Consider the following 51,687-nt stretch of genomic DNA (forward strand, 5'->3'; position numbering starts at 1 on the left):
GGTGTGGTGAAGACGTAATCGTTTTCGAACCAATCGAATTGTACAGCAAAGGACACCCAGCCATTAGCCTGACTGGTAAGGTATGTAAGCCTTAAGCAGCTCATTGCTAAACGGCTAAACGCTACGCATAGAAGAAATTTAATCGGATTTTCTTTTTTATCTAGTGCAAAAAGTTCCGCATTTATATGCAGAATAATCCCCAATAATTGTCTATAATGACAGATATCAATGTCGGATCAAATTTGAGCTAACCACCATTGAAGATCACAGTTGTCAATAGATAGGGAACCCAACACTAATATGACCCCAAAATTGATTGGGGAAGTCACTGGAGGATAGAATTCTTCCATCCAATGAAGACTTTTGGTAAAGATTATGACCCCTTTCGGGGTTGTCAAAAATTGCCGTGGTGGACGGTATTTCACGTCCCCCAGGCGGGGTATTGGTATTAGTTTTCAACTAGCAATAATCGCACCTCGGATGAACCTCATTGGTTACGATATCGCCACTGCGCAAAGCTAACTTGGCCAGAGCTTCCGCGTGATGGTCACTCCGTTGCAACTCACTTCACCAGTGATGGATATGCACAGACGACACAGCCACGATCAGGACCATCAAGCAGGATAATAAAAAGGGGTCGCATCCCCCAGCGTGCAGTAGTCATATGGTCCATTGAGCCAGGTAATCAAAACTAGTTTTCAAAAGAGCTAACAGACAAACCGAGGAATGTTGTTGGCTATCGTTACGGCTGAAGGGATCGGTTAAAAAACCAGGACAATGACCGGCAATAACAGGTTCTGCAATCCCCTCAATTGCATTTTTTAAACGAAACGGGTTTTTGAATTTTGCAAAGGATAAAACCAAATTGTATTTACAAGAAGGGGTCATCACAATATTCCAAACTAAGATTTGCACCAAATGCACTGCTGAGATGAGTCCGATTGCAAAATTAAAAGAACATTTGTATGGTTTCTGCTTTAACCAGCACTATATTTTGAAGAATCATTTGAACTGATTTGATTTCTAATCAAAAATCAATATATTTCAAATTTGTCAAACATTCAAATTTGAATCCGAAAATTTCCATTGAGAAAGAGAAATAGTCTAAGTTTCCATAATTATTCCCTTATTCAACAGCTTCCAAAATGTGCCTAAGCCCACAATTTTGAACATTTATCATCGAATGAGATCCAGAAAAAAAAAAAACAACAGAATATTTCATGAGAAAAAAGGCAATATTACTAACAACGCTTTTGGTTTACTCTCGATCAGACATGAAAATGGTGTCTTAGTTACTCAGGAAAGTGTTAAAAAGCTGAAATGTAAAATAAACCCTTATTTCACAATTCTGAGTTTCCGTGAAAATATGCCAAATAAAATGTGCGTACACTTATGTAAAATTTAACCGAAAAGATTTCGAAAAGTCACAGGAGGGAAACACAAGTTATATGAGATAATGTTAGCCCATCCTAGCTAAAAAATCTACATACATATTCAAACAAAGAAAAAAAAATCAGAAAATCTCATTTTTGACGTAGGACTACGTCTTTAATTTCTATACCTACTGGGGGTCACATTAAATAAAATCAAAATTCAGACATGTAACGAAAAATCCCAAACACGGACGCAACGATAGAGCGCAAATCGAACAAACGACACATTGCACATTCTCACAAGAACGAGCTCAAAGCTCTGTTGATCGCTCACCATTTCATCGATAAAAGGAAGGGAGGAGAAAAGCAGCGATAAGAAAAACGCTTACCAAATCGTTTTCTTCGCCACATCCGGAAGGTAGCAAAAGTTATATTATACCAATCCGCAAACCCGGTAAGGATCCAACATTGCCTTCATGCTACAGACCAATCAGCCTCCTTTCAGCGCTGAGAAAATTGTTCGAGAAACTCATTCTCAATCGTTTGCTCAAGTTTGTCGAGAAAAACAACATTCTCCTTCCGGAACAGTTCGGGTTCAGGAAGGGGCACTCCAGCTAGTATGGGGGATGAATAACATCCGAATTAACAAAGCTGTATCCAAGTCCAGAGTCATGGCCTTGCTAGACGTTGAAAAAGGCGTTTGACAATGTTTGGTATGTTGGACTTGTGTACAAGCTTTGTAACTTCAACTTCCCATTACATCTCGTTCAAATCACCCGTAGTGGTGGTGTAGTGGTAAGCGTGATTAACTATCACCCCAGCAGGCCTGAGTTCAATCCCAGTCGTGGCCGCCGGGATGTTCTGAGGCATAACATCTCTGATCACGCCTTCTTTCGGAAGGGAAATAAAACCGTTGGTCCCCGGCTCATGAGTTGATGGGTCGATAGGTAGGGTCCAGGTGTGGGAGCTGCCTCCCTGGCGTCGGTAGCATTGGTGCTCAGCTTGAGCTTGAGCTTGATTGACCTGACCGCCCACGGTTGCTACTCTGTTACTGCCAGATCAGCTGTAATTACACAGAGAACCAATAGACGATGCTTGGGACTAGCAATCATCCTCAATGTGTAAAAACTGGTGATCTTAAATTAGGCAATAACAGCGCCGGCCGCGCCCTAACACAGGTCAAGAAAGGAATGGGAAGGATTGTGTTGACATGACACTCGCTTTGATGAAAGCCGAGAACACCTCTGCAATTCCACGAGGAATCACTGGGATGTTGGATAAGAGGGTTGGGTTTGCAGCAGGGTTCGTTTTGGTAAACGATAAGCTGAATTGATGTCCTAACGATCATATAACGCGAAGGAGCTTGGGACTAAACCCACGGTCTTCTGCTCAGTAAGCAAAAACGTTTGCCACTAGGCAGACGAGCACCTTTTTAATCACCGAGTTGTGCTGTTATTACCATGTAGTCATATTAACAAATAAAACGATTGACGAGATCTTGAATGTGGATGGGCCTGAGATTAGACTCATGATGTTCTGCTCAGTAAGCAAAAACGCTCATAATACCGTTGCTCAAATTTGTGTATCCATTCAAACCCGGAACCAACGACAACAACGAGTTTCGCAAAATACACGATACACAAGCGATTTTACCATAAATCTCTTTGATATGTAAGAACCTGGGACAGCGTTTTTCTGCTCAGTAAGCAGGCCACTGTAACCGACGATCTTTCAAATCCGAAAACTAAAAACTACGAAAAAGTACTTAGACCTTCATTAAGTTCCACTTTCACGCGACGTTCAATGACAGGGTCCTATCCAGGATTACATCTGAAAAATCCAAATCTGGCCAACGCCCACCTAAACCTGTTCTAATCCACCTGAAATGACTAACGAATGGAAGACTTTGACTACCCAGCCATGCAATAGTCTCATTCCGTGCCTTATGGCAACTTGATGATTCTATTGCGCTCATCTTTTGGCACCACCCAGGGGAGACTTGGTCCTGTACCCAATGCTTAACTTATCTCCATTCCACTCAGCTACTCGCAATTTCTTGTGATATAGTGGGCGGAATATTATTATTCAATTCAATGCAGGCGTCTTTTCAAATTTGGCAGATCGACAGGTAATCGGTGAGTTACCACGATAGTTGCTATTCAACAACTCGACAACGTCCCATCGTCAACGCCTGCTATGAGAATTTCCCATTGCAGACGCCAACGAAATGACGTCATCGAGCTATCGATCAACTACCCTGGTTATCGCCTGGTACCTTATAGCACGATGCTAGCAAAGATAAATACTAAGATGAAACTGTCGGAAGAAAAACTTTCTACATTAGCGTCCTCTTTCACGGTCCCTTTCATCCAATGAATACCCCCCGTATTGAAGGTAATTGTGTGGTTTTGCTGCCCCCTCGGTAGAGATGAAATTTTGCGCTCATTTTTATCAAAACAAACACACCTAAATCAGAGATGTCCCATTTGTTAATTACTCGAGTAACAACTAATCGATTATTTTTTGTTCGCTGTGCTGCCATTGTTCCACCAATGAGAGTGCAGCACATGTTTAAAACGATCGGTGAGGATCCTCTGGAGATGTTAATCCTTAAATCGGCACGATATAACCGATTACAAATATTTTACTTTTCGGTTCGTTAATCGATTAATCAACTATTCGTAAGAAAATCGGCCATCACTAGATGAATGTGAAACGTCATTTCAAATATAAGGACCGTACATAAATAATGATACAATTTGAAAGGGACCGGTACTAATCACAAATTACGTCCCCACGGTAACTGAAATAAACACGAGTGTTCACCGGTTGATGCTAGGAGGCGAACCGGAAGAATCGATGAGCTACCTCTCCCCCCGTCGGTAGCATTGGTGCTCAGCACGGAAAACAAGATCGACGGAAAACAAATCAAAGAAAAAAATACCTCCAGCAAAGGTCGTTTAAAAGGTATCGTTGAATGCTTGTCTTTCAGACAGGTTTTCTATCCCAGCAGGAGTCCCGCAATGCAGTCTGCTAGGCCCCTTGCTTTACAGCATTTACACTTCCAACATTCTTCCCCTTTGGAGACGGTTGCGTGTTTTTCCAGTTCGCAGATGATACCGCAATAGCTGTCAAAGGATGGATGCCTCGCGAAATAATGAACTAACTTAAACGATGCCTTAACGCCTTTGCTGATTATATGCCACTACGTGGAAAATCAAAATCAATGCCTCCAAAACACAAACCATCATATTCCTCCACCGGCAATCGCCCAAACTAAAACCGGCTCCCTCTTGTACTGAAATCATGGATGGCACAATGGTTGAGTGGTCTTCCGAAATAACCTATCTCGGGATGTTGTTCGATGAAAAGCTCCTCTTCCGTTCGCATGTAGAGAAAACTGTAGTCAAGTGCCTTGGTTAGGTGTCTGTATCCGCTGATTTGCCGCAGATCCCGTCTCTCAAGGGTGAACAAACCGGTTGTCTACAAACAAATCACTGCACCTGCGATCCTCTACGTAGCTCCGGTGTGGGAATCATGTGCACTGACTCACAGGAACAAAATCCAGGTTGCTCAGAATAAAGTGCTGAGGATGGTACTTGATCGTCCTTTCGATACAAGAATTTCCGACCTCCATCTTGAGGCAAACTTTCCAAAATTAGATTTCAAAATTGCTGACATTAAGACTAGGTTTGTGCAAAAATGCAATACATCAGAATAAACTTTGATAAGCAATTTGTAAGGTGTTTATAGTAGTTGTAGGTTAGTTGTAGTTGTAAATAGTAGTTTTAAGTCTCCTTTTTCAAATTTATAACAAACCAATCCCACCAAGGTGGTCATTCCAAGGGGAAAGTCACTCCGCACACCAATCTTGGGTCATCTTTTTTGTCAGTATGCCGCAGGTGTGTCGATTGTGCCGGTCATAGAGCAAGCTGCGATTGTTTGTAAAATACCCATCCCGGCAACCCGGTATTTCGGAAAGCTTGAATGTTTTGTTTTGAAATCGCAAGGATAAATCGGATTGAGGATGATGCGGGAAGTGGCGGGTGCGCGAAATTTTGGAGTTTTGTGTTCATAGGATAATAGAAGTCCTGTGTTTTAGGGTTTTATAATGCCCTCAAAGGCAGACAAGAAACCTAGCCTTTCGTGATGTAAAAAGCAACGGTCTACACACAAAGAACAAATATTGTTGCTATAAAAATAATGTAATTTTAAATTAAAAGTTTTCCAAATTGTGTAGTTTTAACATTGAAAATATTCAAAACGAAAGTTATTTTTTTTGGTTTAAAAGTGTTTCTTTTACTTTTCGACTCGTAATTTTAAAAGTGATTTTTTGAAATAAAAGTTGTTGAACTGTCAAAAATACCTCTTCATTGCGATGTTTTTGGCAGCACTGGACTTCGGTTTGGCGCTAAATATGACGAGCGACACAAAACAAGGCGAAGCAGCTTCCAATTGAATGGAAATGGAGTTTACACTTCACTCACTTTGCTTCCACCCCAGCTTCCACCGGATTTACCAGGCAGAAAATAATTAAGGTGAGAATTTTTAGGAATGATCGCATATATAATTTTCATTAATTTTAATTTTGCAGAACCGGAACCAGAAAGCTAACCGGGATGCAGATTATCACTTTCAGCTTCCGACATTCTTGAAGATGTTTCGCAGGGCCAATGTTGGACTTCATCATAGTTCAGAGCACCAGATTTGGACAAACTTGACTCAACGGATTGAATTCATCTAGTATCCAGGTAATTATGCATTACATTATCCAGGACATTACCTCAAGAGTTGTTCAAACTTGTTTGTAGTTTTCAGTGGAACGGAACTCATTCTTACAAATGACCCTGTCTAATGCTCTGGTTCGATCTCCCAATATGGAAAATCAACCCATGACCGATACGGCATCATCGGCTGAATATTTTCGATTTACGGGTGTTCCGCCGATTCGAATGTTTCCACCACAGATGCCTGTTTTGTTCCCCTTGTGTGTGATGGAGGATTTATGATGTACGTGATCAACGTAGTGCAGCAACGACATCAGCATGTGTTGTTCAACCGAGTCTTCAACTCGGTGATAGGAATTCCGCAGTAATCACATATTTGCCTCAGTTTTTCAACAACAAATAGCGCATCAAATAAAATAGTTCCCCATTTGCCAAATCAGTGACTGATGTCCGGAAGGAAGCCACCCACCGCCACGACGTTTTTGAAAATCGGGTAGTCATAATGATTTATTGTTATTGTTATTGATGTCAAGTGATAAAAATATGTCTGGATCTATGTATTAACCAAATAAAAACACATATTATAATATATAATGTAAAGCGACGTGAATAAATTGAAAATAATGGTTTTTTAACTGAAAATATTTAATTTTACGATTGAAAATACCACATGTCATTTTAAAAGTTTGATTTGAATTAGAAAAAAAATATATTTTTCTTTCAACACTGTCTGGCTTTTCATTTGACAGTAATACAATTCGTTTTGAAAGTTTAAACTTTTAAAATGAATGGCCGAAACATTTTTGAATTGACACTTGATTGACTTTCGTTTTGAAAGCTAACTGCTTTCTACCAAAAAGAACCAATGCAAACTTTTAATTATAACAATGGTTTTTTTAATTTTAGCAACGATTTTTCTTTGTGTGTATCAGCGGCCGGAAAGAGTTGGAACCGGGGGAACATTGTTGGAGACCAACTATAGAGGATGATGAATAGACTTCTGTAGATTGTTCTGTGTGAGTTGCAGCATTATTTGAATTAAGGGTACTAATGGGGTCTGATTAACTGCCTCTTTCTCTTGAGCCCACTCTAGAACCTACATTTCGTAGTTAGATCTACAAGTGAACTGATGGTCTGAGTGGATCTGGTATTTTCAATTAGAGACCTGTTTGACGTTAAATCATCTTTCTGTCTAATCTGTTTCTCACTTACTCGCACTCGTTCGTTTTAAATGGTACAGTAGTGTGCGGCGATTAAACGTCAAAAAGCTCTAGAAAATGTTCCTAAATATACAATCAAACAGCACGTAATGGTGTGAACCTGGGACTTGTGAACCAATGACGTTTATATAAGGTCTAGGCCAAAGGGCTTATTGGTATTAGTGAAATGTGCAAATGTTTAGTGGTGTTCGCATTTTATTGCAATGTTTGTCTTTTTACACGAAACAGCTGTTGACAGTGACGTATTTCTATCTGTTCGCAGATGTTCAGCAATGTTTACAACATTTTTGATTCTAACATCAGCAAGCTGCCTGTTGGCCCAGACCTTATATAAATGTCATTGCTTGTGAACAACTTCAATGACAGTTATCCTACCGTGCTCCCATTTTATTTACAACAATCCAATGCCTACGAGATTGTGCCGAAGATGTGTCCAACTGTGTCGAATCTAATTTCGGCACAATGTGCTGAATGACTTACCCCTTGGGTCATTCTCTAAAACAGGCCTGATAGGACTAGGAAATGTAATTAATAATAATTGAAATTTCAAAAGAACTAAAGTTGAAAAGACGCATCTGTGTCACTTAATAACTCATACATGTAAAACACACAAATACAAGAAATAAAGACCATTTCAGTGCTAACATTTGAAAACGGCGCAAAAGCCATTTGTAAACAAATGGTTTGTGGGCCCTTTACTCGCTACCCGAAGAACGCCCACGCAAACCAACAGCATCGTCAGGAAGGGGAAAATTTCCCCTACCCGATGTTGCTGTTGTGTCGCGTGGGTGTACTTCAAGTAGTGAGTAAAGGGCCCACAAACCATTTCCAGAACAACATGTGAAAAGGGCATACAAGCTTTTTGTAAACAAACCTTCTTATGCCCTTTTCTCGCCACCCATATGACACCAACGCAAACCTTTAACATCATCGGGTAGGGGACACTTTCCCCTTCCCGATGATATTGCTGGTTTGCGTGGGCGACCCTCGGTTGGTGAGAAAAGGGCCTACAAAGGTTTGTTTACAAAAAGCTTGTATGCCCTTTTCACATGTTGTTCTGGATTTGTTTACAAATGGCTTTTGTGCCGTTTTCAAATGTTAGCACTGATTTTAAGTCTAAAGTTTTCTTTGTCAGTTGCTTTCGAGCAACGGACGGATAAGCGTCGGACACGTTACAACACATAACTTTTATTTGAATGTTTTGTAGAATTGCATCGAATATTCTTTATTTCCGATATCTAGATAGAGCTGGAATTAGGGCCTAACGGCTTTTGTAAACAATGACTTCTCTTGATGATTTCTAGAAATTCAAGGTTCGCCCACGCAAACCAACTTCCTCATCGAGTAGGGAAAGACTTCCCCTATCCGATGGTTAGGTTGGTCTGAGTGGACGTGCCTTGAATTCCTAGAAATCATCGATAGAAGTCATTGTTTACAAAAGCTGTTACGCCTTATTTTCCAGCTCTATCAAAATATTATGCTAGTCAAATGTCAAAATATCCAGTTGACTGTTCGAGTCACAAACTGTAATCAATCAGTTTGTGGGTTGTTAAAACGGCTTGTTTACCGATTCGACAAAAAATCTGTAATATGTATACACAGATATCTGTATCAAAAGTTTGAGAAAATCTGTATCATTATAGATAAATCTGTTACAGTGTTCACTCGTCTGTCGACAGAAGCAGACCACTCTCAATGTGTTTCACACGATCGTCTGTTTACTCGGCAGCAACCATTGTGTGGTCCTCTTCATTGTTCTTCTTCAGCAGTTCTTTCAGTCGATGCGTCGTCGACTTTGGAAAGCAACCGTTTCGTGATGAGTGTGTGAGTGCTGATCACGTTTGGCGTCCCCCATTGGCGAATGTGTCATACAATGAAACCACTGGAAGCGGCTCCCGTTCTGGTGCAGGAGGCATATTGGATAGCGGAAGATAAAATGTTTATTGTGTTGTACCTTTTGACTATAGTTTTAGGATGTATTGGTATAGTGAACAAGAATCCTCGGCTCTGTAACGTTAATTCGGTGGAGCCTTATCAAATAAATCAATAATAATATTAAAAAAAAGATAAATCTGTTATGCCTATGCTGCGCGGCGTATGAGGTGAGGCGACAGAGAAGTGACAATTGTCACCTCGGGTGAGGTGCACGCTATTTTAAAACTACCCAAACATGAATTGCTCCATTTGCAAAATAAAAGCATTTTAAGATTGCACTCGTATACCTCCCCGTGGAAAATTTTGAAACCATCATCACTTTCATAGTTCTTCTATTCTCCACGAGTGCCAACTTTGATTTGCCAATTAAGAAGTAAGAAATAGGTACTCACCGATAGTTATTTGCGGCCATACTGACGTAAATTATGCCTTCGCCGGAATCAGATGCAGCATTCCCATGTACTATTCTGTGATCGGTTAAGAAACCGCAAACCTTCATCCGACCTAATCCTAGAACCTAGAGGGCATTTCGGACACAATGACAAGGCTTACATTTTTTTTATCCGTTACACAATACATAAATATAGTTTACGATTTATTAATCCGAAGCGCGACTCCCACCGGACAGGCATTGCTTTTCTTTGGCTACCTCTCTGATTCTGATTGTGCTGATTTTCGATTCCGATACCCTGTGCCGCCATTCCTACCTGCGAATAACCGTACTCCGAAGGCCGACGCTCCGGACGATACAGATTCGATTAGTAACATTCAATAAATAGTATATTGTTTGATTCCTCGTCAGTTTTTGTTTCACCTTTTCTAGTAGTAGCAATAGTTAGGTAGTTGGCGCGTCAGTAGAAAACGCCCGGCAATTCCCGTCAGTTTCCCGAATCTATTCCATTTGATGCTGATAAAATCTACTATTAACCGATATATTTTTTTTTTTTTGCTCTAACGTGTATGTGAATGCGAATTGGATTTTCCTTCGATAGGGAATGGGGGAAATGCCTGATTCAGAAGTAAAAGTCTCAACCTGTTTTATTGCTGCCTACAAGCTAATTTCCTGTTTTCAATTTCCACTGATTTCGAATACCCTCTTTCTAGAGCATGACATAAAGCAATCTCTACCTACGCCTAAACATTACGCCTGTGTTTCCCTCATTGCGTTTCGCTAAAACATTGATATAGAATACACACAAGTGAACAGAAAAAAAAAACTCGACTACGGATGACGTCAGGTTCCCACCCCTCCCATATTCGAACTTTTCTCGCCACTCATCCTGCTTCGAACAATTTCGTTCAATTACTGAGATTCCTCTTCCACTACCGCCGCTGGAGGCGGTGAGAGCACTGATCGTCAATCGCATCGCCACTCCCCTTGCCACCTTACAGAATCTGGCAGGAGCTCTTCTCCCGGAAGGGATTCACCTTCTGGCTGGAGAAACCAACCAGCAAACAGTCCTCCGCCTCATGTTCCGTGACGTACTTGACGATGTCGGCCACGGCTTGTGTGACTGGAACCCGCTGGATCGCAGCCTCTCGCCTCAACTGCTCGGTAATGGCCCGTTGCTGTTGAAGGTTCGAAGCCATGATGTCCATTACGGCCGTCTCCGATAGCCCTATGTTGGAAAGATTTTGCTATGACCTCTAAGCACAAACACACGTCCGCTCCAGCTGCTAGCTGATGCTTTTTCACCCTTTTTACTTTTGATTCCGATTTTGGCGACAAATCGGAACGTTCACAACTCGACTCTTACGCGCAGTTTTTAGGCAAGGTTTTAATGTGTAGAAAGATTAAAACTTGAACACTTTTACGTGGTAATTTACCCGAAAATTCTCGAAAAACTGTAACAAACTATACAAATGGCGATCGAAAACGATTAAAAGTGATGAGAAAATTATTCTGACAGATGGAAAAACAAGATGGATGGAAGTTATCGTTTTTGGAAGGGAAAGGTGGCGTCGGTATATGATGCCACACACTGACGTTGTTCAAATGCAGTACTAGACCATGTACCCAAGACAACTTCACATTGCCAGGTGTTCATTTTAAACTCAGAAGGTTGTTCGTTGTTTTGAAATGCAAAAATGTGTATTTTGTTAGCAATGGATACGAACGGAAATTTGATAGAGATTCACCTTAAAAATGTTTCTTGGCCAAGATGATGATTTTTTAAGTATTCTGGTATTCTGGTATATTCTGGTGTATTCTGGTTTTAGCGAATCCGGTTGTGTCTTGCCCCTTGTGCGAAACTATTTTACCAACAATCAATACGAAACTAACGATTTTAAATTGGTTCACTGCTTGACTAGCCTATTGATCCCAAGCAAATCGACTAACGTATCCCATTCTAGTATAAATTCCAGTACTACACTATGTTTGTTTCAAATCGCTATGAAAGTTTGACAGATAAAATGAGGGGTTAGTGGATTTTCCTATGTTTCGAGGGGTGAATCGATTAGCTTGGGACCGAAGATAGTACCAGAGCTGAGCCAAAAAGTTGAGCTCGTTTCTTAGGGACCTTTTGGTCTTAGAGTTACCAACAATCAATACGAAACTAACGATTTTATATTGGCTCACTACTTGACTAGCCTATTGGTCCCAAGCAAACGATTATCGTACCCCATTCTAGTCAAAATTCTAGTACTACACAATGTTTGTTTTGATTCGCTATGAAAATTTGACAGATAAAATGAGGGGTTAGTGGATTTTCTTATGTTTCGAGGGGTGAATCGATTAGCTTGGGACCGAAGATAGTACCAACAATCAATACGAAACTAACGATTTTAAATTGGCTCACTACTTGACTAGCCTATTGGTGCCAAGCAAACGATTAACGTATCCCATTCTAGTCGAAATTCTAGTACTACGCAATGTTTGTTTTGATTCGCTATGAAAGTTTGACAGATAAAATGAGGGGTTATTGGTTTTTCCTAAGTTTCGAGGGGTGAATCGATTAGCTTGGGACCGAAGAGAGTACCAGAGCTGAGCCAAAAAGTTGAGCACGTTATTTCGACACCTTCTAGTCTTAAAGTTACCTCTATGATAGTACCAGAGCTGAGCCAAAAGTTGAGCACGTTTCTTCAGGACCTACTAGTCTTAGAGTTACCTCTATGGAGTTACCTCTATGATTTTACTAAGTTTTCCGAGTAGTTTTCATAATCTATAAACATATAAAAACTATTATTTATATTTATTTATTTCTCAATTTATTTATTTATTTATCACCGTCTGCGACTAGTCGTACAGACTGAACTATTTTACTTATAAACTAGAAATTACTACTAATCCTATTTCTAAAAACGTTTTTAGTCAAGTTAAAATCGAATTCGTCACAGACAACATTGAACAAGCGAAGACACGAATCAAAAGGGTTGTTGTAGCCGTAGTTTGTTCTGTGGTGTGGGACTGCTATTAAAGCTGAGCTCCGAAACCATCGAGGAGGAATGTTAAGCGGGATCTGTGCGAGAAATTCAGGGCAATCGATAGATCCTCCAATGGCATCGAAAATATATTTATAAATAGCCTGCAAATGAGCTTGCATCGGTCAGAATAAGGAGAAAGATTGGTCGGATCGTTCCAAGGAAGTTGTCTCAGTGCAAACCGTAAGAACCTTTTTTGCACCCGTTCAATCGTGAGAAGATGAGCTACATAATAAGGGGAGAAAATCGGAGCAGCGTACTCCAGAATGCTACGAACCAACGAGCAATAGAAAGTTTTTAAAGCGTGGATGTCGGTGAACTCGGAAGCGTGGCGACGGATGAATCCCAGCACAGTAAAAGCTTTGGCAGTGGTAATGCTCACGTGTTCGTTGAATCTGAGCCTCGAATCGATGGTAACGCCAAGGTCACAGATGGACGACACACGTTCCAATGGTGCAGTTTCCATTCTGTATTGATAAAGAATGCGGTTATTGCAGCGACCGAAGGTAATAACTTTGCACTTCATGTTATTGACCCGCATGCCGTTATCGCCACACCATACCATTATAGGTAGTATCAATATCTTCTTGTAGGGCAATACAATCCGGAAGAGAAGCTATGACACGATACATTTTTAGGTCATCAGCGAATGAAAGCTTAAGGAAAGCAGCAGACACAGGTCATTTATAAAAATGTTGAATATTAATGGTCCCAGAACGCTTTCTTGGGGTACACCATACGTGATTTTGAAAGTGCGGGATCGAGTCGAGTTGACCGCAACATATGCAGTACGATCATAGAGGTAACTCTAAGACTAGAAGGTCCCGAAGAAACGTGCTCAACATTTTGGCTCAGCTCTAGTACCAACAATCAATACGAAACTAACGATTTTAAATTGGCTCACCACTTTAGTAGCCTATTGGCATAGAGGTAACTCTAAGACCACTGGGTCCCGAAGAAAATCATTATTATTTTTGGCTCACTCAGTACCAGAACAACGGTCCCAAGCAGTCCCAAGCTATTTCACTCACCCCTGCATGTTCTGCATGAATCCACACACCCCTGATGTTATCTGTCAAACTTTCATAGCGAATCAAAACAAACATAGTGTAGTAATAGAATTTCGACTAGAATAGGGTACGTTAATCGTTTGCTTGGGACCAATAGGCTACTAAAGTGGTGAGCCAATTTAAAATCGTTAGTTTCGTATTGATTGTTGGTTATACTGAAAATAATAAGTGTTTTCTGCAAAATAGTATTCCTCACTGTGGTCTTTGTTTCAGTGTACCCATTCTAGTACTGCATCCAGAACATTCTCGTAAACCGATCTTCCTTTCCCCCGTCGAAAAAAAATATGACAGCAAAACGATAAAACTCGGGCCCGATTCACACACACAACCAGGAGCATCTGCCAAGCGGGGGTGTTTTTCATGTTTTTTCCTCACGTTTGCTCGTTTTTCGATGTGTGCAGAACAACAGCAGCGCTTGCACGAGAAAGACCCGTTTTTCGTCGTACCCATCCAGAAACGAGTTTGAGGTTGTGTTCCTATTCTTTGCTTTGCGGTGTCTTGTAAGAAAATCTGTGCAGAAAAATGGCTCTCCACGTCCCGAAAGCACCCGGTTTCGCTTCCATGCTGAAGGAAGGCGCTCGCGTAAGTGCAAATTGTTTGAATTTCGCCACGCTTGTGGCAATTTTTTCTACTTTCCGCGAGGCGGACATTTTCCATCGACGATGACTCACGTGAGAATTTTCTCGTAGGCATATTCCGGCTTGGAGGAAGCAGTGTACCGTAACATCAATGCTTGCAAGGAATTTGCCAGTTCAGTACGATCGGCATACGGTCCCAATGGCATGAACAAAATGATCATCAATCATATCGAGAAGCAGTTCGTCACTTCCGATGCGGGTACCATTATGAGGGAGCTGGATGTTGAACATCCGGCTGCGAAGCTGATGATCCAAGCCAGCCAGATGCAGGAAGCCGAAGTTGGAGATGGCACGAATTTCGTGGTAGTCTTCTGCGGAGCGTTGTTGGAGGTGGCTGAGGAACTGCTGCGGTTGGGAGTGACCACCAGCGACATCACCGAAGGATACGAGAAAGCGCTGGATAAGGCATTGGAGATTCTGCCGAAGCTGGTGTGTCACGAAGTGAAGGACTACCGGAATCTGGAGCAGGTCAAGGAAGCCATGAAGGCTTCGATCATGTCTAAGCAGTTGGGCAATGAGGACTTTATCACGGATTTGATTACGAAAGCTTGCGTTTCGATTCTGCCGGAGAAGACCACGTTCAATGTGGACAACATTCGTGTGTGTAAGATCCTGGGAAGTGGACTGCACACGTCGGAGGTGGTCCATGGAATGGTTTTCAAGAGATTTGTCGAAGGAGATATCAGTTCAGCCAAGGATGCCAAGATTGCAATGTACTCCTGCCCGGTTGATATCATTCAGACGGAAACGAAGGGAACTGTCTTGATCAAGAGCGCCGAAGAGTTGAAGAGCTTCAGCAAGGGTGAAGAGAATCTCCTGGAAACGCAGATTAAGGCCATCGCCGACACCGGAGCGAAGGTTATCGTCGCAGGAGGTAAGTTCGGTGACATGGCTTTGCACTACATGAACAAGTATGGATTGATGGCGGTTCGCCTGAACTCCAAATTCGATCTCCGCCGGTTGAGCAAGGCCGTTAATGGAACCGTATTGCCCCGTTTGACATCGCCAAGATCGGAGGAACTTGGTTACTGTGACAATGTCTTCGTCAACGAACTGGGAGATACCTCGGTTTGCATCTTCCGATCGGAAGGTACAGACAGCCGAATTGCCACCATTGTAATCCGCGGCTCCACCGACAACTACATGGACGATATTGAACGTGCGATCGATGATGGCGTCAACACATTCAAGGGTCTCACACGGGACGGACGCTTCCTCCCGGGAGCTGGAGCAATCGAAATCGAACTCGCCCGGCAGCTAGCTGAATACGCTGATACACTGCCTGGTTTGGATCAGTACGCCGTTCGCAAGTTTGCAGTTGCTCTGGAAGTATTCCCGAAGGCTCTGGCTGATAACAGCGGAATCAACGCGACGGAAATCCTCAACAAGTTGTATCTAGCACACAAGGAAGGCAAGCTGAACGAAGGATTCGACATCGATGCGGAACAGCCGTCGACAATCGACGTGAACAGCACCAAGATCTACGACCTGTTCCAGACCAAATATTGGGCTCTGAAGTATGCCGTCGGTGCTGCGTGTACGATTCTGAAGGTGGACCAGATTATCATGGCGAAGAGGGCCGGTGGACCGAAGCCCCGAGCCGGTGGAGCCAACAGCGATGATGAGTCGTAAGAAGCTCCGTATCGTATCGTCAATACTTATTCTATATAAACATAAATATGATTATTACTATTAATCCCGTAACAATTTTTGTGTTATCGTCATCGCCTAGGCGGTAGAACATCTGCCTATTCCTACTCGTACGTTTGCGTATTTAAAGTAGCATTTTCACCCCAAACTCATCCGTTGCTCTTCTGTTGTACGCACTTTATAAGCTTTTGCTGCGGCTGGCTAACCCACATTACACAAGCAAATACATTTCGTTCCAGGAGGATGAATACCATCACTTGATAACTAAAGCGGTGCACCCGATTGTCGTTCTTGTTTTGTCCGAAATTCCTTACCAATCTGGGTATGATGAGCTCTGCCGTCCGAAGAAGTCGTCTCCACTCTACTCTAGTCTGCAGGTCGCCTCCTACTTGGTCGATCCACCTGGTCCGTAATTCCTGCTGTTGATAATTTTGGATCCAGAGCATGACAATTAAATCCACAGAGACTATTTTTTACCCTATGTTTTATTCCCAGAAAATTACTGTTCATTCATTTTTTTTTTGTTTTAATGCATTTTTTTACCGGGCTCTATTCCCTTCTGGAAAATTTCACTCGAATCGGTAAAAATTAAACCGCAAGCCCTGTCGAATTTTGATTTGCATAACACTCTTCTTTACCGATCGCGGCCATAACATTTCTCCACCAAACAATTGGAAAGAGCCGATCAGCTTTTATAAACAAAACATTGTTAGCCCTTTCCTCGAAAAGCTTTGGCCATCCAAGCAAACCAACAAGATTATCGGGTAAGATAAACTTTCTCCTACACAATGCTGCCATTTATTTGCGTGAGCGGCCTTCGGTTTGCGAGGAAAGAGCTTACAAAGTTTTGTTTACAAAAACAGATAGGCTCTTTTCAATTGTTGGTCGAGATTTAATCGTTTGTTGTGACGTTTTCCGCAGCACCCCGCCTTACTCCCTTCGCTCAAAACCTAATTCTCAACTTACTCCTTTATTGAAAAATACAACCGAAGCTTTGTGTGCCGTGCTGAAGAAAAAGTGGTTTTCCTTGTCCCATTTTCGATCATCAAAGTTGAGAAAATTTTCACAATCCTATTCCCAGTGAGTGCGCGTAAAACCATGCCATCCCGTGCGGCGGAAAAGCTATGTTCAGTGCCGTCGGTCTAGGAGGTAGTGGTAAACTGCTACAGCAAAACTCCCAGAAGAAGCCATCATCGTCGTCAGCAGTGGTTTCAACCCAGGCCCATCAGGAGTTGCTCAGCCTTCCGCCGAATGTGAACGGTCGCCGGCGGGGAACGCTAGAGGTTCGTCTTTCCGGAATTCGGTGGACCAGTGGCAAAAGTTATCCGCTGGTTGAGATTCGGCTTTTGTGGTGGGGAGGAGCAGAGGAGAAGTTTGCTGCATTGGGAACAGGGAAAGAACGTCAGTGAGTCGGAACGATTGCTCAGATACGAAGTGTTGACCAGTGAGGAACTGTTTCGGAAGTATCTGAAGGCGGCCGAACCGATTCAAGTGCGATTGGTTTCGAGTAGGACGGGAAGTTTGATCGGAACGGCGGCTGTTCCCGTTTCGGGCAAGTTGGTGAACTTTCGCGTGGGGGAAGAGGTGGAAGGTGTTGGTAGAGCGGAAATTGCTAGCGGGACTGGGTTCGGTTTGGGGGAGATAAGCTTGGACTTTGTGTTGAGGTTTGATAAGACGCAGCGGGAGGATAAAGAAAACGGTAAGGCAGGTATGGTGCAGAAGGTGAAGAAGCCGCTTCCGGTAGTGCTTCCGGAGCGGGCTTCAGAACTGGCGGTGAAGGGTGTTTCCGTTTCGCTACATGAAGGGAAGCAGGCTAAAACTTTCCGCTCATTGGACAACCCATCGCGCTCAAATGTGCTCAACTATCTATCGGGGAAGATGCTTTCCGGTTCCGAGGATGAAGCGCTTAGCGAAATATGTTCCATTTCGCCTGCGGAAAGTATGATGGATGCTCTTCATAAATTTGACATTGCTCCAGCTCCGAAAAAGACCGAATACCTGAATGCGGTAGATTCGGCTCGAATGTTGGTTGAGAGCCTAAAATTCACCAAGGCAGGACTGAAGGAGATTATTCACAAAACCAAACTTGTCTCACTGACGGATGTGGGATTCTTGATAAAAGTGAAGCTTCCTTCGCAATCAAGTGCTGGTCCGAAAATCAAATTTGCATCTGCTTCCGTTTCCGACTGTGGAGAGGCCGTTTTCAATGGAAAAGCTATTACGAAAATTTCTATTCCCAGGAAGCCAGATGATTTCCGGTTCGAATTCCTGGTTTTCTTGATTCTTGGACCGGTTTTCCATCAAAGATCGACTACCGGAAGGCAGATCTTTTTGGGTTCTTCCGTGATAAAGCTGGAGGAACTGGTGAGCAGCAGGCTTACTTGTTACAAACGATGTCCGGTTCGGTTGGCTTCCGATGACATCTTGCTGGGCATGCTGACAGTTCGGCTGGAACTTGGTGCCCGTGGACTCCACTTTGGAACGGAGCTCATCGACGCTCTAATCGTAGATAAGGAAAACGTCTCAATCAGCAGTTCTTCCAGTGAAAATGATCTGCAAGCTCCATGCTGGTCTTTCACACCACTTCAAAGATGTTCAACAGTGCCGGTGGGACATTCACACTTCCATTGCCGACCGGTAACTTGCAGCCAGGATCAGCATGGTACTGCTCCGAACGCTTCAAAAGATCTGTCTCCAACTCAAGATTCCCCCACTCCAACCGGTTCTCGGGAAAATCCTTCTCAGCAGCAAGGATCGTCACGGGAAACCGGCCCGAAAGCGATGGATACACAGGAAAATCCTTCGGAAAAACCGAAAAATCTTCTCCATGGAGTACTACATCTCGGACAGCTGAAAGATGTTCCCACCCTCTCGGCGGGTGGATATTTCCTAATAGCGCACGGTTTCTGGTCCGACGGAGATAATCCGATCCTAACGACGGAACTATCCCAGGATCGCAAATCCTTCAACTATCTGATCACTTTTCCGGTAATGCCGGACGATCGCTTCCTGGAACGTACAAAGAACCAGCATATGCTGGTTGAACTGTGGCAAAAGACGCCGGACGCTGCAGAGAAGCTGGTTGGCATTACCAGACTGCCGCTGCACCAATTCTACATCGCTTTCCGGGATGCACAGCTGGCAGATCATTTGTCTCGTGCCAAGTTGCCCGTCATCAGCATCGATGGATGGAGTGGCATAGGGTCTCCACTGGCTTCCGATCCCTGCGGTCAGGTACATGCCGTGCTGGCCATTGGAACCGAGAACCAAATCGAGTACTTCAAACTGTCCCGTAGTTTGACCCATACTTCCGGGGATGCTCCGATGGTAACGAACCGACCTGCGGTTCCGGAAGTTGATCGCGGAAGGTATGATGGCATTTCTATGGGCTGTTTAAATTTCGTAATTAATTCAACCTTTTCCACAGCAGCCCGCAGACGCCTCCGGAATCAAACAAACAACGAGACGCACCTCCATCGCAATCGATGGTCACCCCTTCGACGGCCATATCCCACCAGCGTGACGTCGATTCGTACCGGCCGATTAGCTCTTCCAACACCGGCAAACAGCAATCCGAGGTGGCCAACATGCTGTCGGCGTTCATCGAAAATCTTGCCCAACGCTTGCCAATCTCTTCGGAACGCAGCACCGCCCCTTGCTACGATCAAAATTTTGCCGATAATCGCCCAGCCACTCCTCCACCACAACCGCCACCTTCATCACTTCTAGCGTCACCCCACTCGCAAGCGAATAATCCTCAAATGCGTAAAACTTCCGATCTTCTGGAGAACCTCCAACGAGCCCTCGCTCAGAGACCACCGGAAGATGTGAGCTCCGACCTGCTGACGGCTCCATGCGCCACGGCTCCCTCGGACGAAACTCAGCCGCCACCGAAGCAGCAGCAGCAGCCAGGTCCGGAGGAGAAGCTGTTCAATGTGTCGATCGAAATCGAACAGGCCGTCAATCTGCCGAAGGTGAATGTCGGTAAAAAGTTCGGCAAACGGAACAAGAATCGTACGCAAGGCTCAAACCAACGCTTCGAAGTGGAACCGAGCGCTTATGTCACGTTCGAGGGCTACAATTTGCAACCGGGAACGGCCGATACGGTTAAATCGCACGAGGGAATCGTCTACACTACGGCGATCGTGGAAGGTTGCTCCAATCCAAACTGGAAGAAGAAGTTTGACGTTCAGCTGCCGGTAGATCTGATGACGAATGTGAGTTCCTTCAAAGTGCATAGGTAAATTGTAAGCATTTAAAATTCCTTTCAATCACACAGGACGAGAAGCGCTTCATACTGAAGGTATGGCGCAAAGCGGTGGTGAATAACACCAGCCAGGGAGCGGCCAAAGGGCAAATGGTTCCCGCACCGATGGAGGACGCCGTCGTCGGCTTCACCGCGGTGGATTTGAGCGTCTTTCTAAGCGGGATGCCCTGCATTCTCGGGTGGTACAACATCATGGATTTCTCCGGGCGGTGTAACGGGCAAATTAAGGTAAGTACCGAATCGGGAACGATGACTCGATTAAGGACTCTCTGCAACTGAGGGGGGTGAAAGAATGGACCTGGGTACATTAGTGTGGGACTCTTTCGGTTGGGCCGAACGCCATTGAACAGAATTCGATTAAGGACATACGATACCGAGTCCACACATGGTCGCCAAAATGGCAAACCGACCTCGGATGGGATTGAACCCAGACCCATTGGGGTGTTAGAAAGCAGTCACGCTTACCACTACACCACCGGCGCCGGCTGGATTTTTTTTTTTATCCATTTCGTTTATTTGGAAGGCTCAATCGCGTTAGCTTTACGGAGCCGATAATTCATTGTTCACTGTTTGTAACAAAATTCACTTAATTCTATGTCTAGTAGGAGTTGGGCCGATTACTCGCGGCTTACTCGAGGTTAGAGGGGTACATTGTTGAAGGATAGGATCAGGGGAGGAGCTTGGGGTAGGGTTTCGTTGTCTCATCAGAGCGTTGTCGCCAGTATGAATGGTAGTGTTGTTCTAGCTTCGTCTGGAATTCGACCGGCTATGGTGACCAGTGGGCGACGATGAGAATCATCGAGACGGGGGGACAAGACAAACAAAAACTAATAAAGAGAGACAAAAGACAAAGGAATTAAATTCTTATACTAGACATTTGAAGAAACACATAAACGGACTGCATATAGCAGAGATCACGGGTTGCCAACACGTCTCTGATAGGAACATAGGGTTGTCTTCCTTGGGCCTCGAGGGTATTCAAAAGTCGCTCTCTGGCGGCGTCATTATCCGTACATTGCCGAACTGCGTGTTCGATGTCATCGTAACCGTTTCCACACCGACAGATGTTGCTGTCCACGAGGTTTATTCTATTGAGATGAGCATCTAGCGAGTAGTGGTTGGACATAAGTCTACTCATCACCCGAATGAAGTCACGACTTAAGCCCAAGCCGCGCCGGCTGGATCATATTGTTAATATAATATATTTGATAGCAGTGCATACCGATTTTCATACAAAATTGACAACTTTTTTTTTTCGCCACAGAACTACAAATATGATCAATTTTACGATTACAAAATACCAGTCATTGGCATTGGCATAACCTTGAGGATTGCTTAACTGCAACCAGGTCCCAGGCTTTTATTTGGTTCAAAACTTTTGGAATGTGACATCACAAAGGAAGGACTACCTTTGAATTTGGCTTGCTCGAGTGGCGATTTCCTTTTCTTTAGACCAAGACGATGCAGTTTTGAAGAAGACAACGATATTAACTATCTGCAGCTGGATCAACATCTAACCATGATAGAGGGATAGAACATCATTTTATTTTCATAAAAACAGAATCATCACAACAGATTATCAGGAAAGCCCTTTAGTATGGGATCCCGGAGAAGACGACAATTGGAAAACCAGCGCAAGGCACGATGTAGAAGGAAGCGGACGATCGGCGGATTATTGGCAAGAGTTGGCTAATAACTGAACCGAGTTTAAAACAGCCACGACAAGATCGTTCACTGAAATGGTGGAATCAGAATACGAAGACTCGGAAGATACTATCAGTGATTCAAGTAGCGATGATCAACTGAACATCCTGAATTTCAGAGGTTTCTCTAACAACTAGGTTGATACTTTCCCAGGATTTGTCTGATCAGCGTCATAATAATATACCATCGCGCTTTTGTCAAACTCTGTGATGGTAAAATCAACTAACAATTTCCCTTACTTTTAACCAATCTCGATCATTATTAACAGGTAAATATTCATTTCATTCAATTTGCATATTATACTGGCATTACTGTTTTTACTATCATTGCAATTTAGGCATTTTGGCACCTACAATTGGGTTCTTTAAGGGTATTGAGGTAAATGCATATTCGTAATCTGCATTAAAAATGGAACCCAAATCCAAAATTTCATCAATTTTGGTACACTGGAACTATTTTAAATAAGTACGATTACATTCGCAAAAATCACCTTATTTGCGCCCCTCGGTGTCACTTTGTATAAAGATCGAGCTGTCAGTTTGTTAGTTTAGCGTCAAACAGTGAAGTTGTTATTTTGCTTTAAATCTTAATTTAAAAATCGAGATGAAAGTGTGTGCGTACGAAAAAATATCGCTGTGCTCAGAAAACGAAGCTCTTTCAGATGATTGTAATTGTAATTGTAATTGTTCAGTGCATAGGCTGTGCCTTCCGCTAAGAAGGCTTATCTAGGGACCAACCCCCTAGTCTATACACCTACTGTCCTTCCCGTTGCACTCGTCAGCTCGTGCGATACTCTAGACACACATGGGTGGTCGTATCCGGGTCCTCCCCTGGGTAGGCTGGTGTCCGTCCAGGTTCTGGTACATTAACTTATCTATAGCATGGTAATTATATTTTTAAAACTCACTTTTTGATTATAATGTCGAAAATGCTGAAACTAAATAAAGGTTAGCGATCCGTATAAGGTGTGTGCTGCGACGGAGTAGTAATTGAAGGAAATGAGGTTCTGATGTGAAGTATAGGTAAATCTAAAATAGGTAAATCAATTAATCATTAACTGCTAACAGTTACTAATAAATGGGTACGATAAATCACTCATCAATGAGTATTGCCACTCCCACTGTAAAATGGGCAAAACCTTAATCATAAATGGATATTCGATTCCTACCGTGTATTTAAAGTAAAGTTAGGATCTTATCAAGCAAGCACAAACCTTTTACGATTCTTATCCTACTTACGGTTTCCTGCACATACGACTTTTCCTAGATACAAGCTTCGTCCAGTATACATTGGCTGTCTCCAACCGGCATGATCCTTTCTGTCTGCTTCCTCTTACCGGTGCAAGTTTAATTCTTCTTTTCTTGTTCGAATTTTCTTTTTCTCCTATTGATCCTCTGGTCGTGTTCCCATTTGTCCTCAGGCAGTTAATATTAGTACATGATAGGAAGAAAGAAAGAAATAGAACAAGTTAAGTGTGGGCCGCATGCATTGGTTACTTATTTGGGTCATGGTGTTGTCTTCCCTATTTATTTGCCTCTATTCGCTCTCATATCGCAACGTTGAACTCTGGATCAACAATAGAAAAGGGCCCATCAGCATTTGTAAACAAACCGCTCCAAAGCCCCCCACTCACAAAGCGAAGGCCACCCACGCAAACCAACACCATCATCGGATAGGGGAAACTTCCACCTACACGAAGATGGTGTTGGTCTGCGTGAGCAGCCTCCGATCCGTGAGGAATGGGCTTTGGACGGTCTGCCCACAAACGCCGATGGGCCCCCCTCCACTGTTGATCCAGAACTCACCCCCTTCCCTAACACTATTATGGTCGGAAAAGAGAACCCATATTTAGGAATCTATCGCGAACTGCGATGCAGAAGATATTAATAGCAAACTAATCTGGAACTGGTCTAAGACATATGACCCAGTGAGTATTGACACCTCACACTGTTGTGAATGAGCACGGACGCGAGATTTACTAGAGTATTAAATGCAAAACGCAAATTCAAAATAAAACTTGACAAGTCATCGTCAATCCCCTTATTCTTGGGCAGGGTCTGATGATGTGAATCTGATTTTGATCAGTGAACGGGCCCCATATGGTACATTTTCTCACTATGAACATGTCATTTCCAGCCTATCTGAACTATTTAATAAATGGAAACCATAACATGGGTTACGCTTCCCCTAAGCGGGCCCTCCGCATCCTATCTCTGTCTTATCTTAAATGCCAATGGTTTGAATGTATCAATATATACATTGGAAATGACGTTCAATCAAATAAACCCATACCCCACTCACTTGGCCAGGCTTCAGAATCGTCCAGTGGGCAGTGCGCTCTACACTCCAAGTTCCCTTTCTTTCAAATCCACCCCAAATTTGATATTTTACCCCTTTGAGTGTTGATTAATCACAATGAAACATTGTGACAGAGCACGGACTTGAGGTTACTAGAGTATTAAATAATCTAGGTCCTATTTAGGATTATATCTGAAAAATCCAAATTTGGCCAACGCCCACCAAGCTCTTTCAGATGATGTATAAAAAACGATACTTTTTTCAAAATTAAAGAACCCAATTGACCTGCATTGGGTTATGATTTTGCATGCAATGATAGGGAAAAGGGAGGACTCACGATTCATCATGGAGAGTGTATGGGAGCTGTGTGGGGCATGTGGTTCATTTGAGACATTATAGTTTGACGTGATCACCATGATCCACTCACGTTCTGGAATGTGGCCTTGAGATTTGAGGTTGATTTGACAGATTGAGACAATTTGACAGATAAAATGAGGGGTTAGTGGATTTTCCTATGTTTCGAGGGGTGAATCGATTAGCTTGGGACCGAAGATAGTACCAGAGCTGGGACCATGGTGGGTATATAAATGGTGATACAGCTTTGTCACTATATAGGCGAGGAGGTCGCGGGGGGGAAAAGTGCGGTTTTAGTGCAAATTGTAAACAAACTCGGTCGCTGTCCCATACAAAAATCCAACATGGCTGAATCATGAATTTGACACATTAGAACACCTATATGTAGTCACCTTGATCGGGACCTTCTGGTCTTAAGGCCGGCGCACAATAGATACGTTTTCCGGTTTTTTGACAGTTAGCCCATGCATTATCTGTCAAAAAACCCGAAAACGTATCTATTGTGCGCGGGCCTTTAGAGTTACATCTATGCTACAACATTGTCCCAATTACCTGAGTACATTGCATCCTTCACCTTCCTTGTAGTGCATCATCTTGTATCGACAATGCTGCTGGTTTGACTTCTGATAGCCAGGCAACCACATCTGGTTCAATAATAGCACAACTTTTCCTTCCTGGACAATACATCTGCCAGATTTGGGTCACCTGGCTCATATCTTACGGTGAAGTCAAAACTTTGAAGACGTAATATCCACTGTTCAATTCTCGCAGATGGTTTCGATTGAACCCCGTTGAAAAGGTACTACCCAACGTTTGTTTGATCTTCGTCAGTTCATTAGTGTGATCTTATTTCCACGTGAATGAGTATTTCTTAGGCTGTGAACCATTTGCCGAGTTAAATTTAACTCGTGGTTAAAAGTGACATTTCGAAAGTTATTTTCTATGTTCGAAAATCCCCGTGCTGTCGATCGACCGGTTTTCGAGCCACGGTTGTCAAAATTTAACTTCTTGTCTGTCAGAAATAACCACGCTCGGATAGCAGGGCTAATCGATAACTTTCCATCTGTCAAATTTTAACCAAAAGTTAAAAAAAAATCCACCAAATGGTTCAGAGCCAAACTTTTGATTAAAATTTGACAGATGGAAAGTTATTGATTAACCCTGCTATCCGAGCGTGGTTATTTCTGACACACAATTCAGGATGATTCAATTTCATAGGTGAAGGTGTTGTTCTTTTTCGGAGAGCGTTTTCAAATTGAAAAATTGTGCTTGTCCGGTGGTTTATTGTAGAAATCGTGGTGTTTTAAAGAAAAAGGTGTATCGAAGAAAAAATTAATCGTAGCAAAAGAAAGAAATAAGTGAATAACAGTCGAAATCTAAGCGAAACAAATTGTTGATCGGCGGAAGGACGCCATTTTTATATTCTCCTTGAATATACACGTGTGGAAAAAAAAGTGGAAAAAAGAAGAAGAGAGGTGAAAGTCGGAGTGATGATGGAGAAAAAAGATCCCCCTGATCGGGAGAAAGGAGCAGAAGACCCCAAGCGGAAGGAAGCAGGAACTAATGCCATAACAGGAAGAGATGAACCGACAACATCAGGAACAGGATCTGCGACATCAGGAAGAGTACAGCAAAATATCACCTACACCAGCATGGATACCGGAACATATCGCATCTATTTTGAGCTATGGAACAGAAAGGAAGGGCAAAAGATAAACAAGTTCTCACTTGGGGCTGCACTTCGCAGAATGGATGTCTACAAACAATTCATTACTGACATGAAGTACGTAGGACTGCACAAAATCATCGTATTCATTAGCAGCAACACCAAAGCGAATTCTCTAGTCGATGAAATCAACAGTGGAAGTAGCATCTATCGTGCATATGTTCCCAAACACCTTGTGTCCATCACCGGGGTAATTCCGGGAGTTCCAACGGACATAAATATTGACGAAATCAAGTCGGATATCCACTGCGAGGTTCCAATTTTGGAAGTCACCAGAATGTCACGATGGGATGCCAAAACAGGATTCCAATCAACCGGCTGTGCATCACATTCCGAGCGCAAGAGTTACCAACAATGGTAAAAATGTTCTGCTGCGTCAGCCGCGTGAATGCCTTTACGCCAAAGGTCGTTATTTGCAGAAACTGCCTAAGATACGGACATCGTACTGACAACTGTAGGGGAAACAGACGATGTGACAGATGCAGTCAAAGCCACGAACAGAATGAAGAGTTCACAAATTGCCAAAACCAACGCAAATGTGTTCATTGCCGTAGCTCGGATCACGACTCAACGGATGCAACATGCCCCGAACAGAAACGCCAGCTGAAAATTAAAAAGTTGATGACCAAGAAAAACCTGACTTACACGGAGGCCAGAGAACAGGTCCCCACTGCTACCCAAAATCTTTACGAACCACTTATGAAGCTGGACGAGTTTCCAACCATTGAGGAAAACTTTTCGACACTTGGAAAGATCCCCTACGAGAGCAGTGGATCAAAACGAACCAGGAGAGAAAGGCTATTCAGGCTGCAGTACAAATTCGGAAGGAGGAGAAAGAAAAACAAGGAAAGAAACCCAGACTGGTGACATCAAACAATGCAAATAGAAACACGGAACAGAGGAATGAGTTAATCAAGAGTACACAGAATGGTAGTGTATCAGGAGCTGCACTGCAAAATCCTTTGAAGGTAACAGAAACAGAACGCTGGGAAGCTATGATGCAAGAAGCTCACAAAATTTCGAACAGAACGCACCAAGAAGCTATGATGAGCTTTTATTCTGATTTCGTTGGAATGTTGGGCCAACGAGAAGACGTGAAAAACATGTTCAATATGTGCACGAAAAAGCATTTCAATCTCGCTAACACAGTGGTATTAAATCTAACTAACCAAGCATTTACACAATAAATAAAATGGCTTCGAATAGAATTCAAATTCTACAATCGAATGTCCAAAGTTTTTTTTAAAAACAAAGCAGAAATCCACAGAGTAATGACAGGATCGGATTATTCTATTGCTATACTTTCTGAAGCATGGACTCAGGAAAACTTTGAGGATTCGAATAAAAACAATATGTCCGGCTTTCATTTTATTCCTCATTCGAGGGACGATGGATATGGAGGAGCAGGAATTTTGTTAACTAACAACTTGAGCTATACTAGAATACCGCTGACAGGCATGTCACGTCTGACTCAAGCGGTCAGTATTCATGTCAACTATCTCGATATTGTTGTAACAGCTGTCTATGTCAGTCCGTCCATTACGGTGGCTGAATTCGAAAACGATATGCACTTTATCTTCACGAGCCTGAGAAATTTGAGGAGAATTATCATTGGCGGTGACATTAACGCTCACCATTTTGGATGGGGTGATGGAACATGTGACAAAAAAGGTGAGATCGTGATGGAAAAGGTGAATCAGAGTGGCTTGTTAATACTAAATGACGGATCCCCAACATACGTTCCACTGCAGCTGAATCACCGTTCGTCTGCTATCGATATTTCATTATGTTCAACCGATTTAGTAAACTCATTGGGATGAGGCAGTCACCATAAATGTGTTAAAATATGTTGGATGCAAACACGAAATATTCAATCTGGCTATTTTTACGATAAAAAGGCGATAAATGAGTGTATATCAAAGTTGGATACGGCTGAGGTTCGATCTGTTCAAGAGCTTCAAAAATGCGTGAAAAGGATTTATAAGGTAAACAAGAAGAAGGATAGAAGATCACCAAAGTTTTGGTGGTCTGACGATGTAGATGCGGCATGGAAAGAGAAAAACGAGGCCAGGAAAAATTTCAACCGGATAGCCAGTATGGAAAACCTGCTAGAGTTTAAACGCAAGGCTGCGCTTTTCCAGAGGAAGAAAAGAGAAGAAATCAGGAATAAATTTGAAGAACTACCCAATGAGGTTGGGCCTTTCGTCTCATCAAAGGAGCTGTGGCAAAAGGTTGGACGCTTGACTGGTAAAAGGACGCACAAAAAAGAAAATAACATTATCTTCGATGATGAAGCATCTGCACAACTCTTTTTGGACACTCACTTCGGATGTAATGACCCGCAGTTAGGATATACAACAGGTTTAGTGTGCACAACTACGCTTTTGGACAAAAACAACTGGTACAGGATTCTTGACAGTAAGAAGAAAAAATCTGCTCCAGGAGAAGACAATTTGACCTACGAGATGATTCGTAGTCTACAGCCCGATGTAACGGAGACCATCATCAGAAACATCAACGAAATGTGGCGAAGAGGTTGTTTGGACGACTCCTTGAAAAATATTAAGGTTGTAGCCATCCCGAAACCAGGACGCGACCAAAGCACTCCCTCGGGAAAAAGACCGATTTCCTTGGTCCCTACACTGACCAAAGTGGCAAATACAGCAGTGCTGGAGCAATTACAAAATACTCTTATCCTACCTGAAAATTCATTCGGGTTTAGAAAGGGGCTTTCAACCAATACATGCATATCGTTCGTAACAAACTGGATAAAAGAAAGCAAAAGGAACCACATGGTAACAGGTCTGATATGCATAGATCTCTCTAACGCGTTCAACGCAGTTAGAACAGACGCGTTAGAGGTAATTCTATCTGGTATGGGAGTGTCACACGAAATCCTCATGTGGATTTCCAGCTTTTTAAAAAATAGAAAAGTTTCACTGCATATTCGCGAAAAGGTTCTGAGTAGAACAATAAGCAACGGACTTCCGCAAGGAGATGTATTGTCTCCAACGCTTTTCAACGCATACACCGCGAAACTACATGATATCAAGAAGGATGGAGTCATACTCGTTCAGTATGCGGATGACTTTGGAATCTTGGTTAGAGCTAAAAATCTAGAACTGTTAAACACCGTACGTAGCTCAAGAATATTTAGACGAGTTCTCCGAAAAGGCAGAATGTTTGAACTTTACTGTGAATGCGGTAAAGACTAAAGCCTTGCTTTTCCAAAATAATGATAAGGAATTAAACATCACTATCAACGGAACTTAAATTGAGACTGTGAGGAATCACCGATATCTAGGAATAACCATCGATCGCTACCTTAGCTTTGGAGCTCACATAAGAGAAGTAAGGGAAAAAATCCAACAACGGCTCAACATGGTAAAAATCTTAAGTGGTGCCAAAAGTGGTGCTCACCCCGATACGATGACAAGGATATATATATATAGCACTGTGTCGAAGCATAATGGAGTACGGATGTTCGATTTTCAACAACGCAAAACCTTCTAATCGACGAATAATGTCAGTCATCAACAACCAAGGCTTACGAAAAATCACTGGAACAACGAAAACAACACCACTTAACGCTCTAGCAGCTTTGAGTGGTCAGGAACCGCTGGAATTTCGTCATGAGTATGTTACCATGCGTGAAATTGCCCGGCATGTCACCAGTGACGATGTGATTGCTAAGCAACTTAAAAATACTACGTTGCCTGAAGATGTGGAAAAGTGGGATACGTTCACATATCTTGAGAGAGTATACTGGACCAATGAAGAATTGTTCGAAGCAATCAGTCCGTTAACTAACTCGGCTGATACAGAAGTATCAATCAACCCTTATCTGGAGGACTTACAAACAGCAAAGAAGAACAACGATCCTGTGAAGCTTAAGCAGCTGGCGCTCTTCGTAATGAACGGTCGCAATAAAGGAAAAGGTAGGATATTCACCGATGCCTCCAAAGAGGGTACGATTTGCGGAATAGGTGTTTTTGTCGAGAACATCAAAAGAAGAGTTTGTTTCAAGCTCTCAAGAGAAACGAGTGTTACATCTGCCGAGCTAATTGCTATCCAACAAGCCACTCGCATAATCGAACAGGAGCACCTTCAAAATTACGTAATATACACTGATTCAAAATCAGCATGCATCATGTTGATCACAGCTATCGAATCAAAGACAAAGGAAGGAATTTTGGCTGATATACTCACCTGCTGCCAAAGATGGAACATGTCAATACAGTGGATCCCAAGCCACGTTTCGATCAGTGGAAACGAGACGGCCGATATGCTGGCTAAAAATGATGCAAATTCGGATAATGTGCTACATAACAAAATTCTGCTTAAAGATGCCTTCCTAAATGTGAAGACAATGATGGAAAAAAGGACACGTCGGTGGTATGAATCGTATTCCGAAGAAAAAGGAAAGAACTTCTTCAGCTCACAACCAGAATTTTACACTGCATCATGGTTCAAAGATGTGGATATGAAAGGAAGTGATATAAAACTGATCAATCGACTTATGGTAGGCCACGATTACTCAAAATACTGGTTAACTCGCATGAAAATACTAGATGACTCAGATTGCGAAATCTGTGCAGAGCCGGAAACATCGGAACACTTGATACTTCACTGTCCTCGTTTGGGCATGCTACGAATGCAGTTTTCCTTCGACAATAGATTTGCAACGCTTTCGGATCTTTTCAAAACTCGCAACGAATCACTATTTAAGGAAGTAGTCAAATTCATCAGAATAACCAAATTGGATCTATAAAATGATCCTAAACAGGAAACACCGTCCCTACCGACGTTAAACTTCTCGGAGGGCATATAGTCCAGACACTGGCCCTAATCTAGAGCTGTCAAACAGACAGCTCGCTTGAGAAAGAAGAAGAAAGAAGCGGATCTTGTATGTTGAACATAATTAATATGAATTCCACAATGTCCGAAAAAGCTAGCAAACCTTGTTCGGACTTGAATTTCTTTTGAGAAGTTTTAGGAGCAGTTTTTTTTTATTTTTCTTATCTTTGTTGGGTAATGACGAAAAATTCCTGCTGCAGAAAAGGACTGGGTTTCGTTTTTTCATCCCCATCGAATCCGTTTATCGGATACTTCCCCTCTTATTCTCTTCTTTACCAAAATTGAGAATAGGGGAAATGTCTCTAATGTTGGTCTATGGATCTAAGATTGGGCCCAGTGCTAAAAATATGCTATTTATCAATTTTATCTAGATGAACGCGTTAATGGGACGTTACTAATGGATATTTTTGGTCGCAATTGAAAATTTATTCGATTGCTGAATTTATGTATGGGCCCAAATTAGGGACACTTAGGCCGACATTACCTGCATTTCCCCTATTCTCATCTCAAAATATTCGGAAAATAAATAAATTTGGATGATTGTCTACGCGGGGGAGGGGTGTCTAAAACCTCTCAAAATCGTTTCCGATCAATTACAAAATCTTCATCCATTCCTGCTGGGTTATAATGGTCGTATCGTACTAATAAAATCCATCCTTCCATCAGGTCAACATCCAACCGCTGGAGAACGTCACCATCTACAAAGGTCTGGAAGAGGGTGTCAATTTCCAAATCCCGCTGTCGATAGATGTCGAATGCGGTGGGCTGGACGCCGGAAACGCCTCCCTCAGCCGGGCGCTGAAACGCAAGTTCACCGAGCTCGAGGAAATCACCCAACGCTTGAAGGCACGTCTCTTCGACGTTACGGGTGACGAAAACGTCGATCCGGACGATGAATTCGAACAGGATCTCAATACCGAAGCGGAAGAGGAAGAGGACGAAGAGTGGGTGGATCCGCTGGAGGACAGTTCCGGCCAAAAGCGTAACAGCCAATTTCCGAACGGGGCTGGAACGGGACAGCAGACACGTACCACGAACACTTGTTCGTACACGATGTCCTCGGAACATCATGTTGCCGAGCGGAGTTTGACCGGATGTTCGGATCGTTCCACTCAGCAGTCAACACTGGAAATCGACGCTGAACAGCACTTGCTATTGGAAAAGTTACTCAAGGAGCACAATCTGGACACGCTGATCAATCCGCTCATTCTCAAGAATTTGATCAATCCGGTTATGTCCACCTCGGAGTCCACTCCGATGAGCAATCCGTATGCGAATTTACCGGACAGTGAGTCATCCGGCGGTACCAGTGCGGATGCAGATATGAGTGAAGAGTCTGCCGAGGGGGGTGGGTCTACCTTGGATAAGGTGAAGCTTATTTCATCGGCACTGCAGAGGGCGACTATTTCCGATGGCGATGACGCGACACCGGCGGGGGCTAGCTCCAGTCAAGAATCCACCGAACATCGGAGCAAGCGAGAAGCACCGGAAGGGGAGCCAATGAAGGTAAATGATAAGTAAGTTTTCACTGTTCGAACTTTTTGTCTGCCTATACACATTTAGATCTTAAGATCAATAAAATATCACAATAATGCTTTTACGACAATTTTGCCGCAGCTCGTTCTGTCCAACGCATTACATTTTATTATACGTACGCAGCATTTCAATGGTGCGGCATTAACATAATATACGTATACTACATTATACATAATTCACCCGTTGAGATAGAGTAATCGAAAGTATTCGCTGGATATTATCTAGGAAATAAAGGCTACATTTGCTAAACGCTACAAAACAATTCACTGCGGATAGGACTTCGATCGGATAGATGGTAAAGAAATTCACCCGGGATCAGCTTAAAGTGTCTTTATTCGAACATTGATAGATAGTTTTCGGTTCTAAACTTGTGTTTCAAATCTCGATTGCTTACGAACTGGATTGCCGCCGTTGTTTTGTCGTGCTTGTGATAATACGAACAGTGCCGAATGCGCTGCAATCAGATTAAATTCCGTTGATGAAGGAAGCAGGGTAGTAATTATAACCTTCAACTCACCTTGAACTCCCTCAACGTTTCCAACTGCTTCATCATAACGGATTTCGTTTTCGATTTGTACTTGGCATCGTCGATTTCCTTCTCCATGCACCGTCGACAGAGGGTTCGATCGCTCTTGAAGCTCTTCCAGTAGTCAACGTCCGGTTTCTGTTCGCAGTGGTAGCACCGGTCGAAATTGTCCGTCTTGCAGATTGTCATCGTCGCTGGAATGATTTTGATTTTCCCTCCAAACGATTGCATCCTAATGTCCTTACGTTGCTTGGTCACATAGGTTCCGGGACTGAAACGATCAATTCCAATCATACCAAATTATTCTCTATACATTTGACCATGAACCCCACTTTTACCCGGGCACAGCAGCAATGGGTCTCTCCTTCCATCGAGGAACATTCACTCCGAATGGTTGGCTCAAAACTTTCGCCGGTTTGGTTTTGGTGGTGTCGTACTCTCCCACTCCCGGGCTGCTGCTAACTTCGTCGAATTTGAACCGAATGGTGGTCGCCGAAAGTGAACCGTACCCTCGATTGCTGCAGACCGCCTTCAGAGCCGGATGGAATGGTTTGTCATAGTAGGTAATGTTGTACGCTCCAGGAGCAAGATTTTCTCCGGCCGATTTGGGCATGGTCCGTCGCATGATGGAGCTCACTGCGGGTCCTTTCAGGGGAACCACGTCCCTCTTGATGGTGGATCCGAAGCAAACCCTGGCCTGCGGTGGCCGCTTGATGACGTAGTCGAAACCTGTGCGGGAAGAAGCGACGATTCATGGGTACGTGTTAGGAGATGGATTGTATGTTGTTCCACAATGTTGAATGGAATCATTGAGCAAGTATGAGCCAAAATCAAGGTCAGACAGATTGGCGAACTTAAGGAAATCATCATCAAATCAGATCATCAAAATTAGAATGATTTTTAACCAAATGGATAGTTTGGGACTCTATTTAAGTCATGAATATAACTTGTATATTAAGGTGATTCGCTGCGACATCCTTATTCTCGGAACCACTTCGAAACATTAAGTACACACATATAAGCCTATACGACATGTGCAACATTCAAATTGTTACTCCACGTTTGCTGCACTGCAGCCTACATGAAGTAGCAATTTCAGGTGAAATTTGGCACTGATTTCAGAGATTTGTGTAATTGAAAATTCGAAGTGGAAGTGTATATATAGCCTACGTAACGGCCATTTCGGACTCTACAAAGAATCACCTTAAAAGCAAACTTTTGAATTTTATGAAAGAAGATTTAAATAATGTTGGTTTAGTAACCGAAATAAAACCATTGGGGTAAAATGCGCACCCTATCGGGATGGTATGAGCGCCCTTGTCAACAACCACTAAGAATATACCGTTCTCTTGAGGCTCTATGAAGGGTCATCAATGAACAGTTTTAGCATGTTGAAGGAATATTACCGACAAGAAACTACTAATAAAGCTTATTTTGAGCCAGTCTAGCATTTGTCAAATATTCACACTAAAGTAATTTTCAGACTAAAATAAAATCGATAATTCAAGTGGGCTTCTAGCATTTCAAGTTATCGACCAATCAGCCTTCTCTCAGGGTTATCAAAACTTTTCGAAAGAGCAGTCTATTACCGGCTCCTAATACATGTGCCGAAGAAAACAACTTGTTAGTCGAAGAACAGTTTGGTTTTCGGAAAAGTCGTTCGACCATCCACCAGCTGACTCGAGTAACAAACATTCTCGGACGGAACAAGTCTGTTTCAAAAATATCTGCCATGGTGTTCGCAGATGACACATCCATCGTCTACAAGGGTAGGGTCATCGGAGCTCTGACTGCCAAAGTTCAGAAAGGCCTGGACGTCCTGTCTGAATATTTCAACAGCTAAAAGATCTGTATCAACGCGGCAAAGACCCAGGTCATCATCTTTCCACACTCTAAATCTCCCAGACTTGTTCCGTCGGAGAATAATAAGATCGGCCTGAACGGTACAGTGGTGGAATGGTCGAAAGAGGAAGTCTACCTCGGCTTAACACGTGTGTAACGTCCTGATAAGATCCCTGTATACACTCATCAATAGGAGATCTACCCTGTCCCTGAAAAATAAGCTTGCTGTCTACAAACAAATAATCCTTCCCTTAATCGAGTACGGTATGCCAATATGGGAGAGTTGCGCCAAATGCCATCACTTCAAACTCCAAAGGATCCAGAACAAGATCCTTAGGATGATCCTAAACAGTCCCCCGCGAACTAGAAAATCTGAGATCCACCTCCTGGCTGGAATTCAAACTTTAGAAGAACGGAGAGTTTTATCTTGGAAAGGTTCAGAGACACCTGTCTGAGATCAACTCATCAGATCATACGTGATCAAGCACGTTAGGCTAATTTATACTCGTAGTTAGGTAGGTTATCACTTTTTTCAATTCAAACATAACACACCTCCCAAGGGGTATTCTGTAGACTAGTAGAAAAACGTGAATACGTAAATTAGAATATCAGATACCAGATGACGCGATTGTACCTGTCTCATAGCGTTCGTATGAGAAAATGGAAGAGTTGCCAGTCTTCTTGATTTGTTGTCTTCGCTGATAGGCTAATAAATTAAAATGTTAAACAATGTAAAATCATAATTAACAGAAATAAACGTAATTTTACCACTAAAAGGCTTCTAGCATTGAGTTGAGGCTGCAACAGATTTTTTTGCAAAATATCTATAAGTTGATTTTTGATTACTTCTGCGTGAAGTCAACGATTTTACATAGTTGAAGGTGCTAACCTCAAATAACAGACTAAAGTGGTAATTTTTATACGATAGATGAGGAGATGAAAGTGTAGAATTGATAGTTCCGTTTAGAGTACGGCAGTGTGAAAATTGCATATAGAGAGTAGACAGTGAGCTAGGACAACTTTAGGAAGGTACAAATCAGTTTTATCATCTCTCTTTAGCAATCTCCCCCTTTGGAGAGGGATGGTGAGTGGGGTGTCAGAGATCTTCGTAGAACTAGAAGAGAGATGGAACAAATATAGAATTTGGAATATTGGAGGATATTTTGTAAAACTTTAGGGAGTTTTGTAGATGTTCAGGAACCGTTGCATAAGTTACAGGATATTCTTTCAAATATCCTTCCTAGACAGCAGGAAATATTCAAAAGATCTCCATGACAAAAATATTAGTAAATTTCTTTGGATATTTTTCCAAGAATTCAGGTTGAGCAAGTTCTGAGGATCTCCAACTTTATAAAAAAAAATCAAATTTTCTTTCAAGACTGTAGGTTGTCCAGGAAGTATTCAAAAATTTCCAGCTAATTGAATCTGATGGAATCTTGAATGATGAATTTATATTTTATGGACAAGAATTAACGCTCCGTGAATTAGCTGAATTCCGGACATAAAGTTCAACGAAGAGATGGAGATTTCTACATATACCTAATGTAGTTGCCTTGACGCAATTTGATTGAATAGCATCTTTGCGAGTTTTTATTTAACCGTAGTTTAGCAAAATACAAAAATGCAACCCATATACATTTTCTATCTACACCAATGTATTTTTTGAGGGCTGGCGTAAGGTCTCAGTGGGGACGTAAGAAAGCCAAATAAGAAGAATTAAAATCAATACTACGTTTGACTTGATAAAATGATAAACAAGAAAAATCATCCAATTTATTTTGGAGTGTTGGAAATTTCTTCAAGTCATAAAAAAGTCTTTGTCCCAGAGTTTCGAAAATTTGTCTACTTAAGTCTAAAGCAATTTTTTTTAAGCACAAGCATAAAAAAAATCAAAGAAATTGAAATTTGATAAGTTTGACATTGTATTTTTTTAATCCAGTATGTCATATACTTCAGAAATCTTGAACCCTTTTCATGCCTAAGCAGCTTAAAAATTTCTTCGTTACTCGTTTTCTTTTTCTAAGTGCTGAGATCATCCCAACGATGGGACCATCAAGCTCTTGACGACAATTGGTCTATTCAACGTATAGTAAAAGCGGGTGAAAACTCAGTTAAAGTATTCGCTGCTTACAGAGCGATTATTAATGAAAAATATAAAAAGCCTATTTCAAAATGTATACTGACGGTTCAAAAAAAGAAGGCGGCTGGATTAGGTTGTAACCATAATTCTGAACAGCTAAAAGTTAGTCGAGACAGAACCGAAGATCGTGCGATATTTACTCGATGTTGGATGCGACATGAAGCATGCAACAAACTCTATCCCGTTTACTCTGTGACAATACGAGCAGCAGTGAATACATTGTGTCGCGAGTATAACCGCCTCTAATTGTGGGCAGCTCAGAATAAGCTGAGAAAACTCAGGCCTTTTTCGCCAATCGATCGTCAGTCGGAGCAGTTCAGTGTATTAGATAGTGAAGTAAAACAGAAGAATGGTACTCCCCATTGTACTGGGTCAGAAAAAGTTAAACTATTTTTAAAAGTGAGTGAAAGCCAGAAGTGGCACAAGGCGCAATTATTAAATAGCCTAATTTTTATTCTCGTTAAAGAACTGCTCCTCTTTTGTAAAACCAGATCGGTTTCAGAAAGATCCTAAAATTTGCATATAGAAAGCATCAGGTAGGAAATACCTTTGAGATTAGTAGTGCTGACAACCAGTGGTAAGACGATTTCGTGGTTCGTTTGAAGGTTGTTTAAACCTTCGAACGAAGGTTTTTTGTTCGGTCTAAATTCGCAGGTTCGAGACTTTTCTCCACACCGAAAACGCCACGCGGGAAGACCAAGCTAGTGCTAGTGATCTAACCTCCTATAGGAAGGAGAGGCACCTCGTGGACACATAGTGTTCGCTTAGTGCACTGCCATTAGTAGTCCGTAGGGGACCACGCTAACTCCCTGAGCCATAGGACGCAGAGTGAGAGTGTTCGAAGACTTCGAATTTGTTCGTCGTACGCTTGGCCGTGCTCACCGGTCCGATCTGATCCGTAGGGACCCCAGCCAAGGTCCTGAGCCAAAGGAATTCCGACACTCCTCATCTGTTTTCGCATGCTTCAGTCCGTAGGGGCCAACATCAATCGCCCTGAGCCATAAGACGCAACCGTCGCGCGAAACGGCCTCAGTCGCCCTTTCAGACCGTGCTCACTCACCGGTCTTGCCGATCCGTAAGGTTTACACGTCACAAACCCCGAGTCAGTGGACGAGCAATGGACGGTTGGATAGGAATAGTTCCCCACCACGTGGCATCGCTTTCATCATCCTTTCGATGTGTCACCCTGCGTACAACAACCTGCATGCTTGGCTTCGAGTTTGGTGAATAGTACCATCGTTATCCATCGGTGTTTGCTGTGGGCCGCATCAAACAAGCCAATCCTTGGTACATCCGTCGTGGGACAGTCGAGTATCTTCAGAAGCCGTCTTCCGTCAAGTTGTCTACGGCCTATCGCCGCGAGTAGCAAGAGTCGCCTGCGGCCCATCGCCGTATATACCAGTTCGCTTGCGGCATACCGTCGCTAATATCATCGTCGACTGCGGCACTCCTGCCGCTGCAATCAACGTGTCGGTGGCCTCGCACCGCTAGGACCTGCCCATCGTAGGCCGACAACAGATCGGCGAGAGAAGGATAACTGTTGTCTCGACGTTTCAACCATCCTTTGCGGCTTCGTCGTGCATCGTGCGACTTTCGTCGCCACGCCTATCAGCAACAACATCAGTGTCACGTCACACTACGGCGTCTTGGTTGTCCAGCAGATGATACAGGTTTGACTTTCACTATTTTCTCTCTCTAAAATCAATCAAATGGTCAGATAATGAAATTATATACGCAATCCCAAATGTGAGATTATCCAGCATGCATTGAATATAAGCTTAAAATGAGTGAGCATTAGTTTTTGTGAGCGATGCTCGATTGTGTGGAAGATCCTTGAGCTATTGAGTCCGATTACTACAGTTTTCGCATAATTTTGAGACGGATATTCAGTGCCGTTCGTCCGTCAGTAGAGTACTTGAGATTGGGTCGCGTTTTGCCTTTTACCTGCCCTGAATGATCTAGTCGGGTTCGAACGCGCAACTTCGCATCAAACCCCTTATTTGGAGTTTGTTGGCGCTTAAGCGAAGTTTGTACAGTAGAAAGGCTGTGATCAGTGTCTGCTCGGCCGTTTTTTTGGTGTTAAGTCTGTTTGGTTCAGCAATCGCCCTAGAGCAACCCTGATCGCGTTACAAGGTGTGTATTAGGAGTCTTTCAAAACATGTGCAGCAACAGCAATTCGTAAGGTCCAAAGGGGGACGGCACATCTAAATCTCAATTCTAGATGCTCAACAACTCTCACATTAGCGAATCAATTTTCGAAAAATCTTCTTTTATTTCTCGCATCTACTTCCATCGCGCATCATCTTTCTGCAGGAAATCTTCAGAATCGTCATTAATATTTTTCTATCTACTTATAAGCGTGCGAGCAGCAAAACACATTTTTTCCTGCATCGTAGATAGAGTCGCCCCCCTCGGTAAGGTCCCAGAAAACAAGAAGACGGTTATATTCTCGGATAGTGCAAGCATTCTTAGGGCACTTGAAACAGGTTTTTAAAAAAATCCATGGATCCAAGCCTGTGAGAATGTAGCGTTGAATAAATACATCCGTTTGGTGTGGTTTCTGGAACACGTAGGTATTTCAGGAAATGAAGCAGCAGATTTATTAGCAAGCGAAGGAACATCCTCGGATATGATCAGCGAATCTAAACATATAAAGCAACCAACGATACAGACAAAACGCTTGCTACGACTACCACGGCAATTTCACATCTCGATCGTCTACACAATTGAGCCTACCAAATAAATACTTTGCGTTGCGTTTGTAATGGAGTAATTCGTAGATTGAATACTGACAACTGTCATGTATCTACTTTAAAGTTCTTATTATGATTGCTTAAGGAAAACTATTTGGAAGATTAAGCATACCAAATAAATACTAAGGAAAAAAAAAAGAAGATCTGATTGTGTGATGAACAGGGGCGGGATGTGCCGTCAAATCGGCCTACTGATCATCCGTCAATGAGATGTAAATAGGTAATGCCCACTAAATTCGTCGTCTCTTTCGTTCTCCCGCTGTTTCAATGGTTCAAAGAGTGTGACGTCAAACTATGTCACCCAATTCAACAGACGGAGAACGAAAGAGACGACAAATTCACTCCTCACCTGCTTGCGCTCATGGATTTTCCATATGTGAATTTGGCTCCAAAAATCAACAAACCATCGTTGCTTGTTGTCGTTTGGAACCAGTTATGCGAGCTAGGCGACCTTGGTGTTCAGCCTTGAACATACTCATTACTGATAAAATGCTACTTTTCGAAATTATTAACTATGAAATATTATAATAATAATTTTTATATGTCAGATACAAAAAGAGGAGATAAAACTAGTGTATGACACATAAAATGTGTCTATTTCCCTTCTAGAGTGTCACGATTAGTGATTAGCTATAACAAATAGTACTCACTCATCGCGATTGCTCATTACAGCTAAAATAGCTAATTATGACACTCTGAAAGCGAAATTGACACGTTTTATGCGTCATGCACAAGCTTAACCTCCTCTTCTTGCATCTTACATGTAAAAATGATTATTATAATATCTCATAGTTTCATAATTTCGAAAAGTAGCATTTTAGCTGTAATGAGTACGTTCAAGCCTATGTGTGATATTCATTTAATCGTACAAAATTAACTTTCAGTTTTAAAAATCTGGAACAAGCGCCACTAAAATGCAAACTATTTAAACAAATTATGTGACAATTTCGGTTTCTGTAAACTTCAGCCCTTAAATCTGTTTGTTTTCATTAGTAGAACACGCACCAAACTCATTACATCTCCTCAATATCAACTGGTACTCCTTTCTTCCTTCCCTCTCCAGCAATCGCTTAAATTCGATGTTATCCATTGTTCACTATAATCTCTTTTAGACCACTATTGTAACCTTTAAACCAGCCTTAATTGTGATTTATTAACACTCTTCCGAACAGACTGTGAACTTGCTCCGTCAACATCAACCGGCTGACTGAGGGACTTGGACTCGGAACTCGGAGAAACTTTTCGCAACCGGAAGAACCGGGGAAAGAGTCCTATCGTTTTCCTCATTCGAGTGGGTACCTTGAAAATTGGTAAATTTACTGCCCCCGCCTTCCCTTTCGGTAATATAAACGAAAAGTTTACCCCTCCCAACCCTTTTATGACTTATTTATTGTTGTTGAATGGGTCGCGGGAATCGGATTGACTATTAAGTTACACAAGAACCGTCTATTGTTTGTGATTGTGTAATTTTGTATACTACCATCCTTGATCGAAGGAAGCACCGAAGGCAAATTGAATGTCCCAATAAATAAAACGTAATCATGAAAGGATTGAGCCAGGCCGGGCCCGCTAGTTTGTGTTGTTGTTTGCATTTCGCTTTGGATATCGACAAACACTGGTTGATTGATTGATAGCTATTGGGAATCAGTTGTGCCTTCTAACTAGGATTCTATCTGTTGACTTAGATGCACGGAAGGATCGGATAGACCACGTGCAATGCTTAGGTAAATATATCTAAACTGTTGATAATCGTTATAGCTTTCATAACCTGTACCTGTAGGTTTGATATTGAAACAGTTGACAGTATGGTGCCACTTTTTTAAAGGAACAATATATTTACACCTGGGGTGGGACGTGCTGCCGAATCAGCCTACTGATCATTTTTGTATGAAATTGGTTCCAAACGTAAACAAACCCTGTAGGTTTCTTATGGCTCATACTGCCGTAAAGGGTGTCCCACATCAAATTGCATCACGGAAAAAACGCTGTAGAAAATTTCTTAGTTGACCGATCCTTTTCAAACTTTTAGACAATAAAATATAACCCATAAGTAAGTTTTTGGCATATTTATTTCATTCAACTTCAATACCATACGCTCTCACCTTAAGCAAACCCCACACGTATCAATATATTGACGCGAAGGGGAATTATTGACATTAATATTGATGATGTGAATACAGAAATATTGTCAATACCGATGTATTGACGTCAATATTCAATACGATTATTCAAGAGCAAATTTTCATTATGTCGTAACATTCGCACCGATCCGAGAAAAATAAAGTTTTGTTTTGATGACCGAAAAGTTATTCTTATTTCCAATTAAACACATATAATCTCATAGTGATAGCAATGTTTAACATATTTAGCCAGGTTTTAATCATACAAATGCAAATCGCTAGCTTTCATGCTAAAAAATACTGGTTTTTGAGTCAAAATTTATTATACGTCGTTTGGTGGCCCCTATTGTTACTTAAGTCAAAGTGTATTTACCAGGATATTCGGGAGAATTATCAATTACGTCTCCTTCCGTGCAGCCCATTCATCATTTTAGGACCACCGAAATCATCTTAGCAACAAACAGTTCGATTTATTCACTTTAATAATGAGAAAGCGAAACGACGAAAGTACACTTTTCACGGGTTTCTCAGTGCTGTTACTTAAGGCAAACGGCATCTCCATAGAAATCGGGTGACTTAAGTAACATCGAAAACTATTTTGATCGGAAGGTGATTACGTCAAAAAGCAATTCGACTGGTAAATAAATTTAAAAATGGGATGTGATCCTATATTCGGACACTATATAGTGTAATAGCAGGAGCATCGATTGACACTGATAGCTCGACTTTGTTTACCTTTGTTACATTCGAAGTAATGAAAATTTGCTCTTGTATTGTCAATAAAAGCAATCGTGTACGGTCCACATTACGCTTAACTCCACTCATTAGGTTCTGTACAACATCTGGCTGCAGCTTCTTCTGTACGGAAACCCATTTTTTCTTCATGTCTTCCTCAGATTTGACCTCCTTGGGATGCTTCCGTAGTGCCAGCTTCATAATAGCCCAGTATTTTTCGATGGGCCTTAGTTTCGGTACGTTAGGGGGGGTTCATGTCCTTGGGTACGAAAGTGACCTCGTTGGCTTCGCACCACTCCATGACAACATTTGAATAGTGGCACGCAGCTAGATCCGGCTAGAAGATCGTAGGGCCCTCGTGTTGCTTCAACAAAGGAAGCAGACGCTTCTGTAGACATTCCTTGAGGTAGATCTCCCCATTTACAGTCCCGGTAGTAACAAACGGTGCACTCCGTTTGCCACTTGAGCAGATCGCTTGCCAAATCATGTATTTCTTGGCAAACTTTGAAAGTTTCAACTTCCTTACTTCCTCCGGAACATCAAACTAGTGCTGGGCGGTCCGGGGCAGTCCGCCTTGACGTAAGTCTCATCATCCATGATGAGACAATGAGGCTTTGTCAGCATCTGGGTGTACAGTTTCCGGGCCCGTGACTTTCCCATCGTATTTTGCCGTTCATCACGATTTTGAGCCTTCTGCACTTTGTACGTATGCAGTTCCTCCCGGTCCTTGACTCTCTGAACGAAAGACTTGGACATATTCAACTTTTTGGCCACATCCCTGACCGAAGCATTGGGATTCCGCTTAAACACTTTCACGACACGCTTATGATCTTGATCACTAATAGAACATCAATTTTGACGGCATTTCTCCTTCCGTTCGATGCTCAGAGTTTCGTAGTAACCGTTGACTGCACGATTACGAGTTGTTTTCCGATGTCCCGATGAGAGAGTTGAGGATTTTCCAGGTGCTTGCGCAAAATCAGTTCGCGACGTTGCTTTTCGAGTGACGCCACTTTTTCCAACTTTCGAAAAACTGACAGCGATAAAAATACACTCTAAACTACTTCTACCCAAATTTTCAAGAGAAAATAATCAATGGGTAATTTTCTACAGCGTTTTTTTTTTTCGCGATGCAATTTGATGTGGGACACCCAGTGCGCAAAACAGTCAGCCTCGTGAGAGTCTGCATGATTGAGAGGTAAACGAGTCACTGACAGCCGAGCACTCAGTCAGTAGCTCAGTCAACACGTTTATTCTGCCGTGATGGTACACCTAGTGGTACACAATATTTGTTTTGAATGACTGAGCGTACATTTTCTGTGGAAAAATGACTCAATTACATGCTGTGTGAGCGAAGGCAAGCGGTGTGCGTCGCCTGCTCGTGAGTGACCGAATGTTTTTGTTGGCTCTTTCATTGCCTCCCCTAATAAAAAATAACCATAAACGAACGGTAACCCAAATCATTGAACTATTCCACAAATGGTTTGGATGATACCCAGAACACGTCGTTAAGCAAATTAACCATACAATTTTTATTAGGGTCGTCCTTTACCGTTTGGTACAAACGGTCTGCACAGAGCAATGGATTGAATAGTGCAGTGCTTTCACACTCAGCCTAGATAGTCAATAATTTTACGCTCTGGGGACACCCTTAACCACAATGTTCCGAAGGCTTTAATATTTCTTTTTGGTTGATAAATGTATGTTGGGAAAAGTCCAGAACAGGGTCCGAAAAGTAAATTAACCGCTAATTTAATGTTACATATTTTTTGGTTCTATTTTCGTTGTCATTTTCCGTGACAATATAGATATCTATTTTTTTAATACCTGGAAATTATTGACAACATTACCTTTTGCATGTTGATGAATATCAAATCATAACTTTTTCATTCAATTTCAATTTCAGTTCATTTCATTATTTTTTTAAGGAAATAATGTATTGGAGTACGTCAGCAATATAGCCAAATTTTCAACGCCCATAGACTTTGATAAATTAAGTTGATGAGAATTTCAAAGAATTTCAAGGGAATTTGGACGAGTATTCCAAGGGAGTTATGGAAAAGATTGTGAAGAAAATTATAAATAAATATAATACTGAGGATTGCTTTCAATGTAGTTCTGATGAACTTCAGATTCCAGGGTAATTTTAAGTAGAATTCCAAGGGAATCCTGAATAGCATTAAGACCAGCCCAGTGGCAGGCGCGTAGGCAACATGTTATACAGTGATAGCGGGCCCAGCACAGCAAAATAAATGATTTGAGCCCGGGACATGCTGCCTACTGTCAAACGCTGCTGTTGGTATAGGCCTTGTCACTGGCCTAATTAAGACATATTTTAGGGAAAAAATCATATGATATTCTCAGGTTAATTACCTTGAGAATTCTGAAGATAATTTCATGATAATTCTGAAGAGTTACATGTCGATTCAAAGAAGGATTGCAAAGAATTTTTGAGCAGAATATCAAGAAATTTCTATGAGCATTGAAAGGGACATCGATTTGTGGAGAGTTGACTGTAATTCTATAGTATTTGAGGCACAAATCTCCCATATGTAAGGGAACGTGCCACCAGAGCCAGCGTTCTGAATTATAGGGGGATTTGAAGAATTCGATTAAAATACTGAGGATACTTGCAAAGAATTCTTAGAAGTATGCCAAAGAAATTGAATTCCGATGAGAATTACAACGGTATTTTGATGAAAATTTCAAAAAAATACCTGGGAAATTCCGTGTATTCCGAGGTGTATTCTAATTCTAAGATTATACCGATGATTATTTTTAGATTATTCAAATGAGAGTTCCAAGGGAATTTGGAGGAACTTTTCAAGGAACTTATGGGGTCACACATCTGGGTAAAATTCAGAGGGAATCCCGATGATAATTCCATGGAGATTACGCGAGAATAATTAACGAACTCGACGAAGAGTTCTAAGAGAATTTTCGGGATATTTTTTGGGAATTTGTAGGCAATATTGCGAACATTATAAGGCCTGTACTCGAAAAAAAAATGCACCAGACAAAAGTGTTCGCCAAAAATTTATTTTAAGTCGGATTTTCTTGAAACTTTCACGGAATGAACTAATACATATGGATTATGTTTCGGCATAATTACTTTATTCAATTTCCTTTCCATCGCTGAAACCCCGCACCTTTCCCTTAAGACCCGAGGGGGGTGACTCTATATACGATGCAGGAATTTTTTTGTTTTGCTGTGGTTAGCTGCACGCACGCTGAGTAGATAGAAAGAAGATTGATGACGATTCTGAAGATTTCCTGCAAAAAGATGATGCGCGATGCAAGTAGATGGGAGAAATGAAATATGATTTTTCGAAGATTGGTTCGCTAGTATGAGATTTGTTGAGCACCTAGAATTGAGATTTAGATCTGTCGCCCCCTTCGGTTGTATGGGTGATTCCCAGATGTATTCCGATACATCTCATGGTCGCAGACGGATTTTCCATGACGGCGCGCAAAATTCTCCGGCGATTTTCTTCTTGTTTCGATGACATCTCAATAACCACTGAACCGAAATTTTGCACATGTATACAAATCTCTCCAAACTAGTTATGCCCAGATTTTCATCAATTTTTATCAACGGATAAAAAAGTTACACACGGATAAAAATGGTGCATTTTTTTCGAGTACAAGCCTTAAGCCCCTAGGTAAAATATCGTGCATAAAAACAGAACACTCAGGCCTTTTTTACACGGGGGATATATACCGTGTAAAAAAACCTACGAGATTTTGGTCTTTCACATGCTTAAATGTTTTTAATAAATCGGATTTTGATGCCGTTTGTAATTATAGCATGCTATGGTCCATATAGGCATTTTAAAAAATTCTGTATTTACACCAAATATTGTGATTTTTTTTAAGTATGCCATTCGATTACCTATAGCTTGAAACGGATAATGTGATTGAAATCAAGTCGATAGGTTGTATCGTTGTCGAAAAATCGATAACAACGTACCGTGTAAATCGCAGAAAACCGCGTAAAAACCGAGTTAAAAAAACCGTGTAAAAACAGACTTTAGTGTATCACCATTTCAGTGCCAACATTTCAAAGGGGCGTAATTGCATTTGTAAACAATGACTTTCGTCTTCGATTTCTCGCGAATGAAAGCTCACTCATGAAAATGAATGACACCAGCAGGTAGAGGAATGTTTCCTGTCCCAGCTAGCATTGGTAATTTGGAGGGGTGGGCTTTTATTTGCGAGAAATCGACAGCTAAAACCATTGTTTACTAAAGCAATTACGCCCCTTTGAAATGTTGGCACTGATTTGTTGACCACACTGTGGAGGGCTGCATGTGCTGCAACCTGGGGGGGACGTGCTGTCAAATCAGCCTACTGATCATCTTGTATGAAACTGGTTCCAAACGTAAACAAACGCTGTAGGTTTCTTATGGCTTGTTTACGTTTGGAACCAGTTATGCGAGGTAGGCGACGATTGTTCGTATTTGACAGCCACCTCCCCCCCTTGGCTGCAACAGATGGCGGAAGTGTTCAAATGTCAAACTCCATACATGCTATTTCTAAACAACCCAAATTTGAGTAAGATCTACTTTTTCCCTTGTTTTGTTTTCCGTGCTGAGCACCAATGCTACCGACGCCAGGGACGCAGGTCCCACACCAGGACCCTACCTATCGACCCATCAACTCATGAACCGGGGACTAACGCATTTACTTCCCTTCCGAAGGAAGGCGTAATCAGAGATGTTATGCCTCAGAACATCCCATCGGCGCCGACTGGGATTAAAGCCAGGCCTGCTGGGATGAGAGGTAATCACGCTTACCACTACACCACCGGCGCCGCTTAGGATTTACTCATATTCGTCAAAAGTAGAGCTACCCAAAATTGAGTAAACAAAGTTGGGGCTGACAAGATGACGAATGGACAACATCGACCTGAATCCGAACGATGTTGTTCATTTATCACCTTGTCAGTTCCAACTTTGTTTACTCAATTTTGGGTAGCCCTACTTTTGACGGATATGAGTAGATCCTACTCAAATATGGGTTGTTTAGAAATAGCGTGTAGCAGTGATTGCTGCTGACTAAGTTCAATTGGCAAATCAAAGTTGGCGCTCGTGGAGAATAGAAGAACTATAAAAGTGATGATGGTTTTAAAATTTTCCACGGGGAAGTATACGAGTGCAATCTTAAAATGCTTTTATTTTCCAAATGGAACATTTTATTTAAATCTGGTTGCTGCTACAGTGGTAGAAAAGCTCAAATCTATGTGTACACCTAAAAATCTGAAAAGAAATTAATTTTTCTATATTATGTGTCTATTAAGTAGTCCTTAAGTTTTCTACTAGCGTAGCATTAACCAGATTTAAATAAAATGCTCCATTTGCAAAATAAAAGCATTTAAAGATTGCACTCGTATACCTCACCGTGTAAAATGTTGAAACCATCATCACTCTCATAGTTCTTCTATTCTCCACGAGTGCCAACTTTGATTTGCCAATTAGCGAACACATAACAGCATGCGGAGAGGTATGTCTGTTTGGCTGTGCGGATAGGTTAGGTTTCTTCCAACGGATAAGGTCTATGAAATCAATAAACTCTGGAGCTGCATGTGCTCGTAATGTCAAGGTAGTGCCTTGCATCGTTCAAGGTCCGTAATCAAGCTAGCCTAAAAAAAAACAGTAGATGAGATGCACGTAGCTAATAGACCAACCCCCGGTTTGTTTACATGGTAATAATCTTTCGGTACCATCGTTCCAAACAGAGGGACACGAATATTTTAACTGGTAACCCACCGATCTGGTGGAAGATATCGACCGAAAGTCGTCACACGGCAAGGAGACATCCATCATCGTTGCCAAAGAAGGTAGATTGCGTGACATCGTCGCTTTATAGGAGACAATGTCTTTCTATTCCTACCCCTTCAGATTCCTTTGTGGAGCGAAAATTTACTCGACTTGGATAGAATTGAAAGAATTGTATACATAGGCAAATCATGCCACTTCAAACCACTGTGGAACAATTTGCTTAGAAACGTTTAGCACTTCTTCTGGAATTTTAATGCGTGATTTGCGTGTTTCGCAACCACCTTCGAGGTCCATTGAAACTTTATTTCATCGCACAAAGTCCTAAACCCACTCAAAGCAGTTCAACCTAATTTGGGTTGTTTGATTAACCCCTTGCTCCGCAAAATGTAACTTTATAAGTTCTTACCTTCCATTTTCCGTGGGTAGTAAATTTGTTTATTGAAAATTAACTGCTAAAAAGTTTGTGCCACCCACCAGCAACGCACCAAATCTCTACTTCACTGCAACTAAGTAACGAGTCCTAACCTAGCACACACTACACATGTGGGTGGCACAATGGCCTCCAGCGCACAAGAACTACTCCTCCAGCTAACAAGGGATCAATTTGTCCGAACGGCTGAAAGTGAACTGCAACTGCTAGGAAGCAACAGCTAGCTACTAGCTAAGACGTGCAAAGTCGCGAAAAATCAACAACCTACTTAGATGTACCTATGCATATGTGATGAGATTGCAAAACCACGTGCTGCTATGGGTAGGAGGAAAGGACACACGACACACGCTAAAGGATATGCCAAAATACACAAAGGTCGCTCAGTCAGCAAAGCGTGGGAAAATAATGTCCTAGTTTTTCACCTAGTACTTTTGTTTTTTTTCTGTTCGTCAGCCTTTTATAGCCTGTGATGGGCCATTAAAGACACACCAGTAGGATACATGACTTATGGGCAGATTGGTTTGCTTTTTGAAAATTGTGTATTTCTTGATTCAACGAGAATGCCTTTCTGGTAATAAAGGTGAACTAAACTTTGAAAACATGGTGCCGAAATTCCTTGAATGTACGGAACTTTCTGGAAAATAACTAATTGGCTGAAATAATTTTCTTCACCCGCTTTGATTGGCAGGAAAACCTTGGTGTCTCACAACAACTGAATCTCAAATGTTAAGCTCCATCGTGAATACCACCGATGCCATCATAGGAGCGAGCAATTGCACTGTTTAACATATGTACTGGATTTTTTTTTTTCTAGGACTGAAAAATCTAACCATGTTTGAAAAATCAAACCGGTCATATAAAAATGACTCTTTAATAGAGGGGTTGACCAAGGTTTACGGTCAATACAAATTTCCAAAAAAATGTATGGACGATTGTTTACGCGGGGGAGTGGAGTGTCTAAAACCTCTATAAATCGGTCTACTGAGTTTATGAACAACCCAAAAAAAGACCCAATGCAAAATTAGGGCTCAATTAAACATGATTTAGGGCGCTGAAAAAAAAAAATTCTATCGGTGCCAAATGATTTAATAATCCATGAAGCGTCGAGATCTAATGTTATCTGTAAAACAAAAATCTTGTCAAAAATCAGCTTTCTGGGATTGGTATTTTTTCGTGAAATTCCGTGATGTGAATGGTTATCAAATAGGACTGTTAAAATCCGGTTAAGAAGTCTTTATATATGTTGTTTCTGATTTCTTTGTGGTTACTTACATTATTTCAGTAAATGTGTTCTTCTTCTGTAAGAACTATGCAAATTTGCAACTCTCTCTCTCTCTCTCCTACCTTAAATGCTAACAAAGCTATGGCTTGGGCTCTGTAGGATTTTCTTCAGGACGCTTAATATAAGCAAAAGAATGACTGCATAATTCTGAACCTGTTTTGACGTAGGATTACGTCCTACAGCAACATATTGGGGGTACAATTTCAAAAAACCAAAATCGACTGCGTTACGAAAAGTGGTCAGGATTTGACCACTTATAACTCTGTCAATAGCGGATGGATATTAATTCTTAACAAGCCAATCGATTGGAATGTCATCTACAAATGTGCTGAAATGAACACTTTATCAAATTTCAAAAGGTCACTATTGAAAATTGCACGAATGTGCAACTGTTGCTATAATAATGAAAATTATCACCGAGAAAAGCGCTTTTCATAACACAGACTTCAAAATCGAATTTACTCCGGTCTCACCGAACGGTGTTTATTCAATCACCACGTGTTGTGAGTGGTGGTGTCCAATGGTCATCTTCAGCAGCAGTGCTTTCGGCACGTGGCGTTGTAGATTGTTCTACAGTACACAACGAAAGGCTACCCGTTGAGCGGTCCATTCGCCGAAGAAGGAGGAAGAAGTTGCATCGCTACTGATCGGATTTCAGTTGCTCGTCGTGAGGCGCTGTGGGCCACCTATGCCAAGCGCGTCAGCGTTCCAAACAACACACAGCTCGCCAGCCTTATCTGTGTAAAACACCTTATTAGCTCAACATTACTCAACCATCACGACAAAACGATCCTTTTCAGGACCACCATAAATTTGTTAAAGAGTATTTCCTGGACACTTCTCGCGTTAACTTTCAAATAGACCAATCTACATTGATCGATCCTCTTCATCAACTCACTCTTTCGTTAATAACTCGGCTCCAAAAACATGTTAAGCTTTGTCGCGAGATTTGTCAAGGTCATCAATCGGATGTCAGTTCCCATAAGTTTAAATCTAACATATCATGTATTATTAAGGCTACATTGGGGGTGCAATTTCAAAAATCAAAGTCGGTCGCGGCATGAAAGTGGTCTAATCTGATTTTGATCCCGAGATGATGGATTTTAATACGCCAATCGATAGGAAATTTTTCTACGAATCTATTAAAATTAAGACTTTATCATTTTTCAAAATGTCTATTGAAAATTGCTCGGTTGCTATGTTAATTAAAAATATCACCGATTGCCTGCAAAAAGCGCTTTCTCTAACACAGATTTCAAAATTGAATTCCATCCGGTCTCATTCAATCACCGCGTGTGGTG

General features: G+C 42.0%; 4 protein-coding genes and 1 non-coding gene across 5 annotated transcripts; 2 read left to right on the top strand and 3 right to left on the bottom strand.

The window, feature by feature from the left end:
- Positions 1-379: 379 nt before the first annotated feature.
- Positions 380-520, bottom strand: LOC135704160 (U4 spliceosomal RNA). The gene has a single exon (XR_010517778.1). It is a non-coding gene; the product is annotated as a U4 spliceosomal RNA (small nuclear RNA).
- Positions 521-10,638: 10,118 nt separating this feature from the next.
- On the bottom strand, positions 10,639-11,156 carry Ggamma1 (guanine nucleotide-binding protein subunit gamma-1). The gene has a single exon (XM_065224899.1). It carries the CDS (start codon positions 10,852-10,854, stop codon positions 10,642-10,644), a length of 213 nt encoding a protein of 70 aa, XP_065080971.1. The 5' UTR covers positions 10,855-11,156; the 3' UTR covers positions 10,639-10,641.
- A 2,974-nt stretch (positions 11,157-14,130) lies between these two features.
- On the top strand, positions 14,131-16,305 carry CCT8 (chaperonin containing TCP1 subunit 8). Its single transcript, XM_065225042.1, has 2 exons — positions 14,131-14,330; positions 14,438-16,305. The coding sequence occupies exons 1-2, from the start codon at positions 14,271-14,273 to the stop codon at positions 16,016-16,018; spliced, it is 1,641 nt and encodes a 546-aa protein (XP_065081114.1). The 5' UTR covers positions 14,131-14,270; the 3' UTR covers positions 16,019-16,305.
- Positions 16,306-17,030: 725 nt separating this feature from the next.
- Positions 17,031-33,040, top strand: LOC135703822 (uncharacterized). Its single transcript, XM_065225151.1, is given in 5 exon segments — positions 17,031-17,408; positions 17,410-19,404; positions 19,464-20,253; positions 20,316-20,531; positions 31,909-33,040. Coding segments are annotated over 5 exon segments (4,104 nt in total). The 5' UTR covers positions 17,031-17,160; the 3' UTR covers positions 32,764-33,040.
- A 62-nt stretch (positions 33,041-33,102) lies between these two features.
- Positions 33,103-49,095, bottom strand: LOC135704061 (uncharacterized). Its single transcript, XM_065225483.1, has 4 exons — positions 49,081-49,095; positions 33,643-34,033; positions 33,296-33,575; positions 33,103-33,232 (listed from the first exon to the last, which is right to left on the bottom strand). Exons 1-4 carry the CDS (start codon positions 49,085-49,087, stop codon positions 33,110-33,112), a joined length of 801 nt encoding a protein of 266 aa, XP_065081555.1. The 5' UTR covers positions 49,088-49,095; the 3' UTR covers positions 33,103-33,109.
- Between the last annotated feature and the right edge of the window lie 2,592 nt (positions 49,096-51,687).

This window comes from Ochlerotatus camptorhynchus, unplaced genomic scaffold (genome assembly GCF_037179485.1).
Source record: "Ochlerotatus camptorhynchus isolate MF236.1 unplaced genomic scaffold, CSIRO-AGI_Acam_v1.1 ptg000021l, whole genome shotgun sequence".
Taxonomy (NCBI): Eukaryota; Metazoa; Arthropoda; class Insecta; order Diptera; family Culicidae; genus Ochlerotatus; species Ochlerotatus camptorhynchus.

Bases quoted from the DNA above. Each gene is read 5' to 3' on its own strand.
- Ggamma1 (XM_065224899.1), bottom strand. From the start codon at position 10,854: ATGGACATCATGGCTTCGAACCTTCAACAGCAACGGGCCATTACCGAG.
- LOC135704061 (XM_065225483.1), bottom strand. The intron at 33,576-33,642 runs GTAAAAGTGGGG...TGATCGTTTCAG, and splicing joins CCCATTGCTGCTGTGCCCGG to TCCCGGAACCTATGTGACCA. The intron at 33,233-33,295 runs GTGAGTTGAAGG...ATCTGATTGCAG, and splicing joins AAACGTTGAGGGAGTTCAAG to CGCATTCGGCACTGTTCGTA.
- CCT8 (XM_065225042.1), top strand. From the start codon at position 14,271: ATGGCTCTCCACGTCCCGAAAGCACCCGGTTTCGCTTCCATGCTGAAG. The intron at 14,331-14,437 runs GTAAGTGCAAAT...ATTTTCTCGTAG, and splicing joins TGCTGAAGGAAGGCGCTCGC to GCATATTCCGGCTTGGAGGA.